The sequence below is a fragment of the Hippocampus guttulatus genome, chromosome 8, assembly GCF_054856545.1.
Source record: "Hippocampus guttulatus isolate MCC_2025c chromosome 8, RoL_Hgut_1.0, whole genome shotgun sequence".
NCBI lineage: Eukaryota > Metazoa > Chordata > Actinopteri > Syngnathiformes > Syngnathidae > Hippocampus > Hippocampus guttulatus.
Window position 1 is genome coordinate 21,677,671 of NC_141268.1, and position 61,649 is coordinate 21,739,319.

Below are 61,649 nucleotides of genomic sequence, written 5' to 3' on the forward strand. Positions count from 1 at the left end.
ACAATTTAACAGGAGTTAAAACGGGTGAATTTGACCAGCAACATGATCAGATTAAAATGGGTCAGTCTGACCCACAACATAACAGGAGGGTTAAAATGGGTTATTTTGACACGCTATCCAACAGAGGGGTTAACTTTTACAGGAGAGTATAAAACTGTTCATCCCTTCACGTCTCAACATGTTTGACCAGCAAAACAAGTAACCTGAAATGGGTCAGTTTGACCCACAATGCGACTGAGTGCTGGAAGCAACTTTTCAGGCCCGTGCAAATACAGCATGTCATTTTCCTGGGTGTCAAAGGTTGCAAGCTCAGCGCTGTAAAACTTCTGCCGCCGGTAGGAAGAAACCTCTTAAATGGCACCGCAAACAAAACGAACGACACCCACATGAGATAATCAAACTCTCTTACAAAAACAAGTTATTATTTGTCAGCTGGGAAGCCATCACATGCATGACGCCTGCAAGGAACGAAGAATGCCTTCCCATCCCCCGCCCTGACTTTTGACTTATAGAAACACGTGACTGATTCCTTTCGGCAAATAGCATTGAAAAGAAGCATGTGAGTCACTGTCAAGCATCAGGCTGGAATCGTATTTATTTTTCCTGCTCTTTTTTGGTTTTATCTGTACATCATTTCCAAAATCCTAAAAGTATATCCTGCCCCCTTGCTAACCTCTCTACTCGATTGAAAAACTAACCCGTTTATTATAAAATAGGTCATCATAAAAATCACACACCAAAAAAAAAAAAAAGGGACCATTATTTACACGCACACAAAAAAACAGCCCATTAAATTACAACATAAATTAGAAAATATTTACATCCATGGCAAGCTAGTATGGCTAAAATTCTGTCTTGGTATTTAAATTCTAATTAGAAAAAAATATTTACAGTATATCCACTTGCTCACAACACACACAGCGCACACACGCACGCACGCACACACACACACACAGACACACACACACATGCATGCTTACAAGTGCACACACAGAAGTAAACTCATCAACGGGTTGATTTTTTTTTTTTAAATACTAAAAGGATGAACACGAACATGTGGTAATAAAACAAATTGAATACATTTTACCGGGAACATATTATGGAAAAGTGACTTTTTAATTGTATACAATTGTTGGGAGCCTTCGGCCCAATCGAGTGTGAAAAAACACACAATCAAAAAAACGACCCCCGCAGCAAATTTCTCCATCTCATGATTCAAATGTTAGGATGAGTGAAGATCCTCCATTTTCTGATGCAGCCGGATTGAGGGTGGGGGGGGGGGGGGCGTATCTATTTGCATGCGTGGGATGGGTCACTCACATTGAAAGGTCGTTAGCCTAATAGGATGATTGCCAAAGGCACTCATTGCTTTCAGAAAGCCCAATAAAAATATACCAATGTGGTCTATTGCTAAAAAAGAAAAATTGTGCGTGTGTGTGTTTTCCAAAAGCATTCAGATATGACTTAGGCAATGCTATTAGGCTAAGAAAGTGTCATTCAACATGGTGGCGATGAAGTGCTGCTTCCTCGAGTGAAAATATATTTCATGCTTTTTACTTGGTCGTTACAGGATCTTGCATGCGCTCGCTTGATTTTCAGTTGTTGTTTTTTTTTTTGTTTTGGTCCCCAGACACCACTCGGAGTAGTAACAAAAACCATTCTTGCATTGGCACACCCCACAGTCGAAGAGTCGGGGTGAGAACAACATCAGACAGGACAGCCCTGTCAAGTGTAATCTGAATCCATTTTAAAAAGGAGAGATTGTTTGTGTATAAAAGTGTGCTATATATATATATATTTTTTTAATCCTTTGTATAATTTGCCAAAAGCACATCCCGGACACGTTATCAAGACACATGGGAAAACCTTTTAGAACATTTAAAAATCAAAAGAAAAGAAAAAAAAAAAGAAAACGCAATGTCTCCTTCAGGATAGCATGGCCGAGGCTTCTGTTGTGTGACCCTTTCAGACAGCACAAAACAACACCGGGCTCCTCCCCACGCAGTCGGACAAACAAAGGATGAGCAATACACACAGAAAAACGGTGGGCAGTTGCATCCCTTTCTTTTAAAAAAAAAAAAAAAATTTAAAGTCCTTTTGCGAGTCCGTCGAGACACAGGAAATCAGAGGATTTGCCTCCAGACGCCACTGAGGAGGAGGAGGAAGGGGGGATGGGGGGGGTGCACAACAACTCATCTTGAAATGATGTCCTCTTGATGGGGGAGGAGGGGAGATGGGGGTGGGGGGGTAAAAACAGCATGCACGAATTCTCCAACCCCCAAGTTGCCCGGCAGGTTCCTGGAGAAATGGTGACTGTGTTTGGAATTGTTCACTCCTTCGCTACTCCCGAATCACTATTGGTGGACTTTTCTAGAGTGGACTATATAGTTCTTTTTTTTTTTTAATCCATTCAAAATTGTTTAGGGATTTTTCTACAGTGGACTGGTACAGTTGGTGGGTAATAAATATTGAACTAGCAAATAAATTATAACACCATATTGTTGCAAGTTGAGTATCCCGGAAGCAAAAAAAATTCATCTTTATCGGCGCAATGCATCGTGGGATGTAATTTGATCATCTAGGGTGCATCGTTGGTCACATGACTTTTCAAGATGCACTGAGGGCATTACTTAGGGCAGTTTGGTCAAAATGATAGTCCGGCGGCATGGAATAAAAAGAACAAGGTCCGTAACACTCTAGATGCAAAAAAAAAAAAGTACATTTACAACTAAAATAGCAACATTTGTTGACATAACAGTGAATAAACATCATGCCGACGTAAAAACGGTTTGCTCCACCTTCTGCTTGATGTCCAGCTGCGATTTGTGAACATGAATCATTAATGATCCTCGAGTAACCATTTTGAAAAATTGGCAGCTTATTGTTGTTTGTTCTTGTTTTTGTTTTTGTTTTTTTTCTCCTGAATTTGGAGATGTTCAAAAATTGTCACTGCCAGGCGTGCAAAATCAACTCTCCGACCAAACAAGTAGCCTTCAACACTTTCAAAAAGCAAATGACTGGTTAACATTGTCTTCCCAAACTCGTTTTCAAAGGCCTAAAAGGCCTTGAATGATCTTTTGGTGTTTTTTAAACGATGAACTGAGTGAGCAGTGTCATCTGCGGATTTAATCTGCACTTAAATTAGCCTTGTGTTTCCTACTGCAACAAAGTTACTCATGTACACAAAACATCCTGACTTTCGATCTTGAGGCGACAGAATGCCTCCAGGCACCCGCGGGAATGACAGACCAAGTGCCCCAGAGAGTTAAGAGATTTTTTTTCAGGCTTTTTTTTTTTTTTTTTCACCAATTAAAATTGTATCAATGGGATCAATTTGGAAAATGAATGCGATAGGCCACATTTTGCCCTTGCATCCCTCCACCATTTCTCTCTATGTGGCTCTCGGAAGAATTTGGACACCTCGATGGATAACGGGGATAACTTCTGCTCACATTCAGAGAGTGACAGAAAATGGCCATCTCACTATCTCGTGCATTAAATAGTGATTTGGGAGCGATTTTGACCACAGCCATGCAGGAAAGCACAATATTGTAAAGGGGCAGCTGGTGTTCTTGGAGTTCATGGGGGAAAGGGGGCCGGGCGGGGTTGCGGTCTCATTTCCTGTGCTTGTCCAGTTTGTCTGCGGATTTGCCGCCGCCGTCGGAGGCTCCCTGCGCGTCGGCGCTCAGGTACATCTTGTCCACTTGTTTGAGGGCCTCGTTCAGGTAGTTCTGCAGCGAGGTCATGGCGGCGCAGATGGCCGGCGAGCCGAAGCCGTGGCTGATGAGGCTGAAGTGGGTCAGGCAGCCCTGAATGCCCGGCTCCAGGATGGGCGCCGGACGCGAGTTGCCCAGCGGCGAGCGGTCTTGGGTGAGCAGGTCGGTGAACTCCTTGCAGATTTGCCTGCGGGGAGTTGTGAAGAGGGGACGACAACAATTCAGTACACGTTTGGGTTCTGTACGTTGTTATGCAGCCTAGTTACTTTTTGTTTTGTTACTGAAAAAAGCTCCATTTGTCATGTTGAAAAACAAAAGGGCATGGTTGCAGACCAGCTGTCACCCAAAGATTGCATAGTCACGATTATCTGTAATGGGACAAAAGTCTGAAAATCTTTCTTTTTCGAGATATTATACCGCGTACACGAGGGGCGGTGCTTTTTGAAAGCTTTTGAAATGTGTTTCTTTTTTTGTTTTTTCTTTCCAGACCCCCCCCCAAAAACTTTAAAAAAAAAGAAAAACAGCTGATATACTTTCAATATACACTTTCCACAAGAACGACAACTGTGGAGAAATCGTGGGGGGGGGGGGGGAATCCAAAATACAAAAATAGTTTGAAAAGAAAGCCGCGAATCTGCGGGTGCTGAATTGCAAATATGCAGGGGGTCGCCTATAGTTTAAAGTTTTAATATCACCAATCACCACTAGATGTCTTCAATGTGCGTAGGGCTAAACATTTTTTGTGCCGATTTGGAATGATATGCAGGACTAACGTAGGACCTGAATAGTATTGAAATCTTGAGTGAGTTGAGATTTTTGTGGAAAAAAAATGATTTCTTGCACTTAATGTTGGTTTCGTTTTGAGCAGTTTTGTGCCAACCTTGAATGGTTTGAATTTTGATGCAAGGGAGTACTTTGCACTGGGGGGGAAAAATACAGCATGTGCTTATTTTGTTGTTTGCTTGTTGTTTTCTGAAGTCGCCCATTCTACATGATGTACGAGATCTACTGTATTGCTGCGTTAGATTTGTGAACGACAGTCAACGATAGCGGGTAGATGGCAGCTCACACAGTTTCACCAAACTTTGACTAAACACAGCATTAAAACCTGTGGAGTCTCTAATCACAGCTCAGACGATATACAAAAAAAAAAATGTTGGCTTTCCTCCTAGAGATCAAGAGACAAGATTGCAGGGAACCGGCAAATTCCATCAGCATTTCGTGAAAAGTGAAAGGGAATTTCTCCGCACAAAAGATGACAACTCACTTGGCGGCGAGAAGCATGTTCTTGCGAGAGTTAACCTCGTTTCGTTCCACATGCGGCCTGCCCAGGTACTCCGCGATGGCCTTGGCGGGGAACTCTGTCTCGCACACGTAACCGAAGTCACGGGCTAAATGAACAGCTTCACCTGAGAGGAGAAACAGAAGGGCTTCTGTCATGGGAAAGCGCGCTAGGTAACGCACGGCATCAACAGCTGCGGTGGCGCACGAGGGGCAAGTCAGCTATTGGCTCCGAGCGCTTCGTTCTTGACGCTTTAATGTCAGCCGGGCCTCCCGGCGAGCGGCGCAGCAGATAACAAGGCTCGATTCAACTGGCGAGGTCCTGAAATAACAGCAGGCCTCCAGACATGCTCGCCGCGCAGTCATCGGACTTTTTAATCAAAGTCAAGCGAGCGGGAAGACAAGAGGCCGAGCGTTCTCGTGATCACTGTGGGCCGAAGATATGACTGGCCTAAGTTTAGCACAGAGAGGGACGAGGATGTGTTCGCTTTTATGGAGGACTTGGGGGCAAAGAACTGAATACTGAAGGATATTGACTGCGTGTCAGCTGAGGGTCGGACAATCTTATGTCAGCTTGAGTAGCGGCAATATATGTCGGAGACAAACTGCAGGCCAATGACTTGCACCTCCGTCTGTCATCGGTTACTGCGAGCCGCACCTTTGAGCAAGGCACTGAACCCCAGACGGTTTTGTGTCCCCTCTGGGCTGGGGGGCACTGGCCAAAGACATGAAACCAAGATTTTTTTGGTATTCATTAAACATTACTGCATTTGTCGAAACATTTCACAGGGCACTCTCTCATATAAGAATTTTAAGTGCACACCAAATGATTTTAATTTTGTGACTGTTTCGCCCAAATAATATTTGTTATTTGTCATGATTATGACAAGTGGCAAGTGTAGTGTGCAAGAAGTAGACGGTCAAAATTGCTAGTAGAGAGTCCATTCAGCCAGCCATTAACTGAGACGCTGATCCTCATAATGCATGTTTTTGGAAAAGTCGGAGGAGGCCGGAGTACCCGGAAAAAAACCACACACAGGCACTTGGAGAATGTGAAAACGCCACACAGGAAGAACCCAGACCTCTGCGCTGTGAGATGGACGTGCTAACCAGTCGATTACCGTGCCGCCGCTAGTAAACAGTAAACAGTAATATTTTTTGTTCTTTGGGGATGATAAAGAATATATGACTGTGAGCATTATTGTATTACCATTCTACTTGTGTGCTTCCGCCATTTGTTTAGACATCTGTTGCTCAAAAGGTTATAATGCCATGATGTTGATGCAATTCGATGGCGTGTCGATGGCGTTTTGCATTGTTTGACAGCATTAAGAATAAGTGACTCAGCTAAGGCAGGGCTTTCTTGTTTGGAATACATTACATTTGTAATTGTCTTTGTTTTGTTTGGTTCAAGAGTCTCTTTGGAATAGTTAACATTTTTTTTGTTATATTTATGAATCCAGTATATGTATTTCTTTATGTATAAAGAGGCTAACATGCATGTTTTTAGAATGTTTGGAGCAGGCAGTGTTTCGGACAGAGAGTCACCATGTGTTCAAGAAGTTGTTGCTGTTTTTATTCAATTGCTAAGAATGCCAACGATGAGTGGCATTTAGCAGAGCGGCATTCAGACACTAACGCAAAGCGAGAAAAGATTGACGTTCCCACATTCTCGCTTTATTGGAGCAACATTCCGGCCCGAGAGTAATTACAGCGGACGTGGAAGACGAAGCAGCAGCAGAGTGATGCGGCGCACCTTCCACCAGTGAGGTAAGTAGAGTCACGTTGGCCGCCTTCCTTCTTCCCGCTGGCAAGTTGAGCCCAATTTTGTCCAGTTTCTCTCGCAATGAGCGTCCGCCGTTTTTCGACTTGGCTCTGTGAACACACACACACATACACAAGCCACATGGTAAGTAACCTTCAGTCGAACAGCAGAGCCAGCTGACGTTTATAGACATCTATTGACGGTGCATTGATAAATGAACATGACATTTAATATTCTACTTTGTCTGTTTTTGAACGGATTCCATCGACCTGGCCGTCCGTTTCTGAAAACGGTCATCCTCATTCAAGTCGCCGGTGAGCTGGAGTTTATCACATCTACCTTTGGGAGCGTGAAGCAGGGTAACACTCCAGACTGGTCGTCAGCCAATCAGAGGACACCAATCGACAGACAACCATTCACACTCACATTGACGCCAATGGCCAATTAGTCGTCAGTTAACCTAAATGAATGTGTGGACGTTATCGCAGCGGATGTTTAGCAAGAGAAGCCAAAACAGCTGTCAATATACGGTTTCCTTCGCGGTGTTCCACAGCCAAGTATGTTGACCAACTTCACTTGTGAATGTCAAAATGTACTGAACAAGATTAATTGCATGTATTTGCTTTGGCCGAATTACACTATGTCCTTATTGAATGATAGAGGACCAAGTATAGAGCCCTGAGGCGCACCTTATTGAATGACAGAGGACCAAGTATAGAGCCCTGAGGCGCACCAAAAACAATGTTGTGGGTACGCGGGTGAGCCCGAGCCCATCCCATGTAACTTTTGCCGAGAAGCAGGCTACTCCCTGGACTTGTCACATCGATGGACAATTGAGTCTTCAATTAACCTAGCATGCATGTTTTTGGAATGCGGGAGGAACCCAGAGCACCTGGGAAAAAAAAAAAAAACATGCAAGCAAGGGGAGAAACCAGAGCAGAGATTTGAACTGTGAGGCAGACATGCCTGGACTGATTCCAAGCATTTAATTAAAAAAAATGAGAACATAAAGCATTGGAAATAACCTGCCAGTCAAGGAACTTAGCGTCTCGCCCATACGGGATCTATTAAACGTGATTACACGTAAATTAACACGCTCTTTTGTGAAGTGAAAAGGCCACGAAGCAATTGAGCGGTAACAGCGTGTGTCGTTTGCGCAAATAACGCAACTCCCTACGACTCATTTTCCGCATGAGTGGTAGTCCAGCTCTTGCTGTGAGATGGGCATCATCCTTGGTGTGTGTGCAGCCCTCACACCCTTTCGCAGTCCCTCCACGAACAAACCCCCTCCTCGTGCCATATGACCTACTTCAAAATGCTTGTAAATTGGTGGCTGTGCGTGTCAGCAATAACGCGAGGCACATGGGAAGGAGCAAACGTGCACTACAAGCACAAAATATCCCAGTCAGGGGTGTCTGGCATATACCGGACCGTCCTACATGCTCGCACACGCATACACACACACACCGTACAAACACATTTTATATGTGGCATAGGTGCGTCGTCTAAGTGGCAGACTACTCCTCCTATCCAGCCCAAAGTGGTCAGTGTCTGTGGTGGGGTGTCCCTCAGAAGAAAATTCACGGCAAACCACATATGCCTTGAGTTGAATTCGTTCCGTGACCGCGCTTGTGACTCAATATGCTTTTCGCAACTCATCTTTTAAAATGAAAGGAAATGCCATTAATATGTTTCAGTCTCCCAATAAAAAAAAGAAAAAACCTACAAAAATGTTTGTAATGTGTTGTGGACAAGAGTAAAGAAATAAGCAGGCTATAATACTGCACTGTATAAAAACAGAAAATAATGGCATCGAATGTAAAAAGGTTTTGCCGCATTTTAGGAGGCTTTACTTGGCCACGAAAAAGAGTTTCACAACTCAATAAGTTGTCCTTGAGTAATTCGAGTACCTCGATTCAAAAAAATGTTGGAGGATTTTCTTTTCCTGCCTCGGGTACCCGTTCATGTCTTTTTTAGCGTGTATGGTCAAGGATATAGTCAAGCTAGTGGTAGCAATGTGAGCTATGCATGACAGTAACACACCACCGACATGGTGAGAGGGTCAACTTCAAAATAAAATGTCCCAAACAGAGTAAAGAGCTGACATCAGTCACACTTTTATTTTGAAGTTGTTCGTGGCAGCACATGGTGTCGTGGCATTTGACTTAAATCATCTTCCCGACTGTAAATTGGAGCGCAATTTAAATGTTAATTACCACCACAGGTACACAGCATAATCTTGTAATCATGTTCAATTGATAATTGAGGTCGCAAAAAAATAAATAAATAAAATAAAACACTCCAACTATGCTAACATTGTCGAGTGTAGCGCCAGTTCCCAGCGTGAGCAGTTAGTGGCTAGCAGCTAGCCACTAAGCGAGTAGTCCAACTAGAAATGTCGGACAACATTTCAAAGGCAGTTTATTTGGGGGAAAATGATGATACACACTGAGATGCAAATTGTTGCGTTTGCTCCTGATCAGTTTCTAAAACATATGTCTAATTCAAATATGCCGTTTCAGCCGCCAAATGGTTCTGACGACACTTCGAGGCATACTCACTATTGTTTCTCGAGAAGAAATAAAGTTTGCTGCGAAGAGCAGTTTAAATTTAGGGAAAAAAATATTACGATTGATCTGAAAATAGAGAAATGTGTTCTTTTCTCTTGTTTATTTGTTATTGTTCTTTTGACCAAGCAAAACATTTGTTTTCGTTTCTTTGGCCTGAAAACGTGATTATTCGACTTACTTCTCAGAAGGATAACCGAAAACAAAATATTTGATAGCCGCGACTCTAGTTTGCTGTACCACGTCTGCCTGACATTCGGTAGATCCTGTGCTTGAATCTTGGCTCATATGTTCATGTGGAGACTTTCCATGTTCTCCGGCTTCCTCTCCGATTACAAAACCATGCGCGTTAGGTTCACTCGTTTGCCAACATGTGCCCTCGGGCTGACTGGCAACCAGTTCAGGATCTATTCCAATTCCCTTGCCCAGCTGGGCTCCAGATCACGACTCGAATGAGGACAAGCGCCACAGAGAATGCATAGATGAATGATTTTGTTTTTGTATGACGGCAAAACATAAGTTGTGCAAGGTTTGCTCTCTGACCTGCGTAAAACACCTCCCAGCAGCGACGCGTTCAGGCACTCGGGCGGCGAGAGTCGCCTCTGGACCTCGGCCACCGTCACCTTGTACTTGGAGGTGGAGCTCAACAGCGAGAGGCGACCCGGGACGGAGCAGAACACCTCCGTGGGGTTGGACACCATGCCCAGCAGGGACTCCTTCTGGAAGGGGAGGCCCAGAGCATTGCCTTTCGGGAGAGTCACCGGCCCTGGGTGGGGGGGGGGGAGAATGTGAGTGACGTCCTGAAGATGAGACGGGCAGAGCATTTCGTTCTTCATCGAAACCTTCTTCATCATGCGGCACAAGATGTTTCACTCCAATTTAGAAGGAAGTGGCTCAAATCTACATGTCAATTCTCATGCCCCCCCCCCACAAAAAAAAAGCAGTCTGAAGAACACACATTTCACAAACATCAAAATGCAGTATTGTCTTTCTCCATAATTTCCAAGCCGCTCGTGTTAAAGTGTTCGATTGTAATTTGAGCGGCCAACACGTCACACACAAGGCGGATGAATTGTATTTTCACCTTTTTTATTACATGGAGTGGTCAATAATTTTTTTATTCATATACTGTATATATATATATATTTATATATATATATATATGGGACATGCATGTTACCATGAAAAGGTTTTCTTCTACCGTAGTTTCAACGTTAGTCTTGAAATGTGTGATTTTCATTCATTGCAATTTTATTTTTTATCTAACTCACCTTAAAAAAAATAAAAATAAAAAAAGAACGCTGAGTCTTGCTACATGGAAACGATTTGATGAGGGAAAAAAATGCACATTTTCCTACCAAGACGTTCCATTTTGCAGCTGTTTCAAAGGCAGACCGAAATTAAATTATTTGTATTAAATTAAATACTCTCTCAATCCAAAAACTTTGCCAAAAAATTGCTATCAAAATGTTATGTCTATTTTACACGTATTTTCATGATGCGGGTCATGTGTTAGTGTTCAATGATTTGATAATATTTTCAAACCGAACAGAATTCCTGCATGATGGTCACTTTTTTCCATGACTTCAAATTTAAGTTGTTGTTCAAAATATATGTCACAACAAGAAAATGCAGGGGACATTGGGTATATGGTAACAATGAGTTGATTCTATGTTTACTGCATATGAGTTTCAGTCATTGGGGAAACCTTAGCTCAAAAGTGACACCCCATGTGGTTTTTATACGATTATTTTTTTAAATAACCTCAAATATATGTTTGTGAGTAATGAGACTAAATGCAAAAAATATTTAAAAAAATATTCCTGCAACAACACACTCCCCAAACATGGTTGGCAATTTATTTTTCCTGGAATTCACAATGAGATAAAAACCTACAGTATCAAAAAAAAAAAAAAAAACTCCACCAAAATGGCCAACAAGTTGCGGGGCAAAGGCGTTGCCGTTTATCTTGCTGTGGGAATGTGACAGTTTGTGGTTAATATTAATGGCTTATGTATATATTTTTCATTTTGTTTGAATTGTACTAATAAAGGTTGGGGCAAAAATGTAAGTTACGAGTAAACGTAAATGCAAAACAGTCACACTACAAGAAACTCTGGGTCGCTTCAATAGCCGTAAAAACAGCAGTTTTAAACTTGGGCTTGCCAATTTCAAAAGCCAGTAGGCCACCGTCCACAAATATGTACAGTACAAATACAGCCAGCCAGCGATCTACGTAAGCTGAAGTTCTAAGCCATCCTTGAAGATCGACGGGAAAATGTGTGAGCACTGACAGTCACTGGACACACAACCACAGCACAGCACACTAACAGACACCACAAAAGCGAGGCGACAATCCTCACCCGCAAGGATGCCCCCCTGATAACAAGTCCTCTGTACGCGATCAAGGCTCCTGGCCCCTCGCAGTCCTAATACTGAGACAGAAATCACAAGAGTCACACATGTGCCGCCTGCCTGCCTGCCTGCCTGCCTGCCTGCCTGCTCGAGGGGAAGCCTACTTTGCCCACAGCGTGCCCTTGAGCGTGAGAACGGGACATGATGAGTCATCACCGCTTTCTGTCGAGAAATACAAAGTCCTCCCCCCTTTTTTAAAATATATTTATTTTTTAGATCTTTTAAGAGGTGTTCAAGACCCATATGTCGTCTTGGCCCCTCTACAAAATCCCACAGGGGAGACATGTAACATGAAAACAAATGTAACACGGGAATCGGTTAATATTCGGGCTGAATGATAAATCTGGGACACTTACTGTAATTTCCACTTCAAAATAGACTAAGGGGTTTTATTTTTTCATAGGAACAAAGGAATAGGTAGGTTGTGGAAAACAAAATTTGACCAAAATCAACCTATTTAAACAAGTTTGAAACATGAGTTTTGTTTTAAAATCCGTCAGGGATACGACACGTTATGAATCAAGTTAACCTTTCCAGACCAATTTTGAGGCGTTCAAACCTCCATACTATGTCCTCTATACCGGTGGCGCCCAACCTTTTTTGGGTCACGGACCAGTCGAGATGAGTACATGCCGAATGCAGAACAGCAACCATTTTTAAAAATGTTTTAATTCAAAGTATACAGTCGGGGTTGTGTACAGACTAGGTCACCAAGTCGACTATTCAACCCGACTTAGAACTGAAGACCTTTTGGATTTCACTATCAACAAAATCCATTAATGAATGACGTCACTATTGGCGATCCCAATAGTTTTTTTTTGTTTTTTTTTGCACAAGTGCCAGAACCAGTAAAGGGTGTAAAAAAAGAAAGAAAAAAAAAAGCCAAGCTCGAGCAGCATTTTGAACAACTTCTCGGTCCGAGAGTGGGGAATTGTTTTGACACTCGTGATTATTTGCAAACATTGCAAATTGTCATCATGCGGAACAGGTTTCCCCGTTTGGCCCAAACTGTGCAAGTGGCAATCCCAATGACAAACTCCGCTAGTCAAAGGATTGTTCTCCCCGTCTGGAAATAGCATCACGCGACAGTGACGAGGCTTCGCCCTGCCCATGTGGAGGCACCTGGGTTCGTTCTAACGACCGTAATTAATTTATTTGTTTAGGTTTTTCCAACTTCTTGTTTTAGCCCCTCCCCCACCCAACATACACGTTATGTTTTTTGACAGTGTCATTTCCCTGTCAATTCGAAGCGCGTTCATTGTGACGCTAACGCAAAACCATTCCCTCTTCTGGTGATTGACGTCATCAGCGAAAAGTCGGCTCGCCTGCCATTACGTTAAAAGTCTGTTGATGGAACCGCTCGTAGACGGCGACTGACAATGTTGCGGGGAATAGCAAACGGCATATTTTTTACGGCACGTTTTTAAGACAACTTGACACCCAAATGGGATGAGTCATGCAACTTCGCGTTGGCTTGACATCTGGCGTGCAGAAAACGCCAGATAAAGAAACAGCATAAAAGCATAAAAGAGCAGCGACAAAACATGACGCAACACATCCATCTTTCTCTCTGCACGTAAATCTACGATTACAAGCGCTATTCGTCAACGTGCAGTCGCCGTGACTCAAAGCCCGTTTAATGGACTCCCGATGACAAAACATTGCGGAATTAAGATCCTTAATCAAAACAGTTCGTGTCCCAACAAATTACTAACCTGTCCTTCACATGCGAGCCCGGTGCCGCGCCCCGCACAGCCCGGCCCCAAGTGGGATCAGCTCGGACGCTCATTTCCTGACGCAGCGCCGAACGACTCAAAAGACGAGCCGCGGACTTTGAATTTTACGCTTCCCCTTCACCCACTGGGCGTCTTTTCCAAGCACCTTGCTTGCTCACAAGGAGATGGCACGGAGTTTAGCCTAAGTGCCTCTCGCTGGGATGGGGGATCATGAAAAAAAAAAAAGTACTGTACGCACACGACATACTGAACTCCTGATGTGCACTTTCAGCAACTTGCTTGTGGTTAATCTTAAACGAAGGCGTGAAGCCGCGCATACGAGCCAGCCGGGAGAAGGGTCCGGTTATTTCAGTTGGAAACTCACCTTTTTTGATGACCGTCTGATCCGCCATGATAATACCGTGGTCGTCCATATGCTGATAAAAAAAAAACAACATAAAGAGAAGTAAGATGGCGAAGGTATTTTGCACACATTTCCCACGCGAAAGCGACACCGCAAATATTGGCCTTAAAATTTAATAATGCTTCATTTTGGAAACGCGGAAAAAATACGTGTTTGTACTTGCTAAGTGCATCAAACAGGTCGCCGTTTCAATTTTTTTGTGCACTTTGTATGAGCAGCTAAATTATGTCAACGGAATATTAAGACTTGACGCTTAGTGTTTACAGAAGGATAATCATTCATTAGGATATCGAGTAGAATTACTGTATTCCCCTAGAAAGGCAGAATTTGTGATGCAGTTGTTGGGTTGCTTTCCAAATGATAATTTCGAGGGGTGAGGGTTGGTGGGAATTTTGAAAAGGATTAAAATCAGGGCCAAAATGGAAAAGTTCCACGTATACCATAACTTCAAGTTTTGTGCTAAAGGTCGTTTCACTATTAAGCCCCCCCCCCAATCCACGCTTGATAGTGTCTTGTGAAGTGTGCGGGGCGCCGCACCCACCTGCACGTCGTCCATGCCGTGGCCCTGCATGTCGTGCATGGCCATGCTCTCCCCGATCACCGCCGCCTCGATGCCGTGGGCGTGCTGGGGCAGCAGCTCCGGCCGGCGGAAGCCTTCCCTCCGCACTCCGGACGAGCCCCCTCCTCCTCCTCCTCCTCCTCCTCCTCCTCCTCCTCCGCCGTCCAGGCCAAGGATCTGGCCGGCCAGGCCGCTCCTGCCGTGCCCCGCCAGCCCCTCCTGGCCCTGGCGCCCCGGCCACGACTGCTGCTGGTGGTGGTTGGACGACGGCGACTGGTGCAGGGAGTTGATGTTGAAGGGGTCGCCCAGGTGGGAGTAAGGGTCGCCGGACTGCGGGTAGGAGATGGGCTGGTAGGGGGGCGGGAAGTAAGGCGGCTGGAAGTCGGAGCTGGCCGAGTGCGAGAGGGAGGGAGGCGGGCTGTACAGGTGCTGGCTGACCGCCGGCAGGTGGGGTAGCCGCGGGTTGCCATTGCTGCTGCCGTCGTGTCGCTCCTGGAAGATGGAGGGCCACTTGTTCAATTTGGCCAGTCAAATATTTGGGGGATTCTACTCCCAACACGAAAAGCGCTCCACTTTGTTGGATTAACGCTCTATTTTTGTTTGTTTTTGGTTTCTTTTTAAAAATGAGGAAATACCGAAAAGTTGGGATGTCACGGTTTTGAATTGTTTTTCTTCTTCCTTTACACAGTGCAAAAGTTGGGGGACGCTGTATGCACTGTATTTATGTATTTTCGTGCATTGATTCAATGAGCCTTCCCTCCTGGCCGCCGACTCGATGGGATTAAAAAAGCGCAATTATGGCAAAACCAGGAAGCACTAATCATCGAAATACGAATTTCAAAGGCTGGGTGGCTCTGGATTTAGACACAATTTCATTTTTTTCCCCAACACATGGGAATATTGCAGAAAATATGAAATATACCAAATCGGCATCAACAGCACCTGCACCTTTAAATTCTACAACCACAGCAAAAAACATTTGTACAAATGTCAAATTGCTTTTTTTGAAAAGGTCCAAATCCAAATGCATCTATGGCCCAGAAAATATCTTATTTGCTTTCTTATCCGCACTCGTCTGATTGGCGACTAGTACACGAAAGTATACTTTAATCTGAAAAGTGAGTAACAACTTTTTCTATTTTCACAGTACTGTGCGTCACCCGAATTGTGCCCGAACTCACCTCGCAGTCATCCTCATACTTGACGTTGTCTGCTAATTTCCACAACATGACAGCCCGGGGATAAAGGGCTCGTCAGCCCCGGAAAAAAAAAATACAAATAATAATAATACAACACACACACGCGCGCGCGTGCACGGTGAAAAAGGCTGCGTTTAACGTCTCGGGATTAATCCAGTTTGGGAGTGAAGATCCCGACGAGCGTCTTTTCTAAAGGCGGAAACAGAGGCCCGCGATCCGCCCGTCAACAGGAGGTTGTTCCACGGTAAGCCAGTCAAAAGGAAAGAGAACAACAACAAAAAGAGTTCTCTCGTCGTCTCGGCGGCGGCGGCTCGTCGCGTCTGTTGAGCAACGGGAGGGAGGCTGCGCATTTAGCAAAAGAAACTTGACTCCCTCTGATGGACGAAAAGAGCGCAGACGCGCACATCAGGCACAGGCGGGTTTGCAGCTCCCCAAAGTCTGCACTGTCGCTTCGGGTGGGCGTTGCCCCGCTGACTGACGTCACCGGGAAAGAAACATTCAAGGGAGCGACCTCTGATTGGCTGAAAGAAATGGCCAATCGGAACTCTGTGCGCCTGTACGTTTCAGAAAGGGGGCAGAAACTAATTGACAGCAACTCCTCACTTCTCACATATTTCTCTCTCTCTCTCTCTTTCCATTACTCTTCCTTTTGTATTTGACAATTTATGACATAAACAGTTAATATCAACTCGAACCATTTGCCAATTGAATAACTGTCATTTTCACTTGCTGCTTCACAATTGGAAATATTGTTCGTGTCTTTTTCTTATGGTATACTAAGTGTTCTTTACATTATACGTCAATGATTTTTGATTTCAGGATATATTGGTGGCAAAGTTATACGCCTTAATTATCCGTCTATGGCGCGTTTCGAGATACTGTACAATGTGGGTTCGTGCAATTGATTGAAATTCAGCAAAACCGTCGGTTTGAGAGCCTCGATTAAATAACGAGCATTCACGTTGTTTTAAAGACGGACTCGGTGCTGATTAAGAGACCGCTGAAAAAGCTGCAATACGCCCGAGGGGAGCGAAAGCATGCAAGCGTTACTCGCCAACCACGAAGCTCCTTGAGCTCATTTGCATTTCTGGTGGAGTGCGGCAAGGTCCGACATGATTTGAAGCTTGGCCATGCAGACCTTTTTTTCCAAAACGCATTTTGTTGGATTTAAAAACATCCAAACTGCTGCACATGTGCACGATGAAATCAGCCTTAAAGGGCCCTTCCAAACCACTTCAGATTCTATTCTATTTGGGAGAGAGCAGCCGGCGTCGAACTATGCATGCGTACAACCCTGAATGCATGCATGGGAACAGCAAAGATGCTCGAGATTAACTCAAGTGCGAGTTGATTAAAATGTTATTTTACGTCAGAGTGGACAGAGGGGCGACTTAAAGACATTTAATCACGCTTGACCTCACGTTTTGAACGCCAGTCGTTGCGCGCGCGCGCGCATGTGTGTGTGTGCGTGTTGTGAGTGAGGCCTTTCACGACATAATCCATAAAAAAAGATACATAGAGGATGGCTGCGTCTTATTTTCAAGTAGCCCTTTCATGCATAAATAATAAATAATAATAAATTGTTTCTTTTTGTTGTTATCAAATACCACACTCGGTAATTATGGGGGGAAACGAGCATAAAAAGAGATGTTGACTAAAATGCACGTATTTTAAATGCGATTATCGATTCTTTTTTTTTTTTAATTTAGGCTATGTTATTCTTATTAGCATAGTGGCGATTTTAAGTATAACGGCTGCTGCGGATTAGAAATCACTGTTAGATTACTGTACGTTGCGACGATTTCACAACGGCATCGTTCCGGAGCAAAATAATTGTATTTCATTCATTCATTCATTTAAAAAAAAAAAAGTAGTCTATGCACTTTTTTTAAACAAAGAAAGCGATACTTAAACGATCATTAAACGCACACTCATAAACAGCTCAATTACTTTGGAGGTAAAAAAAAAAAAAAATCACAATTCAAATGCAAATTCGAAAACAATAATTCTAAAACATTTTAAAAAAGTGAATCGGAGTCATTTGACGCCACTCACCCTCCAGTCGATCCTGTCCAGCACAGACATCTGCAAGGCTCCAGTCTCGGCCAGTGAGTGAAACACACGCGATCTTCACATGCTTGCAGCTCGCTCGTCACCTGCTCACTCGCAGTGCGCATGCGCCGCCCACGAGCACAACACACCTGAGCAAGCAAAATCCAAAGCATCGATTACCCGCGATTCCCAATATTTCGTTGCGCGTGTGTATATGATTTTCGTTGTTTTCTTCATCTTTAAACGAAGCACATTCCATTTATTCCCAGATATAGAAAGCTTGTAACTTGACAATGGTCAGTCATATGTATCAATATAATTTTGGATGACTAATATCAGTCATATGATGCATGAATTGTCTTTTATTAATCCGGAAAAAAAAGTAGGCCATCACATTGGGTGAAATCACTCGCAGGGAAATTTCAAGATGAGGTCGCTCCAACCTCCACCACCCCCTCAGAAAACCGCATCGCCTCGGGGTGACCCAAAGAATCCGCTTTCAAAAGCCAAGCAGGCTTTTTTTCCCCTCCTTTCTTTTTTTTTTAAAGCACCAAAAACTCCTCCTGTTATCTGATCTTGCAAATACGTTGGCTGATGAACACATCAAAGTGTCGTCACCACGCTCGGTCCTTGGGTGTCCTCGAGAAAGAAAAAAGAAGCTTACTTCGGTGAACGCGCCAAACTGTCATCTCATTTATCCGTAATTGACAAATTGGACACTGGAAATGACGCCAAGAACAAAAGGAATGTTAAACATCGATTTGAGTTACGACGGTAATGGTAAGATATATGCGCTATCAAATAGTGTGCTGTTACCGCATAGTGTATGTTTGTTATCCTGCTGGGCACCGAATATCGGTTTGAGCCCAAAGGTTAGTCGAAAGATTCTGAGGATGGTTCCTTTCAGGGGGCAAAAGATTATGGATTTAGTAGTTTCCTGTTTATTGCCAGCCCCCTTCCTGGAAAAAAACAAAAACAACACTTATAAATGCAGCCGTTGCCTATTATTGACTCAATATTAGTGGGGGGGTTTTCAGTTTAAAATTATGAATAGAAACAAACATGATTGATAAACGTATTCAATAGAATAATTACCGGATCGTAAACGTTTGGATGTCATCGTTTTATTTATATATATAAAAATAAAAATATAAATCCCACGGCAGTGTGTCTTACGCGTCTTGTTAGGGCGTTTCAATCTGGCCTGCAGGATGAATTTGAAAGTTAAAAAAAAAGTACTGCAGCGACCCTAATCAAAACTTTGATTGGAAGAGAAACCCAAAGGGTCCAAGTGGCAGCATGTGTGTCGGTTATTTAGTCCGTCGTTGGGGATAAACGTTTCGGATAATGAGATGGATGGGATGGATTGAGGGGGACCTATTTTTTTCCACCAAGGACAGTGCGGCAACTACAGACTAAAAACAAGCCTCTGCTGACCTCTTGTGGTTGCATTTGCACATTGCGAGTTAGCGCTCAACGGATTTCACCGTCCAGTACAAATTTCATCATGAGGGCCGTAAAAAAAAAAAGAATTCATTTATTAATAAGCAGAATATGCTATTGCGGTTGCAAATCAAACAATTTTATTCATGGGCCACAAACTACCCAGTAGAGCAACAAAACGCACCAACACAAACGACGCGTCACCCTGTTTAAGGATGGTACACAAGAAAATCCCGAGCGAAAAGGTCGCACGTGGGGCCGCTGGCATTGGAAATATCGGTGACCATGTTGTGAAAGATGAGGTGATCTGAAAGCGTTTGCTCACCTGCCGTGACTTGCACACAAAGTGACACTTCTTTCCGAATCCATTGGGGTCGTTTAATGGGACCCTTTCCAGCGAAAAGTCGTCCGGGAAGGCTTTTCACAAAGGTCATGGGAAAGAAGCGTCTTGGTGAGCTCACACTCGCACAGTGACTTGACATCATCGGACGTGACCCCTTTGACGGCATCCTAGAAAAACACAATGACCCATGTGGTGCTTGGCTGCTACCCACGTTTGTGGCACCTGACACAGAATAGCAAAAATCGGTGTATAATTAATGGCCATGATCTGAGAGGAAATTTGATCTATTTAGAGAGAGGGAGAGAGACATTAAATTTTTTTTTCCCCTTTGAAAAAGCCGAAAAACCTGCAAATTGGTGAAACCACGCATGCTGAGTACACAGAGCTCCACGGTAGTCCATAAACAGGGTGTTACATATTGGATACACACAATTCAGCAGGTTTTTTTCCCTTTAGTTTACTCCAAAAAGTACATGTTTTCAGATCGATACGCGAGTCAAGACAGGTGAGCGAACACTAAGTAATATCATGTATGTGCTGTAGAGGGGGAAAAAAAGCCCACTGAAGCTTGGTCAATGCTGTTACTGAGGAAAGCAGAAGAAAGCAAAACACTCCTTGCATAATTCTCAAAGCATCTGGATGGGAGGCGGAGGAAGGGATTCATGTGTGAGCAGCCTGGGGATCCATGAAAACTGTCAACAAAAAACACGGAGGTGCCGGGCAACATGCTCGGACCGAGTTGACGTGCAGCCGCACAGGTGCCAGCGAAGGTCGCGTCCGTGTGTGTGAGAGCTAGAAGTGGTATGGCGTGTGGGTGACCCAATTGGAGGTTTGGTCTTTGGTGCGCTTGGCGGAGCTGTGAGTGGTGAAGATGGACTTGAAAGCTTCCGACTTCTCCTCCATCTCTTGGATGGATCGCTTGCAGGCGACCGACGAAGGCCCACCGCCATTGACGGCGCTAGAGAGGCGCGAGGCTCCCGAGCCGCCCGCCTGATCTGTGTGGGAGAAGAAAGGCCCCAAAAATCCAAATAAATAAATAAATAGTGATGAGATGCTGCAGAGGAACCAAAAATATGGATTTTGAATCGGATAGAGCCAATAGAACAGGTTGAAATGTCACACGTCGCTACCTGATTGGCTGCTTTCGCCTCCATTTTCCAGAGAGCACTTTTGCACCTCGTCCATTTGTGTTTCATCTGCAGAATGTAAAGAAACACAACAAATGTTTCTTCTTCTTCTTCTTCAAACAGCGGCACCTTGAGACGAGGGGTGAGCCGGGCTTGCGGGTTTTGAAATACGAGCTGTGATTTGATGATTTACTGCTCAGTGGTGGCAGTGAACTTAACACGCGCCGTTTGACAAAAAGTCATTTGTTCTTCTTTCAAGATGTTTGTTTACTGGCACTAATGTTAAAAAATAGACGCAAACGGGAAGGGCTCCTTAACTATGTCTGATTTTCTTATGAATTAAGAAGCCAAATGCACACGTTTTTCTCCATCTCCGTCATTTGAAACTGACGTCATAATAGCTCAGGGCTGAGGGTAACGACCAATCACGGCAAACCTCTTTTCGGAGTTTGGTCATGTGACATTCGGAAGCTGAGCCGTGATGCACGACGCAATACAAAGCAGAGTCAATAGTCACGGGAGCGATAAGAGATAATGAGGGATGAGAAATAATAACAGAAGTGAGCACTCAGTTGAGCTCGGACCTCCACCAACACAAAACGTTCCTTATTGTGATGCGCAAGTACCATTGTGGCCACCTGCCTCCATACTTGGAAAAATCCTGAAAAACAAGCATCCTGTTCCGAGCCAGAACCTGCCAAAAAGATGCGCAAATAAGCAGGAAAAGTATTTTTTGGTGTGAAAAAAATAAATAAACAGCTGATAAATGTATTCAAGTCTTTTATACAGACATGTAGGGTCTGCATTCAATCTGATGTGTTGCTAAAGCCACAATTAAAAAAAGGTCAAGAGTAGCGTAAGCTAAAAAGAAGCCATACGCCTGCAGGAAGAGGAAACGGCGAACACGTGGCCTCGTTCCACTGAAACTCTCTTTGTGATTGGAGCTAAGCAAATAAACTGCAGGTGTTTGGCAGCCGAGAGCCAAACAGGAAACCACAGCGGCGGCGCGGAGGAGCCGCGAGGCCTCTGAACTCAAATACTACTCTCTTTATCTTCTTACCTGATCTGTTCGTTTTGCTCGCTATTGTAAAACTAGCACGGCTCAAGCTCCTGCAGACAAATTGCCTGTGCGTTTTTACATACTTGGCCAATAACGACGAGCAAGCGCAGTATTGATATTGATGCGGAAATGATGAGCGAGGTTTTAGGTCAGGGTGCGGTCAGTTTGTTGAAAGGCATTTGAATACATCAATGTAATGGCCCGTCAAAAGCCAACCCCAAATGAGCATAGAAAATTGTTTGCGGCTTTGTTTTGCAAATTTGGGCATTGGGCAGATTTTTTTTTTTTTGCGCAGTGTGAAAAGTACAAATTTGATTTCTTTTTTTTTTTTCCAATTCCAACCCGGGCCTCTTTTGTTCCGTATGTGTTTATAAATGGGACAGGTATGCGACATGTCTGCAGTATGAAGGCTCAACCGCAGGCATCGGACTTATACTTCATCGAAAGCCCAATATGCGTCTTCACGTGGGCGGGGGAGAGTGCTCGGCTCGGGAGACTACTACTGACAAGGATGTTAAAAAGCGGTTTGTTTGTACACCATTTCTCACTGTCTTTGTCAGATTTGTCAACTCCCCTCCCCCCGGCCTATTTCTTTCTTTTTTTTTTTTTTTTTTAAGACAAACGGGGTGAAAATGTAGCCTGGGCTGTTTGCTTCACACAAACCTTTTGACTGTGATGGAGTGGACACACTTTCAGCAGCTTTGCTCTTCTTTGATTTCTATTACAAAACACACACACACAAAATGCATTCATTAGCAACCAGACTACAGACAGTATACATTTTAGTACTGTACACTATCAAATATTTTTACAACAAGGAATTCTACCGATTATCCCGTCAGATAACGATTGGCTTTGCATTATTGCTATGGCTGGTTTTATCTCTTAAGAAGAAACAAACTTCATTCAAGTTGGACAGAAATGCCCTCCACCTATTTTACTGGCCCCCCGTGGTTTTACTGTTGACAATTCCAACCGCAAACTTCGGTCATGCTCGGACCTGGCTGCCCCACTGGAAATTAAAAAGTTACCAACAAAAAAAAATCTGCGGCCAAAAGGAAGAAGTACTTTGAATAAGCTAACGGTGTCTTGTGTAGGCGAGCACTGTGTCATGTGTGTAAGCCAATTGTGCTTTGTTTCTGGATGTGATGCGGAGGTCACCTTAGTTTTGGCTTTGGCTCGCCTCTCCTCCATGTTCTCCCTCAGCTTTTCCACCTCCTCCTTTGTCCCATTGAGCACGACGATGTCCGCACTCTGAAAGGGGTCGCCGCACTGAATCCCACACAAAGGGCACAGGACAGACACAGACCGCGTTACACCAACATCAGACAGTCGACACACAAATTCCACCGAAGGATATCTTATTGTAAACCGTGTGCATGAAACCAAGCGCAACACGTTGCTGAAAACATCCAGAAAAGCGCAGCGGCACTTGCCAAATAATTCCGCATCCTTTTGTTTTATCTTCAAAACCCCGCCAGAGATACAATAGAACAAACGCAGGTCCGGGAAGTGCAACATTACATGCGCCGAACTGATAAGTGTTAGAATGCGGTCTGGCTCAGAAGACGGCAAGACAAATCCGTCGTCCAACACAAATATGGCAGCTCAGAGTAACCGGTGGGAGGGCAGGGCCGGTTTCTATTGTGTCCCAGGAACACGGGCCCGCTGGGTGTCAACTGTTGCCATGTGCTCTGCGCAACACAGGAGGGATCATGTCAGAAGCTGAGCAAGCACCAAACAAACTCCGGGTCGCAGACAGACAGACCGGTGCGGCCGTCATCAACGGATTGGCAGCGACCTCCGAAGCGGAGATGCAGCGGGACTGAGGACACAGGCGCCTCGAACTTGAACTAAACGGAAAACCAACATCTGACGGGGGGGGGGGGGGGGGGCGGGGAAATGGAAAGTCGTGAGTAGGCGACCATGTGTGGGATGATTGGATGAAAGGATTGTGTGCGAGTGTGTACGCGCAAGGTGTCGGTGTGTGTCGGGCGTCGGTAACCAAGCAGGGACTATTATCTTGATCTCGCGGGTGGGGGCAGACAAGTGCGTGAGCTCATGTAAATCCCACTGTTAATCATCGCAGCTAGCAGTCGACTAGAGCGACTGCTGCTTCAGATTTGTCTTTTTTTTTTTTTTTAACCCTGAATGGACGACTCATGAGTTGCCTTGGTGATGAGGAAAGTCAGCTGTCCTGTCTGAGGTAACATTTTCCCCACATTCTTGCAATGTGTATTTACAATGCATTTCAAACTGAAGAGAAAAAAAAAAAAAAAGAGTCCATGACATGTGAGATTGTTTTATTGACACCAAACGCTTGCCCGGTAGGCATTGTGCTCGGACTTTGACTTGCAAATAAGTCCCTCGGAGTATGTCAAATTACTGCCCGCTCTTATGGGAATGGAAGCCCAAACAGGATGAAATTCATTCATATCAACTTGTATTGTTTGACTTGGCATGGCATTTGTATTTGAAGTTGCAGTGTGGCATTTAAATGATTGGCTAGTGTTGGAGGAGGGATGGCCTTTCTTTTCCGCCGCGTGTTTGTTAATTTCGGACGGTGAGGATGTTGGCTATGCAAATACAGGCTGGTAAGCTTTTATTGGCAGAATATCGTCCGGGCACCAATTAGTTACAGACAAATGTGCGGTGGTCACAAGTGCAAAGATACAAGGGATTCACAACATATTTATATCATCGGAAGGGCGGTACCGAAATGTATGGTGTGGCATCGGAACTTTGGTTTCTTCTGAACCGATTCTTAGCTTTCATCAACTGGTGCTCTGTGCATCTCCACAAGGTTTCGCTGCGGGTATGGGAAAGTTGTACAGCATGACTAAATATGGGCACCAGACACACTTCACTCGTATGTGGAACATCTTTAAAAACACACACACAAGTGCATAATGTGTAAATATAATGTGTTTCCTTCCCTTAAACTCAATTCAACTGTATTTAGAGAGCACTTTCAAACAGCCATCGCTGCATACAAAGTGCTGGAGTACAAAGTACATGGAGCAATTAACATATACAATAGTAAAGCAGTAAATCAGGAACAAAGATGGTAGAAAGCACCAAACAGTAAAACTAAGATTGGTGATCACTTTTCTCAAAACCGGTGTGAATATTTTGTCTTTTCTCTTTCAATTGTGAATTCCACAAACAAACACAACGTGTTCCTATCAATTCTTGCCTTCGCAATTCACTCCTTTAAACATTACCAATTCACTGACCATACAATACCATCCTGATTTGTATAGTGCTTTCACAACAGCAGCAGCTGTAACAAAGCGCTTAACAAAACGGTTTGAGGTTTCAAAAACAGTTGATTACGGAAGATATTTTCTTTCGGTTGGCTCGCCACCACCACTGTACCGCTTTTCCCGCACTTTCGGAATTCAGGGCACCGCAATGGAATCCACTCCGCAGAAGGCACGCTAATTCGAGCGCTGTCCTCGATCAGAAACTCCGCAAAAGACTGGTCTGAAATGGGCCGACAGCACATCAGCGTCGGAAATAAACTGCAGTAAATATGTCAGGTAAATGTAATCCCACGTACCGTGAGACATTATTCACATCCAGAAGAACGTCGAGTGAGGCGCCGATGACGTTACACGGTCGGCAAAATCCCGGATGTAAAGAAGCAAACGGCTAGGTTAGCCGGGAACAACGCTCGACGTTGAAAGAAAGTGACTTTAAACTCAACGTGCAGAACGTTCAAGCCTCTGAGTACACTCACTGCGTAGAACGACACTCTCTCTCTCTCCCGAAACATCTCTTTCGAGCAAGTCTGCTCGCGTTTAGGTCCCGTCAGGAAAAGAGAGCGAGAGATCGCGTACAAAGTCACAAAGGTGAAAAACGGCACCTCTCATTTGCCGACACCCCACTGTCCTACATACTTGACCTTCTTCGAGAGCACTCACAAGGCTTGTTCCAATTTGGCTTTGCAGTTTCTGTGGCAACGGCGCAGTCAAGATGAAAACAAGGTCTATCGTGTGCCAGTTTGGCTGGCTCAAATGCAGCTTCTTGCTGTGCCTTGTGATGAGCGGCAGCATCTTTTGGGTTCTCCACTTGACGGAGTCGCCCGCCCCGATGCTAACGCCGTGCCGCCCCTTCTCTAACCAGTGTCGAGATGCTCTTCCTGACGCCGACGCATGGATAAAATGGCACAGGCTTGACTGCCAGGTACGGGACGACTGTGATCTCTCAGCTAATTGATACTTGGAGGTTTCTTACGACATCAAATGTTATCCGAGTTCTCGTCCCGTTCCTCTGTTGAGTATTGCGTGTTTGCCCTCTCGACAGCTGCAAAGGTACATTATGAACAAGAAGCTTCAGTGCTCAAGTCTGACGCGAGACCTTCACTTCGTCACAAGAGCTCTGAGCCACGAGGAGGAGGAGTATCCACTGGCCTTCATCTTGACCGTTCACAAAGAGCTGGAACTTTTGGTACGGCTGCTGCGGGCCATTTACGCGCCCCAAAACATCTACTGCATTCACGTGGATGCAAAGGCGCCACAGGAGTATCGGGCGGCCGTGCAGAATCTAGTGGGCTGTTTTAAAAACGTCTTCCTGTCCAGCCGCAGCGAGACAGTCACCTACGCTGGCTTCTCGCGCCTGAAGGCGGACTTGAACTGCATGGCGGATTTGGCCGCGTCCGAGGTCGGCTGGAGGAAGGTGCTCAATCTGTGCGGGCAGGACTTCCCGCTCAAGAGCAACCTGGAATTGGTGCGCCATTTGCAGAGTAAGGAGTGGCGGGACAGGAACATGACGCCGGGGATTAAGCAGCCGGCGCATTTTCGAAGACGGACAAATTTCCGATACAGGGAGATCGGTTCGCGCGTCGCGGTCATCGGAGGGAACAAAGACCCGCCTCCTCACAACCTCCAAATATACTTTGGGTCCGCCTACTACGCACTCACGAGAGGTTTTGTCAACTTTGTTCTTGAGAGCCCCAAAGCCCGTGACCTACTGGAGTGGTCCAGAGACACGTACAGTCCAGATGAGCACTACTGGGTGACGCTCAACCACGTCAGAGGTAAACGAGAATGCGTATCAGATATCCGAGTACGGATTAGTGGAGGGCGATGACATACAACACCAAGTGATAAATTGAAGTTGGCCCAGAAACTTCATGGGATGGCTTTATTTATCCCTTTTTATTAAGGTGTGTTGTGATTCAAACCGCAGAACTGCGAAGCAGACATGCTTCCCACCAGCCAACTGTCGTGCCCATAGTTGAGCGATATAACGTTTAGTTCATGCAATGCAAACATAAGACTTAAAAGCTGCAGTGAGCGGCTTCGGTTGCTAGCCTAGAACTCTGCATTGCAACACTTTTGAGATTGACAGAGGCCAGCGGTGTCAAACTCATTTTCGTCGCGGGCCACGTTGCAGTTGCGGCTTCTCTCACAGAGGGCGGTGATGCCCGTGACAGCATAGAAATGTTCAAGCACCCTTTCGGATCATCACTTCCAGGCAGTCATTTCCGGCACGTCCCTTTCAGTGCGCCGCCGCTAACCGAAAAAACGACTCTCTTGGCTTTGGTTCAGTCACAAATTGGATCAAAACATTGTGACCCATATCGCTGTGTGTTTCAATGCCCTCTCCTCGATTTCTCTAGTAACTATTGTAAGAGTCATCCAATTCAAAGGCGACCTAAAGTTCGGTGTCACGGTGATGAGATATGTTCAGCTTCCGCAAGGCGACACAACAATCTGACCCACTCTGCCCGGTTCTCTGTTCCATCTAAAAGAGGCACCAGGCAGCAACATGGATGGTGGCTGGGAAGGAGGCATCCGGGCTATCAAGTGGGAGGATCAAATAGGAAAGACGCACGACGGCTGCAACGGTAATGTACAAAATGACATTTGGGGGGGGGGTTCTATTTTGGGCGGATTCGTTTCTTGAAACTGACTTGTCTGCTATCACGGAAAAAGGACATGGCCAACTGGGGGCAGTATTAATACAGACATACAAATAAAAAGCTCTCACAACTACTCGGTCTGCTTTTCTGCGTAGGTTCAAGAAAACACTCCTGAGAGTATTGTCATATATCGTCATATAGTCGCGAAAGAAAATATATCGATATCATGTGTCAAAATGCCACTTGTTGAGATGCGAGTTGAGCTGAGCTCATTACCACAATACAGGGCTTGCATCCCACATTTTTTGGCGCGCATTACGAATACCCCAAAAATTATTCCCGGGTCTGAAAACTCTCATGGGACGGGTCAGTCGTATCGCAAGCTCCCAGTGTAGTCGATTTGATCTGCATTAAAGCAAAAACGCCTCCTCTTCTTTTCCAGGTCGTTATGTGCGCTCAATCTGCATCTACGGAGTCAAGGACCTGCCGTGGCTCATCAGGACCAACCACATGTTCGCCAACAAGTTTGAGAACGACTTCCTGCCAGAGGCACTGGACTGTCTGGAGCAGTGGCACAGGAACATGTTGCTGAGCAACGCCAGCGTTCCCATCGAGTCGTCATGGCTGCTGGCCACACCGAGCGACAGTCACCGTGACATCGCGGCGTGAGACGCTGTCCCCAGGGGGTGACAAACGCAGGAACTGAAGGGGTGATGCGCTCATTTGCCTTGTACATTGCTTGTGATGGTTTCAGGGAACTTCTTGTTCAGTGTGCTTTTGTGAAATTGGAAGGTTGCCTGCTTCGAAAGCGGACTATATTTCACATACAGCACATTTGACAATAAAGTTGTACTTGACAACACTCATTTTGCTAATAAACGCTGCTAGTTAACATTTAGCACTGGCTCATAGGCGACGTTCTTTAAAGACACAGGTTAGCTGATGCGTGTGCGAAACAATTTAGGGAGGAATGCAAAAGTGGTTTCAAGCAGCAGTGTTGCGACCCTGTCTTTCGCGTGAGAGTAAACACACGTTTATTTGCTCTTAAGCCATCGGGCGTACTTTCTTTCCAGTTTGGGAACAAAGCTCACATATCACCAACAGCTGCTCTTTCACTGCAAAACGGCTTCCATTGTGTGTGCGCGTCACTTCGGTGTCTATGTGTGTGTGTGTGTGTGTGTGTGTGTGTGTATATACATATAAAATTCATAAATTCATGGCCTTGTTCTGAAAGAGTCGAAGCTTAAACCTACGCAGTTATGCTTAAGAATGCATTCGAATCCAGTAAAGCATCTGACCAAATGGTGCGTGTTGCTGCAAATGCTGGATGCGTATACATTTCTGTTTGATGGGTGTTTTGGTTTTTAACGCATATTCTAAATTGCAAAACGTCATCCGCTACAAAGGAGAAATTGCATTTACCTTGTGGCAGATTTCTGTCTTGACTTCCTTGAGGGCGCGGTCAGAGAAGACACAACCACACGTGCGCAGGTAACAGAACCTGACAACACAAACAATATTGGCAAATTTAGATGCCGTTCATCCCGCCATTTCCATTTCAAGTGAGACGCTGCGATGCAGACGCAAATTGCATGTAATAAAACCAAGAAGCATCAACACCAGGCAATGCCAACGGAAGTAAATGATGACAATACTGAAAATGATGAATTTTACGCGTTTGTGTTGTTTGAGCAGACTCGGTGTAGATGCTGTAAATCTTCGATGGGTGTATTTTGATGACGCAAAGCTCACGTCAACGAATAGCCAATCTACGCGTTTAAGTCGCCCTCACATTGGCAGACGCTCAACATGATGGAAGAGGCTAGTCGACTGAGATACAAGTCCCTGCTTTGTTTTCTCTTTGCACTGCCATCACGTATCTTCCACTTGTGCCACAGATCGGACTTGAAGCATGTAACCGTGAATCCGACTTCAGATCGTTTTCCTTACCTGTGCTTGCCGTTCATCTCGAGTCCAACAACGGGGCAAATAAACATTCCACAGTGGATGTCCTCGTATCTGTCTCCTTTCGTGTTCCTTCTCTCTCCCCCCCACTCTGGGTTATCGGTCAGGTTAAGTTCTCTGATGTCCTGCAGAAAGAGATGTACAAAAGGATCCCAAAAAGGGGTAGTAAAGCTCAGCAAATGAGGAACTAGACAAAGCCTAAACATACCTTGGTTCCGCGGATGTGCGTTACAGCATCAGTGTTGGGCCTCTCAGCAGATTTATCCAGAAGGTACTCAATGACAGCATCTTTGTTGTAAAGCCTACAAAAATACAATCACTTTGTCTTAAGTGGACTCAATGTGCACTTTTTAGTGCTGTAGTTGTGTGTGTGGGTTTTTTTGTTTTTTTGTTAAACAATGATCATTATGACACCTCATTGGCCGGTGCATCCTTGGATTATTCTGTATGTAAGCAGGCGACAGAAAATAGAAAGACGGATGCAGGCTATACGACAGAATAACAAGTAGTAAATGATATACTGTAGTTGTAATGTATGTATTTAAATATCCTCCACTGCTCAATATAATTTGGAATGAATAAAATTAAGAATGTTAAGTTCTATCTTTTGTCATCTTTCATTCCATAGTTTTCGGTGGTAATGGAGGTTTTTGCAGTGGTATATGGTTTCAGGATTGGTATCGAGGTGATGCTGTACCTTAACACAGGGACAGCATCAACAGCCAACAATCTGGCATTTGGTATTGTGAAAACACTCCGTATTGATGAACAAATACGAGGACATCACTGACCTTCCCAGTTCGCAGGAAACGATTGGACGTCTGAGTTTCTCCTGACTTAGGGCACAGTGCTTCCATTTGGCGGCCAACTCTGCATTTTTGTCAACCTGCGGGGGAGTTGGAAGACCACTTTCAATAGTCACACAACACATTGAATGGACGCGCTCAAATCCGGCTGATGATGACGCCTAAATCACACTACGAAAGACAAACAAACCAAAAATTAAGCCAAGTACGTCAATTGCTTCCGATATGACAGCAACGGCAAAAAGCATGTTGACGTTCGGCACTAGCTAACTAGCAGTTAGCAACCTGGCAATGTTTGTACAGTATACGTAAGCGAGTGGTTAAAAAGAAGACGCGGAGCCAACCTTCTCGACTTTCTTGGGACCTTTCACCAACTCGTGTCTTTTAGGAATAGTTCCACCATCACATCCCATTTTGGAAGGAGAGTGGAGAAATCTGAAATATGTCGTCGAAAATGTCAAATCGGGAAAAACAATAAACTGGGACACTTCCTGAATTGAAACAGATATCCGGCTCCTTCTTCTTCTTCTTATCATTTCTTGGGCCGTTGGTAAATAACGAAATGGTGCATTTCCGCCACCTACTGGTTAATTGCGTGGACCAGAATACCAAGTCCGACAGCCCGCTCTGTTTCCTGTTGATTTTAAATGCCGAATACAACCAAAGGTACATTTGTTTGGACCAATGTGTTTATGACTAAAAAAAGGAGCTCATAAAAGTTGAATTCAGGAGTTGATCGAGGCATTTTCCAAAGGTGTTCTTGATAATAACCAAAATCATCAAACAAATTGGTACAAAGCTATGACATTGCACTCATGGCAATCAAATTTTTTTCTTCATAATGCGAGTAGAGTGGCATTTTTAATAAAAATTGCGGACCATCCGTGATTTGCCTTTTTTCTTCCAATATGATTTTTTTTAAATGATCAGCATCCAGGTAAGATGATCCCCTTATCAATGGCGTTATTTAAAATAATTATTTTATTTTATATATATATATATATATATATATATATATATATATATATATATATATCCATCCATCCATTTTCCGAACCGCTTGATCCTCACTAGGGTCGCGGGGGGTGCTGGAGCCTATCCCAGCCGTCTTCGGGCAGTAGGCGGGGGACACCCTGAATCAGTTGCCAGCCAATCGCAGGGCACACAGAGACGAACAACCATCCACACCCACACTCATGCCATGTTTTTGGAGAAAACCCACGCAAGCCCGGGGAGAACATGCAAACTCCACACAGGGAGGCCGGAGCTGGAATCGAACCCGGTACCTCTGCACTATATATATATATATATATATATATATATATGTGTGTGTGTGTGTGTGTGTGTGTGTGTACTTTTACTGACCTACAGCAGTTTAATCACGATTTCTGCTTTTATCAGACACAAATATCTGTTCTTAAATTTAACTCATTCACTGTCAGCCCAGTTAAAATGGATTTTTGCTTATATAGTAGCTGTCAATGGCAGGGACTTGAGTACTGAGTACTTTTGCCACCTCTGCAAATCTGTCAAGTCAGTACTTGTCGCTACACGATCTGTATTTACTACAGCGCAACATGAGAAATTATCTGAGAATACTGTACCTGTTCAAAATGTAGTTGCACAAAGTTTCAGTCATTGGGGTTGTGAGTGATCACTTCACACTTTCACAAAGTCTGCACATAAGTGCGTGTGACGTCACATCACGTGAGGTGACCTGCATCGCTTGGTCAACGATGTTGAGCTGTTCTTCTCCTCGGGCGCTAACCTCCTTTACCCGCACAAATCATTGAGGGCTCCACACATTCCTTGCGTTTCTCAAGTGCTGTCTGTCAGCACCTTCTTCCACTAAAGAGACACTGACAGCCATTAATTATCACACAGGCTGAACGAAGGGCATCGCCGTCTGCTGTGTCTCTGTGTTATACGTCTCGTGCGCACATTCGTGGAGGGATAACACCTGGCCTCCATTGGCCTTCATCATGTTTGACAAATGAGTCTAAATGTTTTGTCCTCTGGGAGAATCCAATCACCATTAAGTCTGCTCACTCAGCAGGCTCCAGAATCTGAAACTTGCAAAAGTGGCAGGGCATGGCAAGCTGATTGAGCATTTTTTTTCATGATCATACGAGTGTGCTGAATTGTACATGTGCTCATACGCTTCTCACCCCTTCACAAGTACGAGCATGAGAACCAGGTGGGCATTTGTGGTAGCCCCCTGTTGGGCAGGCAGGAGCTTTTGTTTTAGCCTTACTTGCGCTGTGTCCTATTCTGGCCGCCTGTAGTATGGTGTTCCACAGGGTTCCCTTTTGGGGTCCGTCCTGTTTCCATTGTTTTCGCTGCCCCAAGGTTCCAGTTTATGAAAAAAAATTGTATTTCCTTCCACTGCTATGTGGATGACAGTTATAATTTCTGTCCCACTAAACAAAACAAAAGACACTTTTCCCTCAAGGCCACTTTTGTCTTGTCTGGACGAAATCAAAGCCTTGATGGAATTAAACTTCTTAAACTACAACGAAAAGAAAGTTATGCTAATTGGTCCCAGTCGCCCAAAAAAAAACTTTCGTCATTTGGGTTTTAAATTTGACAATGATTTTAAAATTCCACTGGTAAATTGGTGTTGTTGTTAAATCAAGCTTTATTGTTTCTTTTATCTTTGGCAGCTAGCTAAAGTAGAGCCTTTCTCTTCACAACAACACTTAGAAACAGTAATGCAAGCCTTCATTACTTCTCGGCTGAATTACTGTAACACACTTTATTTTGTCTTCATCCAGGGGAAGGGGAACAATAAAGAACGCAGAGAGGCGGTGGGCCTACGACTCCAGCGTCATTAACCCTAACCCTAACTTGTGATAAAATTAAGAAAGTTTAAAACCGGGGCTGCGATACAAATCACCTTTCGCAATAGGGCGCCTTCATTTGTCGTAGCCGCCTTAGTTATTTACAATGCCGTGACCAAAAGCCATTGTGGCTTACTCCTTCCACCGTGGCTTGAACAAACCGTCAAGCCGCTGAAATTCGTATTTGTTCAGCTGCATTTACCTCGGTGAAAATATGAAGGTCCACTCGCTATCTCCGCCCATCTCGCGGTGACCTGTTGCTGCTCTCTCTTAGAAATTACACGACCGCGTGTTTTGTGCAGTCCAGTACGTTCGGCTCGGCAGCCAGGTGGCCATCAGGTGACACTTTTACTGGTCACCGCGAGGATAATTTTGACACGGCCGATTGCTGTTGACTTAAAGATACATGTAATGCACGCACACACACACGCACGCACACACACACACACACACACCTTCTCCTTTCACCTGTAGCCACGCATGTCTTCAGGTGTACATTTACTATCCAGGTGTGAAAGCAAGGTCCTTTGTAGTTCATCTGAAATCTGCGTGGTGACAGACGCACAGCTATAACATAAGTCGAGAGTGTGCATGTGGAGGTAAGGTGACTGGCATCCTCCATCTCAGCATGCAGAGAAGAAGTTATGGCAGGTAACGCCCCCATCAACATTCCGAAACACCTTGTCACTGTCACCCTTGAGACATTCCTTTTTCTCGCTCTGATCAATCCTAATCTCTTCTTTGCAGGCTGGGATAAATGTTGCCCTAAAAGCCTCGAGATGGGGGCTTTAGATTTATTTGGTATTGACCTCAAAAGGCCCAGCCAGTATACTTGGACTAGTGCGATTTACAGACCTGTTTGAAATTCACATTTGTTATGTCAGAAAGTTCAACAGGGTACTCGGTGCGGGCTTTGTTAGATTTTTGACTTTGGTCCAGTTCAAGTCTGCCATTATTCCAAACTTAGCAAAGTCCGCCTTATACACGAGAACGGAAGGGTCTGTTTTCAGAAAATGCAAATATGAATCGCGTTGGAAGCGAGGCCATGTTCATTTGTGTCAGAGTGCAAATGCATCCTTTTGCAGCTGTCACGGGACGGAATTACTGTTTATTCTACATTATTTTTACAAATAATTTCAAAGATACCTAAAGAACAATGAGGTTAACACACATTGATGATGTAATAAAAGCATGCAACCATGCATTTTCTATGAAGCGTATGCTCTCAAGAGTCAGGAGTCAGCTTGAGCCTACGCCAGCTGACTTTGGGCCAGAGGCAGGTGACGCTCTGGACTTGTCGCCAGATCATCACCGCGCCCGCAAAGACAAACAAACAGTCACTCGCTTCACACCTCTGGACAATTTGGTATCTTCTAACCAGGCGGGCATGCTTTTACTTGGTGAAAAATTAACACTCGCCTAGCGATTTGAAAGGAATTTGTAAAAGGGGCACCGTGACACTTTTGACACATTTCAGTCCATATCATAGTTTAAAGGTCTGCATATGTCAAATTACACTAGAGTTGGTGAAAATATGCCTTTCTGGCCCTCTTTTGCGAATCAAGTTTGCTTGTGGCTTATTCTCTCAAGTCCCTTTTTGTGTGCAGAAGTGTGTGAATTCCTGTGGCAAAACCAGCCTCCAAACAAAGATGTTTTTCGTATTAAACTAAATTGCCCCCAAGTATTCAGTCTGATTGCTGTTCATTGCTTTGCTTACTCTTCTCATAGTTTGTCGGTTTCACTCAGAAAATGGGCTGAGGAAGCAACCAGAAGGGAAGGCTTGTCATGCTTGCTGGTCAAACTCAATTCAAAATCAACTTCGGCATTGCAGCGTTTGGTTAATGCAGAATGTCCATTGACCATTTACCATGAATACCATTAATATTATTTGACATCACAATAGCAGTGTAATATGCAATGCTAGTTGTGAACGCTTGTGACAACATGTCATGTTTTGTGCATGATAGAGGACTCAAAAGTAGGTTGCACTGGACAAACACCAAGTCCTGAAAAGATCCAAACTCTCAGTCACAACAAAACACAAGGAAATAAAATACACCACGATCACAAATAAAACAACATGACAGCAACAGAAACAAATCAACATGACAGGCTGTCTGTGTCAGTAACGCAACGATCCGACAGAAAGTGGTCGGCGTGGCAGTCCTTAAGTAGGCAGGTGATGATGATGAAGCTGATGACAATGACAAACAGGTGCAGCGCTGGAGGAAACGCCCTCCAATCCCGCCAACTCAGAGAACAAAATAAACACAACCATGACATAGCATTAGAAAAACCATCCCGATTGATGAATAACGCCAGTCGGTGGATTTAAATTTTATTGCTCGGTCTGGATATGATGGTATGATGGACAGTTTTAACCTGCATTTGTACAACTGTGTTTTATTATCATTATATTATTAAGGAAAAGCGTCCGTGCGCACCGCTCCAATTGTTTCTCTGAGTGTGGCAACAAAGGAGCAAAGATACCAGAGAAAGAAAGCTGAGAGGGATAAGATGGAGGGTGCAGTGGGTGCGGGGGAGGGGTGGGGGGGGGGGGGGAGAGCAGGAGGAGAAAGTAGTGCAACTGTCATCACAAACAAGAACCATCTGTCTCATTTGTGTAACTTGTTTTCTTTTAATATGAGAACTATGCCTGAGAAGATCTCGGAGTTTGAGAGGGGCCAAAGAGAAGGCTGGTTTAAAGCCAGTCTTATTCTGGAGTCTAAGCAGTTGGCATTAATATCCAGCCAACCTGCACCGTTAACCCTTCAAATGCCGCATGGCTGTTCAAACGAGTGAAATACGGCTCGCTTGTGCTTGGCTGTGTGGGACTTTTTGGTTTTGGCCTCAGCACTGAAACACGGGTGCCACCTCTCAAGTAGGACGAGGGTCATGAACTAAAGACATCCACTGTAGCAAGGGAGTGCAGAAAGTTTAACACATGGCGGGGGAAACCGTTTTCACGATAGTCAAATGTGCTCGTGGACCGGTGTGCTAGCAAGCCATGGGCGGCTGTGCTCACACCCACAACGGCGAAAATGCGTCCTTTTTTTAAAATGCTCTGGCTTGCGCACACCTGGGAAATTACAAGCACCCAGTCGAACCTTCTCCCGTCCTAATTTACGCTGTGCGTTGTGAATTTGTGCAGGTGACAGAAGCAGAAGTAGAGCCCGGCATTTTCTGAAAGTCTGTGCCAACACACACACACACACACTTTCCCAATCAGTGTGGCCACCATCCACCCACGTCTTATGTAGGCCATCTTGGTGGCTTAATGAAGGACAGAGCCGAGTTGTTGCTGTTGTCGCAGACACACTTACCGCAGTGGGGGACCGCAATGGAACCTATGAAATTCAAAGTTATTGCGGAATATCGTGTGTGTGTGTGTGTGTGTGTGCGTGTGTGTGTGATATCGACAGGGACAGAAGGAGAAAAATCTTGTGCCATGTGGTCTGCATTTTGGTGAAATCCCTGTCTATCCCAGTGTAGCCGCCTCCGTTCTTTCATGAATCCGACGAAGGCCAGACAGCGAGCGGCTGCCCTGCTTCTTCCAAATACCACTTGAATATGGACAGTGTACGTGGTTTTGTGGTCACATGGTGTGATATATTGACACAAACCACATTGAGGTTATATAGTGCGCGGCGTCGGTGTTATGAGTGCAGAGAGCAACCTTGGCTGTAATGCACCTCGCACGTGTTGCTGCGTGCTAGTATGAAGAAAGCCTCGATGGATTGTTTTGTTTTTTGTTTTTAATTAAAACATGTAGACAGTGGAATGAGATCTTACATTTCATGATGCATGATATCCAAAATATGAAATTAACTGTCATTACTGGAGAAATTTCCGCAGTTGTTTTGCTCAATGCGTTGCATTTTCACTGGAGCTTAGATTTACCACGAGTGCTTTATTTATGCGTGTGCGCCCCCTATTTCCATATTTGGATGATGTCAGGCTCATATTTACAGGGCAGCTCCAGTCTGTCTGTTTGTCAGTCACGTTGGCATGAATCAGATTTGTTTCTCTTCACATTTTTAAGAGGCCCGATTCCAATTTCAGGACAGCTAATTCCACCAAAGCGCCGAAATTGTGTCCCACGCGTAAATCCTGATGTCACGATGTGATCCAACTCACTTCTGACGACACGATCCTTCTCAGTTAGGTTTGTGATGGTCACAGTGACTCAGAAACATATTTGAATGATTGTGACTTTTTATGTCAAACTGGATTGGAGATCCAAACGCGGGTGTATCTGTGATCTCGGAGGTACCGCTTGATGCCTATGAGCAGGGATGTTGAAGCATGTCTCAGGGCTTGGTGCATCTGTTTTTTTTCGTCATCACTTTTCTCATACGCTTCCTTCATTTCGCACACGCACACGCACACGCACACAAACACGCACACATCCAGTTGAAAAGAGCAGTCAGTGACAACATATGTATTTGACACAGCATATATTCAACATAAACAGACATTCATAGGCAGTATAATCTTCAGTGTATAAGTCTTTACAGGTCTACATTATGATTATTATAACGAGCGCACATTATTATGATAGGCAAGCGTGGCTTTTGGGTGGTACAAATTGGCCATATGTGGTCACACGTGCGATGCTGCGGCGCGGGAGGAGGGGGGGCTTTATGTGCGGTTGGAGAGAAAGTGCTTCAGTCATCATGCATGGTGAACAGGCTCAGCAACCATCCGTCAGACGACGTCGACTTTTCGTGGTGTTTGCATCGTGTCTGGTAAATACATTTTTTTTTTGTTGTTTTTTGAGATGTGTTTACACTGGCCTTTGGGAAACGGGGGAATACAAGAGCACTGTGAGGGCCAACGTGGATCTGGTGTTCGTTTTTCTGTGTCTGGCAGGATGAGGCCACAGTAGCGTGACATATGAATTCCAAAAATAGGAACATTACTGACGAGGGATCACCCTCCGAAAATGTGTGTTCTTTCATCTTCGTATGTGACTATTTATTTCAAGCAATAGTTCTTAGGAATTCATGAGTTCATAAATCACCTGGAACCAGATCCAAATGCATTTTTCTAAGGAGACTACATCTCTTTTAAAAAATGGATCTGGATCCAGGCGATTTGATTGTGTGCAACCACCCGATGAAAGAAAATGGGAGTCAATTCAACACCACCATTTTTCTTCAGTGCAACTTTGAAACCGATCATTCATTCAAAATCTGATTTTCAGGGGGATTTGTGAGCAAAGTGGGGAACATTCTTATGTTAAGTTCTCCTTGAACCAAGGTGTGCTCAAAAACAAACTGACAGCATTGCATTCTTTCATTTTCAGTGCCACAGGCATTTGGTAACCCAATGGCTGTGGGATTCTGCAGTTCAGATTTGGGGACCTATCATGAAATGTTTACAACGGAAAAAAAACTTTCATCACGTCCTGAACCAAACCGTGCCGCTCGGTGTAAACGGGGTTTCTGTGTTTTCTCTATTAGCTCTCCTTGCCATTGATGGGCAAGGATCTTTTTGAGCAGGAATAAATGCTTCTGAGTGTTTCTATTTTTTTCCCCTCTGTTAGTGCTCGCGCTTTTTGAGTTTGAGAGAGAGACAAAGGCGGCGATAGTGGCTTTCGCGTGTCATTCATCGTCACCCTTCGGACAAGAATCACGTCGGCATGTGAGTGTGTAAGTAGAGCAGCGTCATGAAACCGCGTCCGACGAAAACTTAGATCAGTGCAGCCATGCGCACACGGAAAGCAAATCACATCAAGTCCATGTATGGCGGATTCAGTCTTTGCAGTGTGTCTATTATGGATGCCCCCTTTGACGTGCAGCACTCCCATCGAGTCCCCGAAGCAGCAGCAGCAGCAGCAGCAAGGACAGAGGGCTGCCAGCCCCCCTCAAGACCCAAAACCCTTAACGCCACCCACCCATGGATGCTGTTTGTCCCTCCTTATCTCCACCAGACTGCTCGCTCCTCCTTAGTCAATCGTAGATAAGCTCCTCAGTCTCAACAAATAAGTTAAACATTACAAGAAGGCGCAGAGGGAGGACGACGACTGACAAGACACAAACAGCATGACAAGGAAGTGGATGCTGGCGCGCTTCTCGGATGCTCGTCGCGTTTCCATTGGCGAGCGGTAGAAGCTTTGGTCCTATCCAGCTGAAGGAGGCGCTTCATTCGTCCTCAGTGTGCTCTCGAGTCCCGATCAGGAGTGCGAGGCATCTGTTCTGTTCATCAGCAGGACCCGTTTCATCATCGGCAAGTGTGCATCTCCTCCATTTTGCGGCACTGCTTGCACTTGACATAGCAGCACCAGTGGAACTTACAGCTGCACCTGTCCACCACCTCAACCTGTTGCGTCTGAAAGCCACGGCCGCAGCACATCAGCTCGCAGCCGTCGATGGCCTTGGAGGTTCGGTTACACTGGCGCCCCACCGTGCCCAGCATACCCGGCGTGCGGGGGTCGTGGTCGCAGAAGTCCGGGCTGGGTTCTAAGTAGACCAGATCTTCATCAGTGTGGGGTTTGAACTGGGAGTTGCGAGGCACCAGGACTTTGGCGGAGCCCATTTTGCGCTGTTCCACCTCGGTGGCCCCGTCAAACTTCTCCTTGATGACGTTGCCCACCTTGCGGAAGGGGGGCATCGCTTTCCAGCAGGTCTTCACCTCACATGAGCCCGACACCCCGTGACATTTGCACTCCACGCGCATGTGAGCCAGGATGGCCTGAAAAGATGCCACAAACTTGATGCGCTGGCAGGATGATTTCAGTCCAAATAGGACAGTGCAGAACAAACATGCTCACTTGACAGTTTCGCAAATCATGAACCATGAGTGGAGATCAAATGCAAGAGCTGTACCCAAGAGTCCATCTTTACAAAAATAATGGTGCTCATTTTGGATTGACGCCAAAGTCCATCCAGCATCCATTTTTTTTTCATGCCGCTTATGTCCACTAGGGGCGGGAGTGAGCCTGCCTGTCCTGATTACGGATGTTGTCATTTTGTAGAACTGTGCCGCATCAAACCGAAAGCCCTTTAAAATACTTTGATGTGGTAAAATGATTTCAGTACACCTCTTGTGTTTGACCACGTAAACTGAAACAATAAAACGTTGATGCGTGACAATTTGACCATCTTTTTTTTTTTCAGTGCAAATTGAAATTAATATTGTTCTGAATCTTACAGACTCCACTTCTACAACAAAACGTGTGTTTGACGAGGCTGCTCTACAGGAATCTTGGATTACTTCCGTAATGACAAAACCCAAGGTTAAAATGAACAGATGGCCAAAGCACGACATGCGGTGAGAGCCCCGAGTTACCTTCCTGCCGGCCTCATTGTTGTGCAGGTTCATGAGGGCCCGACTGGAGGACTGGCCTTTACTCCTCTCCCTCACATCCACAAAGGACTGAGAAAAAGCCACTCCGTAAGCAATGTTGTCACTGCATCCCGACCACTGGAATCCTGTGACAAGACATTAGAATATCTTTTTTTTATTTTTTTTTATTTTTTAAAAGCTAACCTCCCCCCCCCAAAATACGGTATCAAATGACACTGAAATGTCTGAGGTGATCCTCATAGTGTTGAACCAGCAAACCATTAGCCACAAGTCAGCAACTATGCATTTTACTTATAAGAGGTCTCATTGTTTTGCCGTCTGGCTGCAACCGCAGTCTGACACCAGCACAACACTGAGTCAGTGATAATAGGCCCACGATAATCACACAAGCACCACTTTTAGTTAATGCACATTCAAGCAACGGCATTTATTTACTTTTTTTTTCTACTTGACTTGTTATTTTTTTACATAGCTACGGCTTTATCGTGGAAGAATTAAACGACCTATTTTTCCCCGTCGGATGAATGACAAATGATGTAGAACAGATGCTCTCTCCAAATATTGGAAGTATAATCGACTGGATGCGTTGTTGTGCTTGCCACTTTTTTTTTGTTATTATTATTTTGCACGTGTGTATTTGCAAGCGGGAGAGAGTGATACACACCCTCTGGACTGACTCCGTGCACGTTGTGGTCACAGCCACATTTTTCGAGCTCTCCACTGCTGCAGGCCCTCGTGACCGCAAACGCCACACTGGCTGCTGAGATGGCATACACAAAGGCAGCCTCGCGGGTGCCTAAAAACACACACACACACACACACACACGCAGTCACATTAACTCATAATGCACAGAACGCACAAAAGACAAAGGTGTTGAATAAATGTTGAAATGAATATTGCATCGAATCACTTGTCATGGCTGTGCTTACCCTGGGTGACCACTTTGCCAAACACGGGCATGCTCTCGAGAGTGGAGCAATTCCACCGACGGTTACGGAACTGGAACTGACACTCGTCTATCGCCAGCTGAGCTCCGCGGCGCACCGCGTCCATCACCTCCACGCTGCGCTTGCAGATCTGAACCTGCAGCGGAACAGACGCGCGTCAGCGAGGTCGGGCGCATTGCGCAAAATGCGTTTTCGGGAACAAAATATCAAAACAGGAAAATAATAAGTGCCTCTACACCAGGGGTGCCCATTAGGTCGATCACGATCGACCAGTGAGCTACGATCGTTAACAGGCTGCCTAAGTGCATCGCGTGCCTCCGCGTCAGGCTATTGCTCATCATGGCATGAGTGCGTACGTGGTAACGGGTCGATCGCGGGTGGTTGGTTGATCGAAAAGTAGAAAAGTAAAGTTTTGGCACCCCTGCAACACTGATCATTTTGAAAGGACACCCCTTGAACCAAATTAGGAGTTTGTATTTGATCGCCGTGGTGTGACTGAACACCGTTTTGTCTCTTGTGACAACAGTAAGTTTGCCGTGCCATCGTTTAATGCACCTGTCTGTGGATGAGGCCTCGTAACCTCTCGCACGTCTCCTCATCCCGGATGCTTCCGACTGACGATAGCTTGGCCAGGTACCTGATGGGGGAGACAACAGAAACGATGGCAATGATTTGACTTTGTATGAACGAGCAACACCGTGTTGCGACACTGCGCTGACGCGAGCGAGTATACAAGCAGCAGAGAACGCATCCATCTTGTCGTGAACATGAAAATACAGCGAGCGCGTGGTGGTTTTAGCTTGCAGTCGGAGTTTAAGCGAGGATTGCGTGACTTTGCTGAAAAGTGCCGTTCGCATTCGCTGGGGCAGGCTCAGTTCCCATGATGTTGTGAGAATGTTTCGGACGAAGGTCTGGTTGGTGAGTACACTGTGAGGAGGGAAAGTGGTTTATCACAGACAGCACCTCGAGGCCAGACAGGTCAGAAAGATATACGGCTTACACTCACATGCGCGCGCGTGCGCACACACAGTTGTGGACGTGTGAGAAAAATGGCATCGGTTTTGATGCCCTGACCGCCGACAAGCAACCGCAACCGCCCCAACTCACTTCACTCTCATATCTCCAGGCCCAGCTGCGCTTCACAGAAATAGGCTTTCACCATTTCCGACATCAAATTCCGCTTTGAGGTCGGAGCCTTGATTCTGTACTGTCCAAGCAGCCCAAAGGTTCCTGACATGTCATGTTTGATTGCTTGTTGAGTCTGAAACGAGTCCACTGCTCTTGCGCATGTGTTAAAAAAAAAAGAAGCTCTTTTATGGGCAGAAGCAACACTTTGAACGGTCCAAAAGTATCACAGCCAACGGTGATTTAGTTAACTTGTTAAAAAAAAAAGAAGCTCTTTTATGGGCAGAAGCAACACTTTGAACGGTCCAAAAGTATCACAGCCAACGGTGATTTAGTTTACTTTTTTTTTTTTAAATCAGGAAACCACAAAAACTTAAAGTATGTCACTTCTTTAACATTTCAATCATTTGATGACTCAATCTTATCTTCTGTTGTCAAAGCCAGACGTTGTCAGTCGACAGCAAAAATAAAACAAACAAAAAAAATGTGCTTTAGTATTCGAGTTGGTTTTGAGGCGAGCGCACACAAGTGGTCCTCCAACGGACTTAAATGCTCTTATTCTGCCGCAGGACAGCCTACCAGGTTTTCCTTAAGGTCTCCGAAGCCCGTTTTATGAGTACTGGGTTATGAGTTCCCAGGACCACACGTACCCTCTGCAAAGCCCTTGCGTGTCTTTTTCAGTGGAATAGAGCGGCGCATCGCCAGAGCTTGGGAAATTCTGCTGAAATGATTCAAAGCACTTTACTGGGATACTAAAAAAAAAAGCACGAATTTCAATTTACAATTTACAAAAAAACAAAAGAAAGAAGACATGAAAAGAGAGCCGTGGCCTCAACAAAGAATGATTGGGTGTCAAGGTCAAGCAGGGTTGTTGTCTGGGCCCAAGTGTCGGGAGGCAAGGCAGGAACTCAAAACAAAATGTTTTAATTTTCCAAAAATGATACAAAAGGCCTGCGGAATCCAAATATACTCAATTCATAGAAGTCCAAATAACAGTTCAGCCAATCAAAATACGAAACAGAGTTAGAGACGGGAACATGACAGGGACACCAACGAAAGTAATGAGCCAATCAAGCCTGAGCAGGGAACTATATTCAAGCAAACTGACAAGACAACAAGAAACACCTGGACAAGACGCCAGTGGCTGAAAGAGCTGATTGGTAGACATAAAAGTGACGGAGGGGGGAGGGGGGGGTCTGACAAGGACACGTGGACAGAAACCTAATGAGACAAACATGAAAAAAAAAAACACAGCAAACTAAATATATTGAAAAAAAAAATCCAGATCGTGACCACTTCATTCAAATTCTGTTTCACGATCAACAGCGGTTCACTTTTTTTTTCACTTGTTGTGACTCTGTATCAAAGAGCTACATTTTGTCGCTTTTACACATCTATGGCTATCACGACTCATAAATTATCACTGTAGTTAATTCCTTTTCGGTGAAAACGAAGATATGAGCCTGAATTGGATTTCCAACATTTCTTAACGGGGAAGAAAAAAACAAATGAGAGAGCAAGCAGTTTCCCATCGCCCTTTCAGAAGTCTAGGAGGTCAAACACCTCCTTTCTTTCCAGGTCCCCTCTCATCTCATCCTCTCAACAGCGCAGATAATCCTCCTCTCTCGCGGCCTCTTTGAAGGCCGTGCCCGCCCCAACCAGACAATGTCCGTATTCAGCACTCATCACGGCGATAACCTCGCTCCCTGCCACTCCGCAGCATCTCAGCCATATCCACCAACATACAGTCCACACTCGCAAGTAACCTCGCGGTGACTCACTTGTTGTAGATTGACTTGGAGCGTCTTCATGATGAAGACGGACACAGTTTCCATGATGGCGCTCTGGTATGCGACCGCACCAAGCATGTGTCTTGGTGGCTTTGTTTCCAGCATGTCAGTGGGTTGATTTTGACCGCGGAGGACTGCTGACCACTTCAGCATTAGACGCTGCAAAGCGTGAAAAGAATACTCTGTGGAGCAACTTTTCTAATCGGTGACTCCATTTTGAGGAGCATTTTTTTTCCTGATTAATCCCATGGATTTGAAGCAAGGACTTTTTTATGATGCAATAAAGCTGGGACAATCTCATGAATGTTGACGTGAATTCTCTTTGATATGATCAACGATTTTTAGTTCTTAAATTCACATGATGTGGAACAGCAACCTGTATTGTCTTGTCTGGAAACATAAATTTAATTTGTTGTCCAGAGTCCAGACACTTATTCGCCTGCATTTTTGCTGTACAAAGTTGGATACATGCTCGACTTGAACATGATTCCAGCCAGGCATCTGCAAATTATTCGTTTTCCTAAGCACTTGATTCCAGTGTCTGGCGAATGCGTGTCGATCTTAACTCATTCACTCCCAAAGACGTTTATAAACGTCTTTTCAGACTTGGTCCAGAATTGGCTGGTACTGAATGAGTTCACCGGACTTGTAGGCAGCCGGCCGGAGCGTGTTGCGAGCTAGCTGGTGCGGCGTCAGTAACAATAATTTTCCTCAACCCAACTGACATTTGATTCCCACAAATGACAATTCAGGGACAAATAAAGCTGAAAATGTCATCTCTTGTCTAATACTGAGTCCATACAAATGAAGGGCTCGGCGTCAGTCTTCCGATTCTTTTAGAAAGGATGGAGATGCTTTTCATGTGTGGGGGTTTTTAAATTTTTTTTTTTTTTGGTTAAGTCATGGGAAAGGAACAGACAGACCTTGAGCAAGTGTGTTTCATTTTCAGCCCTCCGTGCTGTTATCTGCTCATTCTGCGGCGCGTACCCTTGCTTCCCTTAGACGAGGTTAACAAAACATCTCACCCAACAGGCAGAGGAGTCAACCCATAGAAGGGCAGAGCAACACACACGCACACAGCGCCAGCTCACGTCTCTTCCCCCGTCTCGCACTCCCTCTTTCCTGCATAAATCCCACCGGCCTAAACCCAGTGGAGCCGGCGCTGTTGTGCAGGCCGTGACGCCTAATGCAACGCAAACACACAAGCGCTCAGTAGATGCACCTCGGGCCAGGTGGAATGAACCAAGCCTCCCACTTGGAACCCCCCGCAGCCTTGTGAAAATAAGAGATAAATCCAAACAGGGGAGACTTTATGACATGTTATCTCGGACAGAAAATACTGACAAGAATGAAACTGGTCGCACACCGTGAGAAAATGACTTTGTCAAAACCTGACCCGACTGTTCACCAATAATTGTGCAATAATATTAAGATGGGCAATTCATATGGAACCGTTAAGGTCCAAAATATTTCCATGCCTCTATTTTGTAAATAATTTTGCCTGTTCAGGGCCACAGTTGGACTGGATCCTATCTGTACGGTTTTGGGTGAGATACCATTTTATGGGTGTAGACTGTGCAGGAATGTAAGAGAGGGTTGTTGCTGTTGTGCAAGTATAGCAGGAGAGACTGCAGTCAAGGTTTTCTTTCTGGAACTTTCTCCCAACTACGCTCAGAATGGTCACAAACCATCCTTCCATCCATTTTGTATATTGCTTGTTCTCATTCGGATCATAGAGCATCACCTGAGCAGAAATTCAAACCCACGAGGTCAAGATTGCCAGTCTGACATTGCTAACCATCGTCCACCTGCTGCCTGGTCACCAACCCATGGTTGCATTCCTTTGGTTAGTTTTTTATATATTTTTTTACATTACTTTCTACACTCTGACTTTACAACTGCTTTAACTATCTACACAACACCATTTCAGTCTACCGTGGTAGTAGCGCAAACCAAATAATAAACAGTCAGTGGAACGGCAATGCCGTTGTTAAAAAAAAAAAATTGCGATGAAAAAAACGAAACAAAACGAAACTTTTTTTGATTTAAAATTATTAGTATCAGAAACTATCAGGCCAAAAAAAAAATCCAGAAAGTGCAGCTAGAGATAATAATAATAATAATAATAATACATTTCATTTACAACCAGCGGCCGCAGTTCATTGCGTATTTGGGTCACATGACCCTCCTCCTCCTTTTCATCAAAAGAAAAGCCACAATTTTGAACCAATCCTCCTGACTAAATGTGCTGTTTTACTGTGCGCTACAGTACCGAGGCATACTGAAACCTGTAGAGGGCGCTATTTCACTAGTTTATTGTGATCCCTGCTCGTGAGCTGCTGTGTCATCTGCCTTGATCAAGTCTCCTCACAGGAAGACTCTGTTCTATGCAGTAGTTCATTTAAAAATGACCTTCGTGGAGATGAATGAATGTCAAGTGTACGGGCGGGTGCAGAAGGTCAAAGGGCATTTGAAAAAGTACCTTTTCCAGTCACTTGTTGAAGAAATACGAATGGTGAAAGTCAGGCGGTGGTGAATGGGCGGAAAAATGTGAGGCAACCCCGATACTATGGTAATATGTTTGTTTGTTGGTGTGTTTATGAGCTTACACGTGTGTCTGGGTGTATTTATATGCCGGTGGCTCCACTAGAGCTCATTGCCCCCTAAAAATAACACGCTCTGCCAACACCACAAGCCTCACACGCAGAAACACAGACACGTTCACACATCCACCGTTTCATGCCAATTTGGGAAAAACAAATGAAAGACGGGAAAATCCACGGACTAACCTTTCGCCCGGTACCAGTGCCATCACCCAATAAGGCTCGGAAACATTGTGCATGTGATTGGTGTGCGTGCGCACGCCTTTGCGTGCTTGAGCCTACATCGACCGTAGCCTGCTATCGAGATAAAATGTTACTTTTCGTCCCGCACATCGGGTTGGAATTGAAAGCAGCTGAAAAGGTATTTCAGGTGATGTCGCAAGAACACCGTCCGTCATGTTGTAGTTCCATAGGAGACAACAGCTGATTGTTTCTAAATGCACTCTTTCTAAACTTGGCTGTACCATGTACCTGTGACAATTTCATTGGATAACGTGAACCGGGATATGATAGGATGGTGGAAAATGTGATTAGCACGTGTGTTTCACCCAGGGTCGCCGCTACCAAATTGAGACCCGATGCCCAATTGTCATTGTGTGCCCACCGAAAGGCCATTTCTCATACCCTGAAAATATATTTGTTTGGGGGCATGTCCGAGTAATGATTCTGCTGACGAGGCAAGTACATTTGTGACGGTTTTCTGATCATGTCTGAATGAATAGACTGATGTCAAAAAGATCATATTGGCATTTCTAGAGCAACATATCTAATGTTGGCGTATGATTTATGCACTATACTATAGATGCAATGGCTTTGGCTTTCACTTGCAGTTATCCTGACAGCAGACGCTTTTTTTTTTTTCCTTCCCTAAAATAGAAAAAATATCACAGTATTTCATTGGACCTTGGACAGATTTGAGACACCTTGTGCCAGATGGAGCGAAGAATCCCGAGAACATTAGAGAGCTGGCGCTGGCGTTTCACAGTAGGTGCAGTTGTCCATTTCTTTCATGGCTTAGCAAAAGAAAAAAAAAAACATGGCTGACAAGACTGGAATTTGCCAAAAGCCATAAATCTTGGAGAATGTCCGTTAGATAGCAGAGACGGAAAACTTGGTCTCATTTTTGCTGGTAAAGTGTCCTCCAATAGTACCAAAATATACAGCGAAAAATGACAAGAGTCAAAACTTTACTGGCCCTTTGATGAGCCCACATCTAAATCCTATTAGGAGTTGAAACGTGTCGCCTGGACATACGGTACCCTTCAAACCCGAGAGAGCTGGAGCAGTTTGCTTACAAGAGACTTTACTTTCATGGACAGCGCATTTATGACGGCGCACAAATGCTGGCGGATCCTGATTTCCGTGCCAGCGCAATCCTCTCTGCATATGTTTGCCAATACGGCCGACCGGTCTCCGCCATGTTCGGAATTGTTGGAAATGCGCCATATGATGGCAGAAAGTCTCTCTTCATCTTATGGAAGGGCACACAAAAGATTGGGTGTGGAGACTGACTTCAAGTTCCCACTTCACTCAATTACTTTTGGAACTTTTGTCCGATTTTTATTGCTCCCCTAAAAAGCAAGGCGCCCGCAATTTGCCCATGCGTGCAATGTTATCAGCAGGCAGACTCTGTAAATCGTCACTCATGTCACCAGGCGAGTACTCGTGTACCTGATTTATTCATACGGTCAGATTAGGGAGCATGTTATTTGTACGCAATTAACATGATGAGTTGAAAGAGCTTTTCTATCATGTCAAAGACTCGCATTCATTCGCTGGCGAGATGTGGAAACGTTCCGGCTTGTGGCATTGCGATCATTCATGCAAAGTGGGCAAGTTTGGACACGCACCATCGAGCTTTCTATTTACACAGTTATCACACATGTGTAAACTATGTGTTGGACACATATTTGTATGGATAAAAGCATATCTGTGTAGGAGGCTAGAATACATATTTGGTCCTCGCCTCATCACCGCTGAGTCTCCTTCTTTAAACGTTGCCTTTTCAATGTTAGATCGGGACGAAACGCGGGCAAAGGTCACGAAAGGGTCAGGCATGTGTTCACACACGAAGGCCAGGGTGTATCAATGGGAAGACAATAATGCGCATTCTTGTCCTGTACCGTCCTCCGCAGCCTCTTATGAGACATGAACGAAACCGAGAACGTGCTGAATGAATTTAGTTTCATTCAACTTTATTTGGATCGCGCCGTACCTACCATACAAAATGCAACACAAAGGGCTTCACCTCCTGAAGCGGAGCCGGAATGGAGAACCCGCCAGAAACAAACAAGAACTGAAAGAGGACGCAGTAAAGGCCTGGAACATCATTTCAACTGAAGAAAGCAACGGTCCGCTAAAATCGCAGGCTTGATGCAGAAATTGCAAGTCAAAGGGTTATGCCACTCAATAATAAAATATTGTACGTGAATTCAATCATGTCTGTTCCAAAACATTTGGAGGGATGGTATATATAAGCGATTGCTGCCCTTAAAAAAAGAACACAGTACAATCAGAGTTAAAGTCACATCTTAGGCTTGAGAGAAACTCCTCGCCAGCACCGAACAGTTGGAATGGTGCGCGGCCCGGCTGCAATCAGCTGTTTGCAGCCACTGTCGCCGCCGAGCGAGCGTCGGCCCACCTTCGTCGCCACCAGAGGGTGTGTTATGTCTCCCGAAAGACTGGCGCACTTCTCTGCCGAGTGCCACGATCGTATCTCATCTTTCAGCGGGCGGCCGCCCGCTCTTTTTCCCCCCTGTCGGTCCGATCTGCCCTCAACTAATCCTCGTCCCGATCTGGTCATCGTGAGCGATTCCCCCGCCGATTCAAGCGTGCCATGATAATTGCACACCCGGCGGTGACAAGAGGGCTTGAAATAACATGTCGCAAACCTCATTGCATGTCATGTGAATGCGAACAAAGTGTGAGGCGCCAGCGTGTGCTGCCAAGGTCTCCGCTTTCTCTGGTTACCCTGCCATCTCTTTAGCACCTCACCATGCTTATACGGGACATGTGCTTGACTGCTCCTACCCACAACACTTTCGTGCTACGAGTAAGGAGCGTCAGAGTTACCTGCTATCTGTTATCTGTATTTGTCCTCATAGTCATGTTCGAAACATGCCGACGGTTTTCTTGCCGTGCAGATTGTTCGGCACATTCCGTGTCAGGTACTGAATAAAAACAACAATATGGAATATCGTTGTCCTTTAGCATTGTTTAGCACACCAACAAGTTGTAATCATGTAAATGATTAGCAACCGGGTGTCCAAACTAGGGCCCAGGGGCCATTTGCGGCCCGTCATCCATGACATGATGGGCCGCAATGGACATGTATATAGATAGATAGATAGAGAGCTATAGATACCTAGATGTAAGATTAAACATGCCATTTGACGTGGGCCACAAGCTTAGTTCAAAAAGGTGCAGGTGGGCAGAGTGAGAAGGGAGGGTGTACTGTGGAACTTATTCGAAGGTATACATAATCCATTCGTGATGAAAAGAATAACACAATTGATCTTCAAGGCACTGCAGTGAAGAGAGAGAATTCAATCTTAGAGGCAAAATAGTTTCTTGCGCCCACGCTATCTCAGGTTTTATTATCCCCCCCCCTCCCCCTCGCTAAAACATTGATCTATGATTTTCAGTTGCACGGGTTATAGATCTACATGCTGAAAATGTTTCGAAAGACTTTGTCTTTGTCACGTTTCGTTCATATCACAAAAGTCTGGCATTTGAACGTGGCCGTTTCCATCCACCGTCGAAAACATGCCACACCGAACTGGTGCGGTTCTTGGCAATAAATCTGCAAAGGCCGTCTTTCAGCCAAGCGCACCACCAAGTAGGATAACATGTATCCTACAGTGTTAATGAACTCCTCAGTGTTCATTTTATTTCACTTATTTTTTAATCAAGATCATCATGATTTTTATTTTTATTTTTAACACACACCGTACCTATAAAAATGCCTCTGAGGCCTCACAGGGTATGTTCTTCTCTCTGTACGACCGGAGACCTAAAGGGACAGGATATTAATTTCCCTCCGGATCCCATAACTTTTCCTTTGCTTCGGAGCCCCGTACAGCTGTTGTATCCAACTTGAAGACTCCTTTACTGCCCTGCGTTTGGTTGTTGCTGTTGCATGACTGAAATGAGGCCCCACAGGTCCAAATTCTTCACCCAACACAGCTGTTACCTGCGTTGGGCCCGGTCCACCTAATATTTACACCCCGACTGCGAAAACAGGCACATTTCTTCCACAGTAAATCACTATGTTTTTGAGCGAGCTCTACTGCCAGTACATTCTCCGAATCGCGGCGCGCGGCGGATGCGCACACAGACAAGTACACGATCAGATCAGGTGGTAATTAGCGGGCGTGTGCCACCATTACCATTTGCATAGACCCAAAATAGCACTTCAAGAAACATGCACGGAGGTTGCCAGCTCATGACAGGAGAAAGTGAACGAAGCAAGAAAAAAAAAAGGGTGATGAAGTTGATGAGCGACTAAATGTGCATTATTTCGTCGACTTTGCCAATTTGTAGTCTTGGCTGACCTTCGTTTGAGAGACGTCCCTATCCAAAGTGCGAGACAATATCAGCCTTCACAGACAGCGCGATTTGCTTCCGGTTACCAGATGCGTTTTTAGATCATGTAATCAGGACTGTTCCGTGCCTCCGGAAGTTCAACAATGTACCGAGTCGATCAGTAGCGTTGCTAAGCAACGAAGGGGAATCCCGTGTTGTTCATTTTGTTAAAAAGCAAGGTCGCGACGGAAGTTCACCACGGTTCATCGGAACAAAAGCCTTTTCAATATCTTGTGGGGAAAAAAATCTGGTCGTTATAATAAAGCTTACGTTATAAAGGTGTTTGTTGTAAGCAAACTCGGCAAATGGAAAACGGATGACATGAAATCGGGACTTTGAAATGTGTCAAGATAGCCTCGGTCCGCTATCTTGACACATGCCGCCATTCTTTCTGTTTTGCATGTTTGATCATTTTTATGCTGTTTTTCACTGTTTTGAGGTTCCCCCATGACCCTCCGTACACCAACAGGCGCCATGTTTCTCAACCGAGCTAACTGTGCAAAAGCGGTGGAAACACAGACAGTTCTCAGGACGCTTTCAGTCGAGCTCCTGAACTCTGTTACCACTCTCTCATTAAAAATAAATACATAAATAAATAAATCACACCTTTATGGCATGTGCAGTTCAGTTTAAAAATTTCCATCATATCCACAACGGTAAATCGAATATCTTTTAATGGACGTGGGGTAAAATATTGGAGGTCCTGTAGCACCTGTACAATACAATGACATTTTCTTTGTGTGTGTCATTGTTGGTCACTTTTGGAAAAGTTATAGCAAATTTCAGGGTGAAACAAAGACTTGTGTGTATTTGTGATTGAATTAGTCAAAATGGATCCAATTGGACCCAATACTTAAGGCAATAACTCTCATTTCTATAACATTGATCAATCGTGAAAGGAGTAATGGTAAGCATGCATTGACCAGCTTTAAATTGCTCTCTAAATCTGACTGCTGGGTGTCTCCTTGGTGCTCACGGCGTAGACCAGGGATGTCAAACTCATTATAGTCGCGGGCCTATTTGGAGTTACGTCTTCCCTCGGAGGGCCATTATGATAGTGACACGACAAAATTATTATTTGGACACAACAAATTAATAGATTATTACTTTTGAAATCAGTCGACAATTATAATAGTTTGTTCAATAATTGTTCACGTGAGTAGAAACTGGGCAAGAAAATTATTGGAAAATCTCAACGCTATTTATTACACATGACAATTGGACATTTCTGTACAGATTTTAGCAAGTTGACACACATGGTTTGCTTTCACGGGCCATATAAAATGACCTGGCCGGCCGGATCTGGCCCCTGAGCCTCGAGTTTGACACCGGTGACATCGACGGAAGCTCAGCTAAATCAGACGCATTCAAAAAAAAAAATCAATTTGGTGAGTAATGATATGAAGGCCACAAATATAAAACAATCAAGTTGGGCGGAATCCGTGCGAGCTGATTGCACCATCACGTCGCCGGGACGCGGAGGTGAAAGTGAAGCTTCGGCGCGTATGCGATCCACGCAGCCATCGCGGCGAGTAACCCCATCGAGCAGACTGCAGCCAGTTCCGCGAGCCTGCCCGTACATGTCTGCTGTCACCACGCCTTTAGTCACAAACTGCACAATTAAAACTCCGCACTCGCTCGCTCGCTGGGTGACAGACTTCAAGGTGTTTGCCAAAGATTTTCGCGCGGCCTCCTCTTCTTATAGCGGGTCCGTATGCAAGCGGCGCTCTTATCTTCGTGTCAACATCGACTTTCAAGAGTGCGAGCAAACCGGGAATAACGAATGGCACTCAAGTCACGCACCCTGCCGTAACTTGTTCCGAAAGTGGATGGGAATCGTCAGCAAGACCAAAAGACAGGCGCGCTTGGGGTGGGGGGGGCTGCAGTGAATTTCGTGCAATGAATTGGCAAGGTTCCTCCCTTAATGATCGACGCCGCTCGTAAAAAAATGGATAGGGAGATAAGAGGTGGTGGAATCGAAGCGCGAAAATGTACCGAAGTGCGGAGGAATGCGGGAATGCCACCTCACCATCCCATCCGCCTCCACGGCGCGCAGGCGGAGCAGGCACGCACATGCGACCCGAGCGGACGCTTCGCAGTTGCGCAAGGCAAACTGCGGAAAACATTCTTCGTTTTTGCGCTTGATCGCTGGCCGCTTCGCATCTTCTTCCAGAGCATGATTGCAATTCATTTCACGTCGCGGGGTATCATAAATTACAAAGGCTTGTGGGAATGCGTGACTTTTCATTTGGTCAGCGACGCCGCCTTTTTCAGTTTCAGAAAAGAAAAAAAAAACATGTATAAATAAACGAAACTTTAAAAGACGATCTTCCACTCACATCAAAGTCCGCGTGGCTGGCCGGGCTCCCAACAAGTGAAGAAGTGCTCTTCATTCCGCCATTTACATGACGTTTAAGATTTGTGGCTTTAATTATCTGGTGTGTCTTCTTCATCTGTAAGTCTATCACACTCTTCTTGAAGCAGAGTTATTGGTGTGATGCAAGAGACGCGTCTCATCCATTCTGCAGCCAATTATCGGAATATACGAGTTTCATATTGTGGCTTGCAAAACGACAAGTCATCACCCGAGTTGACATTTACGCAGACATGCACGCTGTTTCTTTCTTTTTTTCCCCCCGAATAGTGCGCGCAAAGTTTTAACTTTTTTTTTTTTTTGCAGGAGGGGTGCATGCGGAGATTTGCACTATTAAGTTTCAGCGTTTGTGTTAGACTGAGCTACCCCCCCCCCCCATTCTAATGAAGGCATGCAAGATTAAAAAAATGGAAATGAACGACATTTAGAAGTGGTTGCACGTGGAAGAACATTTTGAAAACCAAAAAAGTAGGAATACATGAGGGGGGAAAAAAAAAGGGACTGGAACTTACAGCCAGTTGCTGGCATTGGCGGAGAGGAGCACACAGCAGAGCATCAGCACGCAGCGCAACACGCACTCCTCTGTCATCTCAGCTCGGTGGGGAGGAGAAGGATCGTCGAAGAGTGGAAATAATCCCGTGATGGAGAGTGGTTGTCCTGGGCTGGGAATGAAGGGAAACTGCGGCACGCTTGGGACGAGGCAGCTGCTAATCCATCGCATTCGCATCCAGCGCTTCGGCCACGGCCGCACAGGCGCGCAGCTTGGCGGCGCGTCGGCACGCTTCTCCCGTCCGTCCGCGCCTCCACTCCCGCGGGGGACCGAGGTGGATATGGCACGTTCTCAACAAATGACAGTCACACTTTGGACGAACCGTCACCCGCCTCGGACAGCACATAAGGGGGTGGGGGGGAGTTCCGATGGTGCTTAAAGACTCGCCGCGCGGCTATCCTCTCATCGGGTCCCTGAAACGCACGCACCGAGCGCTCGAACTACGAGATCCACGACAGACGGCAACACCTGAACGCAATCACACACACCTGGCTCTGTCGGTGCCTCTGGCAGAGAACAGAGTGTGTGTGCTGACTTTAGTTGAGGGGCGGTGCGAGGATGTGGAGGTATGGCACAGAGAGATGGGAGTTTTTGGGTCCGGGGATGAGGGAGGCGGGTTCATGAGCCGGTGTGTGTGTGTGTGTGTGTGTGTGTGTGTGTGTGTGTGTGTGTGTGTGTGTGTGTGTGTGTGTGTGTGTGCGTGTGTAAGTGAAAGCGAGCGTGTTTATATGAGTGTTGGAGAGGAGTGGGGATAGCTGGGGAGGGCATTAGTGAATGGCTGTGCTATTGCATCCTCCCAGGAGACCTCTAAAACACATAGTGCCGACTACACGCACGCACACACACACACACGCGCGCGCGCTCCCCAAACCACTTCTTGGCAGCAGCTCACGCTCGCTGTCACACACTCTACCAAATTTTCTGTGGTCAACAGGCTATTTAAAGCTTGGCTGCAAAACGTCTGCGTTCGAACCCTGCAAATCCCAAATAACATGACAAAATGCGAGGGACACTCGTGACTGACGTGAAACGTCTCGGGGAAGACAGTCCTCGTGTGCTGCCGCCATATGATTAGCGAGGAAGAAGAGCTTGATAGAGAAGAGAGTTGCCATCATGAAAATGCTTCATCATGAAGCGATTTCACTCCTGCTTGCCAAATTCGACCGTTCTCTAAAACGCGCGTCTTTATTTGACAGCAACGCCGATACCAAGTGTTGGCATGTGAAAATGATGAGCACAGATGAAAGACGTTTGGTGCTGCACCGTGTTGGACTCAACATGAGATTTCTGCACATAAGCCTTCGCATTGACTCACGTGGTCATGAATACATGAGTGAAAATTGTCCTCTGCATCGAATGCTTCAGAGAGATGATGCTCGTGCTGCCAAGGCGACCATGCAGATTTTTTGCCTCACGAGTAGTTGGGAGCGAGCCCATGCAGCCCTCACCACCTTCGGGGTTGGATGGTCAGTGGCAGCATCATCTATATGACTCCACCCGAATCGTTTGACGGTTGTTTTTTCTTTTTTTTTTTTGTGGTGCTGTTTCTATAAAGCAACCAGCGATTAAAATAACAGTAGCATTTTTGTGATATTTCGCTTCCAACATGATATTAAAAAGTGTCCAAAGTTGGTGGGGCGTCACTTGTTGTTATGCCCATTCACAAACAATATTCGTCCAAGTATGACTGCAAACGTTACACCTGCAGCACAAGTTAAATGCTCCACCTAATTCCAAATCAAAATGTAAATGTGAAAAGTATGAAAAGAAAAACGACGCTCTGAATCTAACCGTTGAATCAAAATCAAAATGTTGCATTTACATCTCTAAATGTAAATGTGTGTGTCATCGTGTCGTGCGCGGAGGGCATTTGCTTTCACTGCTTTCACAATAAAACGGTGACGTGAGTCGACTCATGACAAACACTAGAAGCAAATGAAAAGTGCCAGGTGAACATTCACGTTGGTGGAGACCAAGTTTCAAAGCAAACACGGTGAAGAGGCATTTAACTGTTATGCTGCGCATAAAACGCCAACAGAAGTGTAGATTACTGTAAATCCAAGTGTTGTGTTTTTGGATGAGCGAAGCACTTGGAGTTGTCTTGTGTAAGAAACGCGCTCGGTGAATAAAACTGCCTTGCCTTGCCTTTAAGATAATGTCTGTACAAAATATTCGTTGTTTTACATCCAACCAACCGTCTTCAATTACGCTTAATCTGGGAGCTGGCGCCTGTCCCATCTGACCCATCGGACTTCAGTCCGTCACAGGAAAAAAGGCAGTCTGGTATTTGCATTTCTACACAGCCTTAAAATGATTTGAATATCTACTTCAGTGTAGCTTCATGGCCCAAATAAAATGCAACGAGTCGTCAGAATGATTTGCTGGCTGAATGCCGAAGAAAGGGCACCGCTATAAATAGGTGAGCACAAATATGATTTATTTTTCCAAAAAGAAAGCATTCCAAACTTAGAAATGCTTGTTTTGCGACACCTCGTCAAATTGTGAGAATATTCTTTCAAATGCTGAATTGTCACATTTTTTTTTTTGATATTCAGATAGTATGGAATAAGATCCACTTTCTAACTTTGGGAAAGTACAGATGAATGTGAGCAGCAGCCACTTCACTCTACCTGAAGCACACATTTACTTTCTATGAGGCTTGTGAGAGTGCGCGAGTGTGTGTGTCTGTGCGTGTGTGTGTGTGTGTATGTGTGTGTCTTATTTCACTTGCTGGGTTTGAGGCAAGGAGCTAAGATACACCCCACTGGGATGAGAGACTGCACAACCGCACGACCAACACTAAAAGACACACACACAGCACAAAACTCGCGACGCCAACTGTACCGCTGCTTGGCCAACAGAGGGCGGGAGTGAGCAAAGCAGCCCACTGATGAAGAACGAAATTCAATCGGGCTCCTTCATCATGGAACAAATCTTAACTGTCTGTGTGAGAAAAAATGTGTCAAAGACGGTAAAACATGAAACTCCCGTATTTTAATGACCAGTAAATCTGCGACAGAGATGCTGAGAGTCAAACTAAAAATGCCAAGTAGATCGATGGATACATTGTGCACACAGACCTGGAGAGAGATGATGGTGGAGAATACAGTCGATGTTGCATTTTGCAGTAAAGTGGTGCCTTGACTTAACAGTTTGATTAATTCTGTGACCAATATTTTTTTCCCCCATTGATAAGAATGTTATGTTTCTGTTTCGCTCTCTCACACACACACACAAACACACAAACGCGCACGCACGCACACTCAGATTGCAGTACAGTACTTGCATAGCCTAGTGAGTGAGCTCTGTATATGACCATTCACGGTGGGGCAAGAAAAACACCAAACAAAATGAGAATACAAACGGCAGGTACGCAAGATGTCATGCAGGTTTTTGGTAAATCTCACCATAGACTGGTGCCGTTCTCGTCCAAATAATGGGATCTTCTCAGTTACGATATCAGATCCAGATGTAAATTCCTGCAAATAAAAGCTGGAATGGTGATAATGGTGAAATGGTGTCTCATATTCATCGTTTGAAGTCAAACACAAATGTTTTTAATCTACAGCAAAAAAAAAAAAAAAAAAAAAAAAAAAAGAATTGGACCAACTCTTCCAATTCCTTTGGAGGGGAACTTCACCCTGTAAGGCGGCCCACATACGCACATAAACAAGCACTTCTTTGTAAATTCAGCACATCGAGATTTAAAAAAATAAATAAATTCATATAACCGTTATTTAGTGAATCAAGAATCCAGTTCATTCCATTCCATAGACTGTAATTTCATTTTTTTGGAGAGCAAACGAGTTTTCCCCTTGAAAAAGAAATCTTATTCCCTTTCCCTGACACCACAATATTTTATTGGTGTCTCCGAGGGGGGCGTGGCCGAGCGAGTCATGTCTCAAACTCAGATTTTGGCTCCAGTTGGCCGTTTACTGTCTGGTGAGTTCATCGTGATGGTCTTCTCCAAGGCCCTTGTGAGTGTTTTCATTTTGCATTTGACTACTTTTCCTGTTCAACAAATGACCGGAAGTGCATCAACAATTTTTTTTTTTTTTTGTAAACACTTGAGTTTGCGGCGGATCTGAAACTTGCTCACAAATCAAGTTTTCGGCTTGCAAAACAACCCCCAAGTGCAAAATCATTTCTGAGGCTGTGATTTTCAATGTCATAACTGTATTCGGCCGTATTGGGGGGTTCTCAAATCGGCCTTTTCGGAATTAATAGCGCGCGTTTCCAGCAATTGTTTCAACTTCTGAATAGACACCCGAATGATCATCTGCTGATTATTGTTTGTGTGTGTGACCGGTAAAGAGCGTGAGGACACGGAGGGGGTCATGAGAGAGAGGGTCTGAGCAGACGTGTTACCCTATCGACCTCTCATCGTCACGGCAACTGGATCTGGCACACATCGCCGGCACAAAGGCATTCTGGTAAAGCACAGGCTTTATATTGCCGTGGGCTTGGCACTCCCGGGCCATCACCCCGGTAACATCGGCGCTTCTCACACCTCTAACATTTACTCGCCTGTGAGACACACAAACACAAGCAGACATTCACATGTACACATCAACAATACGTGCACACAAGTAAGAGTTATGTCACATTTGACAAGTCTCTTCCTCTTTCACTTTCTGACCCTTTCCTAGTGTCACTTTTGGTCTCCTTTGCACGATGCGCTCCGGAGCCTGCAGAGGACCACTGCCAAGTCGCCATTCGGCACCCGCCGATCCACATATTTTGGGGGTTGTATTCTGGTGCAGATTTTTGCCATAACAGTAGTATATTGATGCAAATCACAATCAAACTTTTCTGATGGCCTCATGGCCAGCCGCGGTGGGACCTGTAAGATTTCTTTTCACGGGGCCCAAAATCCCCGGGCAGAAGGAGCGCAAGTGACTGAACCAAAGGACGAATCTTCAACTTGTGATGCTTCGAATGGCTTCTCAATTTAATATTTTACTGCTTCGACAGCAAAGATTCACCCAAATTCATCAGATTTAAACCAGAGTCCTCACTCCCTTTTCTGCCGAGCTGCGTGTTGTACAAAGCGTGGAGGTACTCATTAGCTAGGCCTGTTGTGTCCTCTGGCCCCCAACGTCCCACCAACAACGCAAAGGTCAGCGGTCAAATGCCCTTTGGCCTGCCCTTCCCTCGCTTTGTTACCCTTCCTGCTCATCCTCCTGTTGTCTTCATCCTCTGTTCTCCTTCTTGGAAGATGTGGAGACTTTCACTTGGTGCAGTGAGGTAGAAGAGTGTGTGTGTGCGCGCGCGCGTGTGTGTGTGTGCGCGTGTGTGTGTGTTGTCAGGGGTTAGGTCAGTAAATGAACAGCTGAGAGAGGTGATTTAGTCTGTATAGAAGCAGCCCAACTGTCATAACAAAGACACAATCTGACAGCGGCCAAGCAGAGACAAAGAGGAGTCCCTGGCCCCCGGGAGGCATCCAAAGACACATGCACACACGCACACACTCACACACACACACACACACACGCTTATGCAGACAATAGGGAGTCAACAGAGGGCTCCCAGAGGTCTTGTGAAGGTCTAGGGGCCAGACTGAGCTTGGTTGAAAGGCCCAAAGAGGTGTCCATTACAAAGCCTGTCAGACATCACCGGAGCACTGCGAGTGAGACCTGTCTTGTCATCCATGAGCGAACGCCATCAGCGCCGGTCTTAAATATCATGCCCGCAATCGAAACATATTTTCTACTGTGTCACTGATGGCGTAACGATTCACTGCCGTGCCAACAGCGTGGCTTCAGGTCCCGCTCGGCCATAGCGTAAATGTGAGCGTGACGTCGTGCGTCTCTTTGCCCCGCTATTGAGCGGTGACCATTCGAGGGGGTCGTCTTTCACCTGAAGTCAGCTGGGAAGCACCCACGGTTTTTATCCGTCTCAAATCTGACTCGACTCACTCTTTAAGTTTCAAAGCCTGCGACCCATTTCGACCTGAACTTTTATGATCAACCTTGCCTTCAGTGGAAAGACGGGAAGCTTCTCTTAGCGCCCAATCTGATAAAGAACCGAACAACGGCGAGATAAGGAGACAACTTCCCCCAAAAGTGCTTCGACTTGAACTTTTACCATGTGGACTTGTGAAAAATCAGTCAGTTTGTTAAATGGTTGCAAATGAATCCAAATGCAGATTCACAATCAATACACCCAAGAAATGTTTGCTGCTTCAGCTTGATGTTATGCCTTTGATACATCATCATACAATGACCGGTGGGGGATATTGGATTTTTGGTTGATTGTCAGTTAACCATCCATCCATTTTCTAATCTGCTTATCCTCATGAGGGTCGCGGGCATGCTGGAGCCCATCCCAGCCATCTTCGGTCAGTAGCTGCGGGACACCCTGAACCGGTTGCCAGCCAATCGCAGGGCACACATAGACGAACAACCATTCGCTCTCACAATCACACCTCGGGACAATTTGGAGCGCGCAGTCAGCCTTCCATGCATGTTTTTGGAATATGGGAGGAAACCGGAGTACCCAAAAAAAAAAAAAAACCACGCAGGCACCGGGAGAACATGCAAACTCCACACAGGAAGGCCGGAGACATGACGCCGACGCGCTTACCAGTTTAGCACCGTTGCGCCCAGAAGTCAAAATGAAAATGACAATTTAAATTCTGATTAAGCGCTACGATGCCAGCACGTTGTTAGCTATTTGCATCATGTAGCGTCACTTCACGTTGTAACTATCGCTTCTTCTCGCTAAGTAATGCGGGAGGGTGGAATTCATCAGTGGTGGGCAAACGGACAGCAATTCATATGCTATTATTGCTCCTGCTTCTGGTTCTAATCTCACAATGTTTCTTTCTTAGTCATTTCATGATGGATGAATGAGTCAGCATTTTACAGGACGGTGGGCATGTACTGTGTGATGTTGCACAATCGGGTGCAGGGCGGATCTAAATTTAGGATTGTTCGGCCTTGGCAAAGGTTTGCGTTCTCCTGCGTGCCATTCGAGTTTCATTGTGTTTTAAAAAAGCATCCGTCTGCGCGCTCCGTTTTGTTCCGTGTCTTTTATTGCACGAGAAAGTGGGCCGCTTCCTTTGCCAAGCCGCGTTCCAATAAAGTTGTCAGATCAAATCACTTTGAGAGCTTGACATATAAAATACTTTGCCCACAGCCCGGTGCCATTTTCTTCGCTCCTCATTTTGAAGCAATAGCCGACTCGTACAAATGAAGTTTGGATTCATTTCGATTG

General features: G+C 45.2%; 4 protein-coding genes across 7 annotated transcripts; 1 reads left to right on the forward strand and 3 right to left on the reverse strand.

Moving 5' to 3' along the window:
• Positions 1-577: 577 nt before the first annotated feature.
• Positions 578-18,577, reverse strand: tfap2c (transcription factor AP-2 gamma (activating enhancer binding protein 2 gamma)). Of its 3 annotated transcripts, none has more exons than XM_086118336.1 (8): positions 17,697-18,577; positions 14,425-14,934; positions 13,845-13,896; positions 11,693-11,764; positions 9,873-10,095; positions 6,754-6,872; positions 4,984-5,125; positions 578-3,903 (listed from the first exon to the last, which is right to left on the reverse strand). In XM_086118336.1, the coding sequence occupies exons 1-8, from the start codon at positions 17,724-17,726 to the stop codon at positions 3,615-3,617; spliced, it is 1,437 nt and encodes a 478-aa protein (XP_085974462.1). In that variant the 5' UTR covers positions 17,727-18,577; the 3' UTR covers positions 578-3,614. The 3 variants fall into 3 exon arrangements, with proteins under 3 accessions (XP_085974462.1, XP_085974461.1, XP_085974463.1); XM_086118335.1 differs by lacking the exon at positions 17,697-18,577 and adding an exon at positions 15,624-16,135; XM_086118337.1 differs by lacking the exons at positions 11,693-11,764; positions 17,697-18,577 and adding an exon at positions 15,624-16,137.
• A 1,469-nt stretch (positions 18,578-20,046) lies between these two features.
• rtf2 (replication termination factor 2) lies at positions 20,047-30,822 on the reverse strand. 2 transcript variants are annotated; one of them, XM_086117733.1, is made up of 9 exons: positions 30,651-30,822; positions 30,292-30,386; positions 29,709-29,802; positions 29,486-29,625; positions 28,958-29,036; positions 22,828-22,938; positions 22,330-22,384; positions 20,610-20,675; positions 20,047-20,474 (listed from the first exon to the last, which is right to left on the reverse strand). In XM_086117733.1, the coding sequence occupies exons 1-9, from the start codon at positions 30,717-30,719 to the stop codon at positions 20,272-20,274; spliced, it is 912 nt and encodes a 303-aa protein (XP_085973859.1). In that variant the 5' UTR covers positions 30,720-30,822; the 3' UTR covers positions 20,047-20,271. The 2 variants fall into 2 exon arrangements, with proteins under 2 accessions (XP_085973859.1, XP_085973860.1); XM_086117734.1 differs by lacking the exon at positions 20,610-20,675.
• On the forward strand, positions 23,632-28,433 carry gcnt7 (glucosaminyl (N-acetyl) transferase family member 7). The gene is made up of 5 exons (XM_086117732.1): positions 23,632-23,872; positions 25,620-25,854; positions 25,975-26,707; positions 27,425-27,520; positions 27,978-28,433. The coding sequence occupies exons 1-5, from the start codon at positions 23,829-23,831 to the stop codon at positions 28,202-28,204; spliced, it is 1,335 nt and encodes a 444-aa protein (XP_085973858.1). The 5' UTR covers positions 23,632-23,828; the 3' UTR covers positions 28,205-28,433.
• A 6,766-nt stretch (positions 30,823-37,588) lies between the features above and the next one.
• On the reverse strand, positions 37,589-54,491 carry wnt4 (wingless-type MMTV integration site family, member 4). Its single transcript, XM_086117601.1, has 6 exons — positions 54,394-54,491; positions 41,961-42,042; positions 41,388-41,541; positions 41,122-41,253; positions 40,440-40,582; positions 37,589-39,842 (listed from the first exon to the last, which is right to left on the reverse strand). The coding sequence occupies exons 1-6, from the start codon at positions 54,468-54,470 to the stop codon at positions 39,372-39,374; spliced, it is 1,059 nt and encodes a 352-aa protein (XP_085973727.1). The 5' UTR covers positions 54,471-54,491; the 3' UTR covers positions 37,589-39,371.
• Between the last annotated feature and the right edge of the window lie 7,158 nt (positions 54,492-61,649).

Coding starts and splice junctions, on each gene's coding strand:
- tfap2c (XM_086118335.1), bottom strand. CDS start 15,671: ATGTTGTGGAAATTAGCAGACAACGTCAAGTATGAGGATGACTGCGAG. Junction 14,935..15,623: donor AGTATGAGGATGACTGCGAG/GTGAGTTCGGGC, acceptor TCCATCTTCCAG/GAGCGACACGACGGCAGCAG. Junction 6,873..9,872: donor CTGGGAGGTGTTTTACGCAG/GTCAGAGAGCAA, acceptor GTGTGTTCACAG/AGCCAAGTCGAAAAACGGCG.
- gcnt7 (XM_086117732.1), top strand. CDS start 23,829: ATGAGTTGCCTTGGTGATGAGGAAAGTCAGCTGTCCTGTCTGAG. Junction 25,855..25,974: donor GGCACAGGCTTGACTGCCAG/GTACGGGACGAC, acceptor CCCTCTCGACAG/CTGCAAAGGTACATTATGAA. Junction 27,521..27,977: donor GACGCACGACGGCTGCAACG/GTAATGTACAAA, acceptor CTTCTTTTCCAG/GTCGTTATGTGCGCTCAATC.
- rtf2 (XM_086117733.1), bottom strand. CDS start 30,719: ATGGGATGTGATGGTGGAACTATTCCTAAAAGACACGAGTTGGTGAAA. Junction 30,387..30,650: donor GTCCCAAGAAAGTCGAGAAG/GTTGGCTCCGCG, acceptor ACTCCCCCGCAG/GTTGACAAAAATGCAGAGTT. Junction 22,939..28,957: donor AGACAGAAATCTGCCACAAG/GTAAATGCAATT, acceptor TGTGGGATTCAG/TGCGGCGACCCCTTTCAGAG.
- wnt4 (XM_086117601.1), bottom strand. CDS start 54,470: ATGACAGAGGAGTGCGTGTTGCGCTGCGTGCTGATGCTCTGCTGTGTG. Junction 41,542..41,960: donor GAGGCCTCATCCACAGACAG/GTGCATTAAACG, acceptor GTTCCGCTGCAG/GTTCAGATCTGCAAGCGCAG. Junction 41,254..41,387: donor TGGCAAAGTGGTCACCCAGG/GTAAGCACAGCC, acceptor GTGTGTTTTTAG/GCACCCGCGAGGCTGCCTTT.